The 72089-nt window shown below is 36.2% G+C and overlaps 1 pseudogene; it reads right to left on the bottom strand.

Moving 5' to 3' along the window:
* Positions 1 to 24395: 24395 nt before the first annotated feature.
* On the bottom strand, positions 24396 to 53626 carry LOC109680745 (small ribosomal subunit protein uS10-like; annotated as a pseudogene).
* Between the last annotated feature and the right edge of the window lie 18463 nt (positions 53627 to 72089).

Below are 72089 nucleotides of genomic sequence, written 5' to 3'. Positions count from 1 at the left end.
AGAGTCTCCCTCTGTTCATAAAAACCAGGCAAGTACTGACCTTATATCTCTGAGACAGTAGCTCAGTCCTGGATTCCCAGCTGATCCCACTTAGTGATCAGCACTGAACACAGACCACTCACCATGGAGTTGGAACTAAACTTGAATTTCCTTGTTGCTGTTTTAAAAGGTGAATTATGGAGAACATGAGATAATGACTGTGGGAGTGGACCTTAGTGAGAGGAACAGTGGGTATGTGTGACATTTTCCTGATCAAGATTCTTTGGGTTTGCAGGTGTTCCTTGTGAGGTGAAGCTGGTGGAGTCTGGGGGTGGCTTGGTGAAGCTTGGAGGAGGGACCCTGACACTATCCTGTGTAGCCTGTGGATATATTGTAACAACTACTGGATGCACTTGGTCTGTCAGGCTCCAAGGAAATGGTTTGAATGGGTCTCATGTGTTAATAGTACTATTAATATGTTAAACTAGGCAGAATCAGTGAAGGGCAGGTTCACCTTATCTAGAGACAACAAAAAGAACATGGATTATCTGTAAATGAGTAGCTTGCAACCCAAGGACACAGCCATGTATTACTGTTCAAGACACATAGTGAGGGCACTTTAGTGTGAGCCCAGACATAAAACTTTCCTGTGCTGGTGGCTAAGATGAGGAGAGGGTGCTCCAGAACTGAACATGTTTTAAAAAGCAGCAAATGTTTACCATGACTAGCAGGAGATCTGGAAATACACTGAAATACACTGAAATATGCAGGGAAAGAGGAGGAGCTGGTGCAGAGAAAGAGGCTCTGGTCTTTCATATCTTAATTTAACATCAGTTATCCTCAAAGACCCTGAAGCTCTTCTAATGTATCTAACATATGAAGTACCAAGTTCTAAACAAAAAAGACATTTTGCTAAATATTGTCACATTTCTTTGTCTATATCTCTGAATGGGAATTTCATTAGACATACACCTGAGTGCAGACTGAATACTTTTCTGAATTCAGTGTCTTTGAAATGTGCAGTCATCAATACCATCAGCCCTATGATCATCTATGAATGAATTTGTCAGTTTTGGCACTAGGAGCAGAGATAGTCTCAGGGAACTGCAATTCTTGTTGGTGACTTGATAATCAATGCCTTCATATTCTTTCTACAATGTCTGTAGATCTCTCTTGCTGGGCTACTCCTGGATTCCTGGTTGTGAGACTGACCCCAGCACCATGTAGATCACAGTGCTCAAGGAAGGAAGGACAGAGGGGAAATTGGGCTTTCCTCAGGGTAGCAGCCAGGTGTCTTGATGTGTTCTCTTCTTCCAAGGTGGTTGTGAAGGACTAGGACATGAATTTCCACTATGGAACTCATAAATGAGGACTCAGTTAAATAGAATGTGCCATTACTTCTCTGAGTCTCTTTCTCTTAGTCTCTGTCTCTCAGGACCACCCACATGGATTTCAATGTAGATATCAGTGTAATTTCTTAGAATATATAACTATGAAAAACACAGCAGTTTCACAATATCTGTTGTTTATTCCCCCTAAAGATTTCTCATTGTATTAAATAACTTTATTGTAATTACTCCTTTTTCCTTTATTGGTAAAGAATTTTCTTTCAAATTATAAATTATTTTCTATACTTAGAAATGTCCCACAGTGGTTATGGTTTTCCATGAATTAAGTGTGATAAAAACAGAAAGAAATATGTCCAGACATATTTCTCCCTGCCCAGTTTGCTGAATGCAGACCTGAGATGATGTTCACATACACACATGCACACACACACACACACACACACACAGGTGAACTTGGACATGACATTCCAGCACATAATGGGGAGTCAAGGATACCTACTTCTCCATACTTCTCTGCACCTACACTGAGAGCTGCTCCATCACTGACTTGTCTTGTGTTTAAGGAATGAGAGTTCCTCTTCCTGGAGTGACATAATTGGTGAATCTAGTGCATCCATCCAGAGTGGGGAAGCCCTTCAAGAACATTCCATAGCCTGAAAGGTAGCCGGCATCTCAACTGCTGCATTTTCTGATTTCCAGTGGCCTGGGTAGATCCCTGTATTCTCAGACTTTCAAACATGTGACCAGCTGTGTCCTTTCTTACACTTCCAGGTTCAGCCATGAGTGCTCATAAGATATTTGTTCTTAGAAGAGAAACCTGCTACTACTAAGAGACCACATGACCACTGAGTGAATTATAGTCCTCTGTTCCAACCAAAAAATACTATCTTGAAAATCATTGCCTGCAACTCCCAGACAACAGTCTGTTAAATCTGTATTTCTATTTTTTCTAATTCTGGAGGACTGGTGTGGACAAGACAAGAGCAGAGAGCTCCTGGAGGCCTCACACCTGTATTTTCTTCCAGATTCCTCCAGCATCCCAAGGGGAGGACCCAAGTGAATCCCCACAGGGCTCTTTCTCAGGCCCCAATCCCATTCATCATTTCTTTTTTTTTTTGCAGTTTTTCAGTAGCATATATTATTGGTACCAAGGGATATCATCTTGGTAAATTCATAGATGCAACAGTGTATTCCGAAAAAGTTCATGCCCTCTATTACAATCCCCCAAGTATTCATTCCTTTCATAGCATCTTTCGCTGACTCAACCCTTAGACAGTCTCACTTTTTTACACTAATATCCAGTTATTATTGCTGTTATTATCATTATGATTGTTCTTAGTTTAGATTTAGAGTCTGTGTATGAGTGAAACCATGTGATTGTATGCTTGCCTTATTTCCCTCAATATGATAATCTCCAGTTCAACCCATTTCCCTGCAAACAACATAATTTAATTCTCTTTTAGATGAATTATGCTCCATTGCAGATATAAATCACATACTTCTTTACCCATTCATTGATTGTTGGGTGACAGGCTGATTTCCAGACCTAGGCTCTTGTGAAGAGTGCTACTATAATTTTGAGTGTGCTGGTCTGTCCCTCTTGTACGTTGGTTTACAGTCCTTCAGATATTTAACCAGCAGTGGTATTTTGGGTCATCAGGTAGCTCTATTTGTGATGAACCTTCATATTGATTTACTCAATGAGTGCAGTTATTTGCACTGCCACCAACAGTGCATGGGTTTCCTTTTGACCCAATCTTACAGGAATGTTTTTGTTGTTTATTTTTGATGATTGCTATTCTGACTGGTATCAGATAGAAACTAAGTACAGTTTTGATTTGCATTTAATTTTTGCTAAGGATGTTAAATTTTCTTCATGTAGGTATTGGCCATTTGTACTTCTGAGAACCATCCAATTCATTTCCAATTTACATTTGTCTATGCCATTGGTATTAAAATTTTTGAGTTCTTTACATATTCTATACATTATTCCTTCATGAAATCAATAAATGCAAAATAATCTTCTACTACTATGGGGGTTCTGTCTTCATTCTGGATATTGTTTCCTTTAATGCAGTCCAAATATAAAATATTACTCTTATATCTGGGGTAATGAATTTGTATTTAATAAATATTTTCATGTGCCAATATTATAATGTGATATCACTACATATTCCTACATCAGTATCAAAGTTTCAGATCTTACATTGATGTTTGATTGATGTAGGATCTTTGATCTATTTTGAGTTGATTTTTGTAAAGCATGAGAGATAAAGATCTAGTTTCAGTCTTGTACATGCAGTTGGACAGCTTTCCCAGCACCATTTGATGTTTAGGTGTCTTTTCTCCAATGCATGTGTTTAGCATCTTTGTCAAAAAAATATGGCTGTAGCTTCTGGTTAATTGATGAGTCTTGTGTTCAATTTTTCAAGTCTGTTTTTATGTTAGTACCATAATATTTTTGTTACTAGAACTCTGTAATATAATTTTAATTCTGGTATGGTGATGTCTCCAGTATTATTCTTTTTCCTCAAGATTATTTTTATATTTGGTGTCTTATATGTTGCCATGTGAATTTCAGGATTGATTAATCCGTATCTCTGAAGAATGCCATTGGGATTTCGATGGGGATTGCATTGAATATGTAGTTTTCTTTTGGTAGAATAGCCATTTTTACAATATTAAAACTCTGCCAATCCATGTACATGAGAGGTCTTTCCATCTTCTGTTGCCTTCTTCAATTTAATTCTCTAAGACTTTACAGTTTAAGTTGGAGAGGTCCAACACCTCCTTGGTGAGTTTATTTCACATCCTTTTTTGTTAATATATGAAATGCTATTAAATTTTGTATGCTTTTCTTATATCCTGATATATTGGTGAAAATGTTTATCTGATCCAGGACTTTTTAGGGTCTTTTTAGTATAGCATCATAACACCTTTAACTAGACATTTTGAATTCTTCTTTCTCTATTTGAATCCCTTGCCAATTTCAATCCATTTTTTTCTTTCTTTATTGATCTGTCCAGGAATTCAGACACAAAATTGAATAATTGTGGGGAGAAGAACACTCTTATCCTGTTCCTGTCATTAGAGGAAATTATTTCCATTTTCCCATTTAGTATGATTTTGGTTATAAGTTTGTCAAATATAGACTTTATTTATTGATATATATTCTTTCTATTCTGAATTCTCCAAGAGTTCTTATCATGAGAGTATTTTGAATTTTGTCAAAGACTTTTTGGCATCTATTTGAATGAACATGTAATTTTCTTCTTGTTTCTGTTTTCATGGTGTGTTACATTAATTGATTTGCCCTGATTGAACCATCCTTGAATCCTTAGAATGAAATACCTTGATAATGGTATATAATATTTTTACTATTTTTGGTAGCTTTCATTATATTTCTATGTTATGGAGTAGTTTGAAGATCATTTTGTTAGTTCTCCTTTAAATATCTGATAGAATTCAGGAGGGAATTTATCACAGCCTTGGTTCTTTTTTGGAGACATTTTATTACAGACTCAAACTTACTGCTTTTTATTAATCCACTTAATGGATTTATAACCTCCAGGTTCCATTGTGATACATTAAATCCATCCTAAAAGTTATCCAGTTCTTCTCGACTTTTAATTTTAGTACAATATAAGTATTTAAAGCATTCCATAATTATCCCCTGTATTTCACTTGCATTTATTTTGTATCTCTTTTATCTCTAATCTTATAAACTTGAGTCTTCTCCCTCCTCTTGGTTATTTTAGCTGTTTAGCATTTTGTTCGTTTTTGAACAAACCAAGTTTTTGTTGCAATCATTCTCTGTATTTTCTTTTTTTTTTATTTTCCATTTCATCATTATCAATCTTACTTGTTACTCCATCTTTCTACCTACTAATTTGGTGTTTGCATTACTCTTGTTTTTGTAAGAGATTTTTTTCCACCATTACTTTACTTATTTTAGAACTCCCTGATTTTGTTTTCATGTTGATGCTCATAGGTACACTTTCCTCTTAGAACTGCCTTTGTTGTATGCAAAAGGTTATTATAAGTTGTGTTTCTTTTCATTGTATTCTAGGAAATTATTGATTTCCCCTTCCACTTTCTTTGATGATGCACTGACCATTCAACAATATATTGTTAGACCTCCAATTGTGTGAATACTTACTGTAATTTCATTTGCTATTGCTTTCTACTTTTGCAATTATTTTCTGATAGAATACAGGGGATATTTAATTTTCCCTATTTTAATGTTTAAGACTTGCTTTATGTACCAAAATATTCTTTTTGGAGAATGTTCTATGGGATGATGATGACAATATGCATTGTGGAACTGATGGATACAATATTCTGCAGAAGTTTGTAAAAAGTGTTTGGTCTATATCATCAATTTATTCTCAAGTTTGTTTACTGTTTTTCTTCTTTTTTTTGTCTGGATGTTCTGTTGGTGAGAATCAGGTCTTAAATTCTCCTCCTGTCATTGTTTGAAGCTCCATCTATGCTTATAATCCTTAGTATTCATTTTTAAAAATTCTGTGTGCTCTGTTTGTTGTACACTAACTATTATTATCTCATCTTGATGACCTTTTCCCTTCATCAGTGTGAAATGGACTTCTTTATCTCATTTGAACAACCCTGTTTTGAAGTCTGTTTTAACTAGGGATGAGTATAACTTCTCCTGCCTGATTACAGGATCCATATGTTTGGAAGTTCCTTTCCCATCCTTTCAAACTAAACAAATGTTTGTCTTTGTCAGTGCTGTGCATTTGTTGTAAGCAATAGATAATTGGGTTGAGCAATTTAATCTAACCTGCTATTCACAGTCTTTCATTGGAGAGAGAATGTTATTATGAAGTTATATTGTATCTCCTGTCTATTCTTGTTTTGTGATATTTTCTTCTTTACTTGTCCTCATTTGCTGCTCTACTATGGTAAGGTGATTTATTTTTATTGCATTTTCCTTGCTTGTCTGTATTGATCTTCTGATTTTTACCATTCCATTAAATATCTTCTATTGTATTCATTTACTTTTCATAAATTTCTTTAGTTTTTTTAAATCTTGGTAAGTTTTTCTTTCACCTTTCTGAAGGATAGCTGTGCTAGACACATTAATCTAGGTGAATATTCCTTCCCCTCATTGATTTTAGAGTTTCCTTTGAGAAACCTGTTCTAATTCAAGTGGGTTTGCCTTTATAATTTACTTATGTCTTCTTTCTTATAATTTATAAAATCCTTTTCATTGTGTATATTTTGTGTTTTAAATATAATATGTCTTGGACTGTTTCTTTTTCTGAACTTGCCTGTTTGGTGGTTTAAAAGCTTCCTTGTCTGGATGTCCCTCTCTATCACAAGATTGGGAAAGTTTCTTGTTGTTCTTTTATTGAATGTATTATCCCTGCCTTTAGATGCTATCTCTTCTCCTTCTTCTATGCCCACAATTTCTCAGTTAAGATTTTGATGGTGTGCCACATTTTCTGCATGTTCTGTTGTTATTTCTTAGTATATTTTTCTTTGCTCTAATACCGCTACTTAATCTTCACTTACTAGCACTCGATTTTCAACTAATTTCATTCTGTTTGGGAGACTTGTAGCTGAACATCATATTTGGATTATTGCCTTTTTCATTCTCTATATTCCAATTTGATATTTAAAACAGTATATTTTTCAAATGGGATTCATTTTGACTTTTTGTCCAAGCTTACCATGGTCTGCATTCTTACACTCCCCACATCACCATCTCTTTCATGATCCTATTTCCAGTTGCCCCCAGTAGTCCTTCATGTCTGTGTCCATTTTTACACTATATCTGGTGTTTACATATGTCATTGAACTTGTGGCACACTTCTTTCTAACACTGGCTTATTTTGCTAAGACTTATAATATCTCCAGTTCCATTCATTTTCCTACAAATGAGATGATCATTATTCTTTATGACTGAATGATATTGTGCTATATATATATATATATATATATATATATATATATATATATCATATCTTTACCCATTCATCTGCAATTGTCACATTAGGAAAATTCCTTAATTGGGTATCATGAACATTGCAGCAATAAACATGGGTGTACATCAGTCTCTCTTATGGCTGACTTACATTCCTACAGGAACATGCCAACATGTGATATAACACAGTTGTGAGATAGGTTTTTTTTTTGTTGTTGTCTTGTATTTGTTTGTTTCTTTCATTCTGGGACACTTCACACTGGTTTCCTTAGTGGATGCACTAAATTATATCCTTGCCAAGAGTTTCTAAGGGGTCCCTTTGCTATGCAAAATTAACACCATTTGTATTTCTTTTTTTTGAGATAGATATTGTGACTGAAGAGAAATGGGATCACAATGTTGTTTTCATTTGCATTTTATTTACAGCTAAGAACAGTGATCACTTCTTCATGTATTTATTGGCCAGTTGTACTTCTGTTTTGAGAGCTGTCTGTCTCTTTAGGTATTAATTAATACATTGGCTGCAACTGCAGATTCAGCATCAGAATTCCCTGCATCTCTGACTCATGGTCCTTTTTTGCTTTTTCAGATCCAACAGCTTAGCATCCATCTCAACCTTTATGCCACCTCTGGTTTCTCCTGAACCCTATCCACCTCTGCTTCCCATTTATAAGCTAATCTTTGTGATATTCAAGGAAAACTATATGGTCATTTGCAGTTCCCAGTGCCACATGAAGAGTTTCTTCTGAGTGAGAATTGCAAAGTAGTACAAATACCTAGGAGAAAAATTAACAAAGGATGTGAATGACCTCTACAAGGAGAATTACAAATCACTGAAGAAAGAGATCTAGGATGACTACAAAAGGTGGAGAGATCTCCCATGCTCATGGATTGGTGGAATCAACATAGTAAAAATGGCTATACTATCAAAAGCAATCTACATGTTTAATGCAATTCCCATCATAATCTTAATGACATGCATGAAAGAAATTGAAAAATCTACCCTAAAATTCATTTGGAAACACAAGAGACCGTGAATAGCTAATGCAATACTCAGCAAAAAGAACAATGCTGAAGGTTTCACAATATCTGGGTTCAAACTATATTACAAAGCAATAGCAATAAAAACAGCATGGTAATGGCACAAAAACAGACATGAAGAGCAGTGGAACAGAACAGAGGACCTGGATATGGAATTCATACAACTATACCCACCTTATTTTTGACAAAAGCACTAAAAATATATGATGGAGAAAAGACAGCCTCTTCAACAAATGTTGTTGGGAAAAGTGGTTATTCATCTGCAAAAAACTGAAATTAGATCCATGTTTATCACCTTGTACTAGTGTCAACTCAAAGTGGATCAAGAACTTTAATATCAAACCAGAACCTTTGAAGTTGGTACAGAAAAGACCAAGAAACACTTTGGAATTAATAGTTATAGGCAAGGACTTCCTCAATAGAATCCAGCAGCTCAGCAACTAAGAGAAAGGATGGACAAATGGGACTTCATAAAACTAGAAATCTTGAGCATAACAAAAGAAATGGTCTGTAAACTGAAGAGACCACCCACAGAGTGGGAGAAAATATTTGCCAGTTATCAAAGGACTGATAACCAGAATATACAGGGAACTTAAGAAACTAAACTCTCCCAAAATCAATGAACCAATTAAGAAATGGGCAACTGAACTAAACAGAATTTTCTCAAAAGAAGAAATTCAACTGGCCAAAAAACACATGCAAAAATGTTCTGTTCCACTGGTCTTCATGTCTGTTTTTTATGCTCAGCCATAAAGTTATGCAAATCAAAACCACACTGAAATTCCATTTCACCTCTGTTAGAATAGCCATCATCAAAAACACCACTAACAACAGGTATTTGTGATGATGTGGGGAAAAAAGGACCCTCCTACACTGCTGGTGGGAATGCAAGCTGATGCAAACTCTCTGGAAAAAAATTTGGAGGCTTCTTAAAAATCTAAACATAGATCTGCCATGTGACCCAGCAATCCCACTCTTGGGGATATACCCAAAGGAATGCAACACATGTTACTCCAGAGGCACCTGCACACCTATGTTTATTGCAGCACTATTCACAATAGCCAAGATATGGAAACAACCAAGATGCCCCAGTACTGATGAATGGATCAAGAAAATGTGATATTTATACACAAAAGAATTTTACTCAGCCATGAAGAGGAATGAAATCTTATCACTTGCAAGTAAATGGATGAAACTGGAGAACTTCATTCTAAGTATGGTTAGCCAGGCTCAGAAGACCAAAAATTGTATGTTCTCCCTCATATGTGGACTTTAGATCAGGGCAAATACAGCAATGCTGTTGGACTTGGGTCAAATGACAAGGGGAGAGCACATACAGGAGATATGGGGATAGATAGAAAACCCAAAACATGAAAGTGTTTGATGTCTGCACTCCAGAGGAACTAATATAGAAACCTTAAAGTGACAGAGGTCAATATGAGAAGAGGATCAGGAACTAGTGAAAATGTCAGTGAGAGATGAATCAACATGGGTTGTTACACATTTGTACATGAAAGCAATACTTGGAATCTCCCTGTATAGCTATCCTTATCTCAACTTGCAAAACCTTTTGGTCTTTCTTATTATTGCTTATGTTTTCTCTTCAGTGAAATTAGAGATAAGGGCAGAACAGGTTCTGCCTGGAATGAGGAAGGGTGGGAGTGAGAAGGAGAGGGCAGGCCAGGGGGGAGAAATGTCCCAAACAATGTATGCACATGTGAATAAATGAATAAAAATAAATTAAAAAAACCAAAAAAATTCTGATAAAAACAGAAAAAAGAAAATAACCCCCATATGGTAGTGAGGTTAGATCACTTACCTAATAAAGAGGAGGTCTGAAGTGCCACCAGAGCATCTAAACAAAAGAAAACATTATTTCAATTTCCATCCAGAATTGTAGTGAAAAGGCAAGTGAGCAAAGTTGTCTCCCTGTGGCCTTTTTTAGGCCTCACGACAGTCACATGATTGCACATGTTACCTAATCCAATCATTTTAATCCAACAACATTGTATCTCATACTCTCAAATAGAAAAATGTGACACTGGTTGCTTACCATTCCTAACCATTTGAAGAGATTTAAATCTACTTCTAATCTTTATTAGTATGTATTTAGTAAGAAGAAAAAACAACAGAAAAATATAAAGAAGTTAAAAATGGATCAATGATAAAAACAAAACACATAAATAAATGTATATTTGCTTTCTTTCTTGTTTTTGATGGTACTGGGGTTGGAACTCAGGGCCTTGTGCTTGCTAGGAAGGGCCTCTACTCTGTTCCCAGTGCTAGATTTTTCTTTGCATAAAATAACAATACAAGAATATGATCATTTCACTTCCCCCTCAGAGTATTGAGTTATTTATATTGCTGTTTGTCTTCTTTTTAAAATTAGGATATATTTGTTGTACATGGGGGATTCATAGTGACAGTTCCAAGTGTGCTTACATTTTGCATTGCATAGATTTCCCCATGTTCTCTCCACCTGGACCCCTTCCTGCCCCACTTGAAGCAATTATAAGTGGTTTCCTTGTTCTCTTCATTAAAAGTGTATGAAGTCCATCAACCATATTCCCTCACTTTAATCTCCTCCTTCACCATTCCCTCTTCCACAAATACTTCTTCCAACATTCTGTATCTATTTTACATCCTATAATTTATGAGTCTATTTTCAAAGGGGTTCTCAGTGTATCCTGCTTTGTTTATACTTTACTTTGGTCAGTTCAACACCATCTATTACTTTCCCTAACTCCTTAATCCAACCCCATTGTTCTATAGCTTTTAATACATATGACAGAAATGTAATATATATGTTTTTAAGGAAATATTAAAATAATTTGTAATCTAAACCATAACTTCTACAGCTGAAAAATGAAAAGCTAAAAAAATAAGTAAGGCTTAGAATGATTTATTCAGGCTTTGTAGATAGATTATTTACAATTAAATCTTCCAGTTTCTTTATTAAATATAGGGGTGGAACCCAGGACTTTGTCTGTATTAGTCAATGTCTCCAAATCTGAGCTATATATCCTAACTTGGGTCTTTAGTATTGCTGCCCTTTTCTTATAATAGTGTGTAAGTATGTACTCCAAGGTTTTCTTGTTTTCTCTATGTAGCCCACTAAGAGTTAAACTTCACATACACCTGCTACATCTTCCTGAGAGCTGAGATTTCAACCTTGTACCCCCATGCCTGTGTAAAATAAAATAATGTTCCATCCATCACATAAACCTGCATATCACCATACTCCTCCTACTGTATTTCTGTCTAAGCAGTGTTTTGAACAACAATTTGGAAAAAGGGCTCAAACTTAAAATCACTTGTCTTCTTTCTGTCAGCAAGATTTGAGCAGATGAATTCTAGAAAAACAGTCCCAGATTTGATGCAACTTTAATGATGCTGGTGGAAAGGGAAATGAGGAAAGTTGTCACCTAAACCTCTTTTATGCAGTCCTATCAGAGTCACATGATTACACACATTACCTAATTCAATCATTGTAATTCAGTCATGTTGGATCTCATAGTCTCTCAGATGGAATGTTGTGTGACTGGTTGTTTACTAGTTTTACTTGAACAAATTTAAATCTACATCCAATCTTTATTAATATGTGTTTAGTAAGAAAAAAAGAACAATAGAAAAAACATAAACCAAGCATTTAAATATGTATCAAAGAAAAACATATAAGATAATGTCAAGTTACTTTCTTCTTTTTTGATGGTACTGGGGTTTGGTTCGTTGTTTTTTGGTGGTACTAGGGCTTGAACTCAGGTCCTCTTGCTTGCTAGGCAGGCACTCTACTGTTTGACCTACACCTCTAGCCCAGTACTGGGGTTTGAACTTAGGGTCTTGTGCTTGGGAGGCAGTCACTCAACAACTTGAACCATATCCCTAGCTTAAGATTTTCTCAAAGAAAAATTAACATGTGAATTATAACCTTTTCACTCTGTCTCCACTTTTTTTTTTTGGCAGTACTGGGGTTTGAACTCAGGGCTTAATACTTGCTAGGCAGACACTCTGCTGCTTGAGCCACACTTCCAGCCCTGTCTCCACTTTTAAAAATATAATTAAAATCAAATTTTTCCAATCATCTCATTTCAGGTGTCCCAAAGCAGCAAAAATGAAAACACAAAATTGATCATGCAAATGTGAAGTAAAAGGGGTAGTGTTGCATCTAGAAACACATAAACTGTAATAATCCTGTTAGCCACATGGAGATATCAACAATCTGTGCACACAGAATGGGGTACTTGTGAAAGGGGTATGGACCAAAAAGGAGATTAAAGTGAAGGAACAAGGTTGATTGACTAGAAATATGGTAGCAAGCACAAGGCCATGAGTTCAAACCCCAGTACCATCAAAATCAAATAACAAGGAAACCCACATTGCTTTGGGATTTTTGCAGTTTTTATTGACCCATTATTAAATGTTCCTTTTGTTTTCAGTATTCTGTTTCCTTTTTTTCTTACTAACTTCATATTAGTAAAGATTGGAAGCACACTTAAGTCTCTTCAAATGGTTAAAAATGGTAGGCAAACAGTCACACAGCTTTCCCTCTGAGAGATTATGATATCCAATCTGATTGGAATAAGATTATTGGATGTGTTCATTTCATTTGTTCAACACATATTTTTTCTTGTTCTTCAGGAAATCCTAAATCACAAATTAGGAAGACTGAGGTGACTACCAGTACACAAAGCAGGTAGTAGGTCTTTAACATAAGACTAAGCCCCACAGATTCTCTGCAGTTACGAATGTGAAGAAGCAGAAGAGGGAATCTGTCAGGCCTAGGGTTCCCCCACCAGAAGAGGAAGATCTGAGAGTAAGTGGAGGCTTGGGTATAGCTGGAACTAAGGTTCTATGAAATGGAGCCTGGGTTAGGTCATAGATGATTATCTCTGTAATCAACTCTTCCTTCCCATCTCTGAAGTCCCTTCTTGGAACCTCCTCACAAGGAGACAGAAACATATAGACACTCTGAGGAGCGAACTCCCCTGCTATGAAGGATCTTATTTAAGGATCATTTTGTCCTATTTGTGAACTCTAGCTCAATATTGCATTTTTGTACTGCAAACCTGCTTTCTATATACTTTCTAACAAGGTCATTAGAAGAACATATTATCATTTAAAAATCTAGCTGTAAATTGGCCAAACATGATTGGATATTGCCTAAATAGAATATGAAAGTAATATTTGAAAATCTCTTTTTTATTTACATTTGAGAGTTTTCTGGATTTTTTTCTGGTCCATTAATATCTCTTCTTTTTCAGTCATGGGTGAAAGTACTGCAGAGCCTTTGAGTACACTGCAAGAAGTAGGAGGTGTCCCATCAAATGCTGGGCTGGGGTCATGGTCTCAATGTCTCTGAACACAAAGAAACAGAAAGACAACCAGGAATCACAGAACACCCCCCCAGTTTATCAGAACCCAAGGACCTTTCACCAGACTGATAGAGAAAAGAACAGGGACAGAGGTGAGAAATGGGGAAGGTGAAAACCAAACTTCAGGCATTAAGCTAAGGAGATGGTGTCTGTCCATGTCTCTGCCATTAGTAAAGACCTGTCCAGGCAATTAGATTATAGGGGATGTTAAAAAAAATAGACCATGTTTTCCAATCTTCCAGTACCATAGAGACAGGACTACATTCAAGCTATAAATGGCAGGGGTCCAGAAACATCTAGGAACCTAGCAAATTATGGCACAAAAGAACAGAGATGATGTGAACCTTAATTTGGGAAATTATGAACTGTCAGACATTATGGAGAGACTGTGCCATGAGGGAAGGAGCAGTTTCAGTGCAGGTTATCAGAATGCACTGCCTGAGTTAGAAGAAATGCTCAAAAGTACTGGGACACAGACACATTTCTCTCCATGTAGTGGGTAATCTGGGTATAGCCACTTAAAAATTGTTTCTTCCTCTGACAAGAGGAGCAGCTGAGGAAAGCTCTAGTCCAGTAATTTCCCAGAATTAACAACGGGAGGTAAGGGTGCAATTGGATTAAAGCGACAGAGTCCTGTGACTATTTGAGGGTGAGTCTTCCCCTGGTGTCCCTCACATTTTGTCTTGTTTGTTGTCTTGCATTTCCCTTGTGAATGAAGGATTTGTTCAAGGTTCCCCTGTGGCTAAGAGGAGGCCAGTTTGTGTACTTAGCATGTCCCACACTTCCCTTTTCTTTATTTTCCTTTTTTAACATAATTGCTTCTATGTCTTCAATAATGTGCAAGCAAGGAAAGTAAGTTACGTGATTTCTTCCTATGTGTATAAATCTTAGAAACTTACATGTAAGAATATTACATTTTAGAGTGATAAAATGTAATTAGCCATCTTCCTATCCTTAAATTACCATTATTCAATTAGCTCCCAAGAAGTGTAAAAGAAAATACCCTTTATTCAACAGAATAATAGTGAAGTTACAATTATTATTACCTTCTTCATTATGGTATAAAGTATATTGTAATTTGACAGGGTGATTGTAACTCCTTATCATCTTTCCTCAGTGTCCTATGTACAGGTGCCTAGATGTGTGTACCCTACCCTCTGCTAATTCCACATTTAATATGACAACTTAAAGTTGTTTCAATATTAATATTAATGTTATGACCACCCTGAATTATTGGCTGGATTTTCATGAAATATTATGTTGAGCAAATACCAATGAATCACAGTGATGCTTAGCTTTCTATAGCAACCAAATAAGCAAATACTCTACTATAAAAGTTGGAACAGATCTGTCCTAGACATTGTGGAAACAAGTCAACCAACAATCAACATATCTGAAATGGGATCCATTTACCCTAAGTTGTCTCCCATCAAAGGAACAGAATTTACCTTCTTTTACATATGCAAAATAAAGGTCAGCCCTTCCAAAACAGAGATGCCTGTGGGTCACTGCTTTCATGTCCCACTGGGTGTTCTCTATCAGGATTTCTAAGTCTCCTCCTCTTCTGTGGAGAGATATTCAGAGTGAGATACCTCTATGTCAGGGGACTTAGAGGTGATAGCTGGACTGAGCCTGGTGGTCAGAGGGTACAGGTTGTTTCTGCTTATTCACATCACCTTTTGTGGAACCTATATAATGATTGTTCTGAAGAGACTTCTATGAACAGACACACAGACACTGAGTGTTTTGATAATTTACACATAAGTTATACTTGAAATGGAACTTAATATAGTACCATCGGAAGGGTTTTGCATCAAGATAATTTCACAGGAAATAGAAGTGACACAGATGTGTGCACATTAATCTATGTTTTTTTTTCATTTTCTAGCATCCTGTAAACATTATTTAATTTTGTTTTAATAGCAGTAAAATTTATAATTTATAAATATTACATAAACTTTATACTTTGTAAAATTTATCTCTGACAAAATATAAGAGGCCTAACTACTTTAAAATCTTTCTTACAAATATGTGAAGAGTTTATCTTCCACAGTATGGAATTTTGACATGCTAAATATGACACACAACTTGATTCTAAGGAAGTGACTATGGAGATTCTGGTCCACTGGGCAGAAAGGCAGAAAGGATTGCTATTCTGTTTGGTGTTTGAACCTCCTAAACTCTGAGGAACACAAAGTTCTTCATAAGGAGTCTGGGTCACATATTTTGTTACAATCATGGAGAGCAGACCTATATATTTTCTCTAACTAATTTTTTGAGAGCTGTCATTATAAAAAAGTGTTAAATCTCATTGAATGACTGTCCTACATCTACAGAAATGGCCACATGGGTTTTTCTCTTCCTTCTCTTGTGATGTATTGTAATTATTGACTTGTATATGATGAGCTAATCATGCATCAATGGGATAAATCCCACATCAGCATCACAGGTAATACTTTAGTGTGGTTATGCAATCATTATATTAGTGTTTTATTATAATATTATTGTACTGTAGTTGTCATCTGTGTTCTTTCTTGGTTTTGGTGTCAGGACAATATTGCCTTATTGAATGAGTATGCTGTTTCCTTTGTTTTCAATTTTTGAAACAGTTATGGAATTGGAATTTGTTCTTTAAATGTTTTGTAGAATTCACCTTTTCAGTCACAAATCTGCTTCTTCAATACTGTTCATTGTTATCCATCCCTTTACATTTTCCACTTGTTTTCCAAACATCCATCCCCATGTTTCCTTTCATGGTAACTTCTTATTACATGAGGATGGGACAAGGTACTTTCACATTTTGATTAGTATATTTCTGTTTACTAAGCTCCAGACTTAATCACAAGCTCACCAGTTCTCAATTAACACCCCATTCTGGCTCCAAGGTGGTCTCAGGACATGATGTTATATTAGGTCTTGGCCTTGCTGCACTTTGTGGGTGGTGAAACATCTGTATACTACTGTCTTCCAGGTGAGTAGTCTGCAGATAGCAAGCACTGAGCCTGATGGTTGACTTCAGGTCAACTATTTTTTTACTTACATTTCTCTACTCTTCATCACCTATGAACTTCGGTGAGGTAACATATCCAACTCAGGCTGATCCTTGATTGCTAACAGTCTCCACTTTGATATCTTCTTTGTCTGAAATCAGTATGGCCACAGTAGCCTCTCTCATCACGGAATACAGTTTCCTTCTTTTTTTTAACTTTTTCAATTTATATTTAAAGGAAATTTTATGCAGAAATGTAAAGAGCAATAGTGGGGTTAATATGATCAATGTACAATTCATGTCTTTTGAAACCCTATGGTGTAAGCTTTTGGATAATTAACACACACTAATAAAATGTATATTAAATATATACTTGACATCTATATTTTAATCCAGATTGATCAGTCATTATTACCTACAGTATTAAGCTTATCATTAGTGTGTGTAAGAACTAAAGTTGTGATAATTGATTGCATATTTAGTATATTTCAATTTCTTGAAATTTTCAGATCTGCTTTCCCTCTCATTTAATCATCAGACATTAGTCATTTATCCATTGACAGTGCATGCACCTGAGTCCAAGCTAATGGACAGTCCCAGGTAGGAGGATCAAAAGATTGAAGCCTGACTGGGAAATGTACTAAAAACCTGTCTCAGAAAAATGAGGACGTATTCACACACTCTTAGAGTTAATGGTGTATTCCATCTTTCTGAAGGAGTGTTCAAGGTGCCCATGTCTAAGTTAGTATTCATGGCAACATTGCTGAATAAGGAAAGCAGTCTTGAGGCTCCATCCACCACATCATACTCATTTCATGGCATCTATGTCTTATATCCTCCTGCTCTGCTGCTCTTGGTTTCACTCTGCCTGGCTCAGCCTCAGTGCTGTTTTTGCTCCCAGGACTCTCGCTCTGGCTCCAAGAGCTGTATGGTTATGGCAGCCTCCACCTAGTTTTCAAAGGATGTACACAGAGCATCAGGGATGGGCAGAGAAACAAAGAAGAGGAGACACAGAACAGAGCACACGCTGAAGCAATGCATAATTGACACTTGGGGTGAGCTCTCTTGTGCAGACTGTATCCAGGAAAAGCAGTGAGATGGGGCATCTGGGGACTTGTGGGCCCAACCATCACTGCAGTCTTTGTAGAGGCAGGACAACAAGTCACAGAAGATTATTCATCAACCCTATGACTGGGTGACTGAGCGCTGTGGTTTGGGAATTTTCTTGTGATTTTTTTTTACCCATTTCTTCTTGACATTCTCTTTTCCAGTGTGAATGTCTTCTCTTTCTCAGTCTTACTACTGTATTTTGGAAGTACCCAATTATTTTGCTTTCATATGTTCCTCATACCTGGAGTCCCACACAGGTATCTGATTCAGATTACATTTGCAGCAGACTTTGGACTTGCACTTTAAAACTGATGCTGGGATAGTTAAAATCTTGGAGGCTCTTATGATGGAGTACACTTTTAGTATTTAGGTGGACATGATTTGCATGAAGAGATGTATGACTCAAATACATGCTCCCCTCACTATCCATGTGTTGGAACTTCACTGCTGAAGTGATAATATTAAGATATGGGGCCTCCTGCAGGAAATTAGTCTAAGAGACATGTGGTCACATAGATGGAATTAGTGTCCCTCTATCTAGGCTTCACAAAGTGATTAGATCTCTGGTCACCATCCTGCAATTAAAGAACGCAGTTAGCATCTCTTCTGTAATGAAAGGATGTGGAAATCAGACAATGTTGGAAATAAGGACCTCACCCTGACCAGAAAACACATTGGCCATTGCCTTGTTCCTGGACACCTATGTTCTTGGACACCTCTGCCTCTAGATATAGGAGAAGCAAACGTGCATTATTTGTAAGTTGCCCAGTCTGGGGTATTTTATAATAGCAGCAATGTCGGAGTGAGAAATGGACTAATACACCCCTAAGTTTGTTCCCTGCACTAGTCACACTGTCACCATAGGAGGGTGTTCAGCAAACATCATCAACCAAGTTCCTCCAGGGGCCACATCAGAGATCTACTGGATCTAGTCTTGAGGAAAGCAGATCAGGTACAGGAGATGGATTTTTAAGATCTAAATTCTTGTAAATGTACAAAAATTTATCATGTACTTCCACACAAGTACAAAGACTGTGACATAATACTGCACTGGATGCTTGTGAACATTCAGAAATTTCAATACAATGAAGGATTGACAAACTATTGAGACATGCAAAATACCCAACAAGGCAGAAAAACAATGAGAAATCATATTTTTTGACAGTGTAACCCCAGATGCCGTCAAAATTGCGCCAAATACCTTACCATGCTATTAACTAGGATTAGAGTTGAACATCAGCATAGGTGGCAGGTACATAATATTTTTTCTATGCTATCATTAATGTTAAACTGCCCCAGCAGTCTCACATCTGCTGTGGTTCTTGACGTTTTTGAGAATTCTACCCTGAGACTGATATATAGCAGGAGGACCTGCAGATAGATTCTCCTTCTGCTCATAAAACCAGCCCAGCCCTGACCCTGCACTTGAGGGAAAGAAGCTCTCTCTAGATTCCCAGCTGATCCCATTCAGTGATCAGCACTGAATACAGACCACTCCACCTGGACTTTGGGCTGAGCTGGGTTTTCCTTGTGACTATTTTAAAAGGTGATTTGTGTAGAAAAGTGATACTAAGTGTATGTGTGTAGACATGAGTGAGAGGAAGAGTTGGTATGTGTGACAGTTTCCTGACCAGGATTCTCTGTCATTGCAAGTGTCCAATGTGAAGTATAGCTGGTGGAGTCTGGGGGAAGCTTGGTGCAGCCTGCGAGGTCCCTGAGTCTCTCCTGTGCAGCATCTGGATTCATCTTCAGCAATTACTTCATGAAATGGGCTCAACAGGCTCCAGAGTAGGTTGCATGAATTAGAAACAAAACTAATAGTCACATCAAAATATAATGTATCTTTTCACCATCTCCAGAGATGACAAGCACATGCTGTATCTGCAAATAAGCAGGTAGAGAGCTGAGTATACAGCCATGTATTACTGTTGAAGACACATTGCAGGGACATCAGTGTGAGTGAGCCCTAACCCAAACCTCCTTGGAGAGATGTTCAGGACCAGCAGGTGCTTCTCAGGACACATGGAGTTCTGGTTCAGCCTCAGGAGTAGGTGTAGGCCCTCTACTGAAAAGAAAGGAGGGGCTGAAGCAAGCTGTCCAGTGCAGTTCTAGCCTTATGAGTTAGCGATGTATGTATGTATGTGTTTATTTCTGTATTCATTAATTCAGTCACTTATTTATTTATTCATTTATGTACTTATGTATTCACTTATGTATTTATTGATTCATCTATGTATTTATATTTTTTGATGGCCCAGAATCCTTCAAAAAATTAGGAATTGCACTGGCCAGCTTGCTTCATCCCTGGTTTCTTCTCCCTGGCATGCCTTGGGGATAAAAGGAATATAGAGGGGCAAAACCTCCAGAAGGTAGCAGCTCGTGAAGTAGCTAATGACATAGTGCACTGGCCTAGAAGTGGAAGTTCCTGAGTTTGAGTTCTGAGTACACCTGGAAGCAGGTTTTCTTATTTTCCTTTTCTTTCTTCCAGCTGGACTCTACAGGCTCATATCTGCTTACATAGAGAATCAGGACAGAGATCAGGGGCATTGCACTTCTTATAATACACGGGCAAAAACTGGAAAGTGCACAACTCACACACACTCACACACACACTCTGTCACACAGACGCCTCCCCCATACTCACACACATACACCTAACACGCAGACATACACAAACTCACACACATACATACATACATAAGTACACTCACACACACACAGATGCACACACATATATACTCACAAACATACACCCTCAAACATACACACAATTCACACACTCACAAACATATATACTCACAGACATACACTCACACACAAATAAACCCACATACTCTAACACACATACACACTAAAACACATACACTCACACAAATGCACACACTCACACATATACACTCACTTTCACACAGAGACATACACACTCACACACTCACTCACAAACACACTCACACACAAATAACCAAACAATAAAAATAAATACATACACACATTAATAAATACACAAATATGCAAATGAGAAAATACATAAATGAATGGATTGATAAATACTTTAAAATCTAAATAAACACATAACATTAATGAATGAAAGAATGCATAAATTAATACATAAATGAAGGAAAACATAAATACATACATAGAACTATCAATAAATACATATATATGTGAATAAATCCATTTACATATTTATTTATGCATCCATATGTGTATGTATTTCTCCATTTATTTTGGTATTATAGCCATTTTTACTATGTTGATTGCTGGTTCTTGAGCATGGGAGATCTTTCCATCTTTTCTAGAATTCCTAGATCTCTTTCTTGAGTGGTTTGTAGTTCTCCTTGTAAAGGTCATTTTTATCTTTAAGTTTATTCCTAGGTATTTGATTTTTTTGGAGGCTATTGCAAATGAAATTGCTTTCCTATATTTCTCAATTTTTTCATCATTGGTGTATAGAAAGGCTACTGATTTTTTGTAACTTTATTTCTGTATCCTGCTACATTGCTGAAGCTGTTTATTTAATATTTGTACCATATTCACTCTCCTACACCCTTTCCATATATCCTCCCCCTTCCCACTGGTACCAACCCCCCAGATTACAATGGAAAAGGGAACACTAGCTGTAGGAGACCTATGCATAGTGGTGTACATGACATTTCTTTCTTTGTTCTATATTTGAATAAAATTATTCTTGCATCTAATCCTTGACTGTGGTGTTTTCCTTTGAAACTCTAACAGGTGCATCAGGTGGAAGTAAATGAACTTCTGATGTTGGTGGTTGATGCTGTGATGATCTTTGCTAGCTTCCCTTTATTTGGAGCTCTACTGTGGTATTGGTAATCAGTGCATGATGCTTTGTTTGCTAAAACTCCTCTCCTCATTTGTGTTCTGTTTATTCTAGATGTATTTTCTCCATAGAATTTAATGGAGTGATGACATTGAAAATCTAACATGTCCCTAACAAAACATTTGTCAGCCACATCAAATAAGTGAATTAAAGATGCCTCTGCAGACACAGTAGACTATTTATGCAATTATTGGAAAATAATTGAAATTATTTTTGATTTTTGCATGGTTATTTAAATTGGATTGAACATGGAAAAAGTATGAGGGGTATCAAAAAAGATATTGTAAAAGTAAGATGTGAAATGAAAGTTACTACAAAAATCTTCACAAGAGACATATCAATTCTTCACATTAGTTTGAAACAGTGTACTCCAAAAACCATATTATGCGAGTAAAAAATGTAGGTCACTTGTAATGTTACCATGTATCAAAACAATAAAGGAAAGGACAACTTTAAGTTAATTAAATGGACAACACAAGCAGCTACCTGGAAAACAGCTAGCATTAAACACAGGCAGTGCTATATAGAAAATTCTCCTTTCACTTTTGTCTCCCTAAAAGATACAACAAACACACAAGGATTCACATCTTGTATGTGGCAAATCTAGACATAAAATCTATTGAAAATGATCTTTGCTATGCTGCCCAAACTCTACTTTATGAGCCAGAAATTCATGAAAAATGGTGCTTATTTTGGTGGGTTGGCACCATCCTCTAGGTCATTTGAAAACACAAAAATAACAAGGTTGAGGGAAAAAAATCTGTGATTGAAAAGAGCTGTGTGGAACAGGGCTTTTTATGAAATTCATGACTTGCATAAGGGATCACCTTTAAGTTTAACTAAATTTCACCATTCCTATCAGCATATGCATGTGAAGCAGTATTTCAGGAAAAGAACATTAAACTATTGTTAAGATTCATCATCCCCTTGTTAATTGTATGTATTAAAAATATCATTAAAGTAAGTTTACAAACTGATAATATTTTTAATGCTAATTGTCATCTCCATATTACCCAGTATTGGAAGGTGCCATTGTTTGAAAATCATGAAGTCAAAGGAATGTAATGGATTTCCCTTCCACACTATAACAAATACTTCTCTGATTTAACTAAAGCTATTTTGAGATGATATTTTGGGTTAAATTATCCTTTTTATGTTGAGTTGAATATTCTAATATACTCTTTGCAACTTTGGGTCCTTCTCATCTTAATTTATTACTTTGTATTCAGTAGCAGTCACTTAAAATACTTGTCACACTATGTTACCTGGTGTGCATCAGTGAGGATATCATCACCCTTGTCTATAGGGAGATTTCTGTCTCTAGGACCTGCTGAGAGGGCTGTGGAAACCTCAAAGACTGCACTCCTTGTTCACAGACAGTAGGGAAATACTTACAGCATATTGAGGGTTGTTACTATTTATGTCAGTGCCATTTAATAAACCATATATGCTAGAGTTGTACTATCTGTAGGTTTTGAATATTGAGAATATTTTTTTCTTAAAACTGTGTGCATATTAATGATGCTCATTCAAGTTCTTGTTTGCATTAATTATCAGATATTATAATAACTACAGTGGAGTTGCAGATATTATTAAATTCAGATACCTCATTTTATAAAGTGTCTGAAGTTCAGAGAGATTGGCTATGTAGTCATACAACCCAGGCCATATACCCAATACTCTGAATCTTGTGGATTTCTGTTTTAATATGTGAACACCTTTCTTTTTCTTTTTTTTTTTCATTTTTCTTTTATTATTCATATGTGCATACAAGGCTTGGTTCATTTCTCCCCCCTGCCCCCACCCCCTCCCTTACCACCCACTCCACCCCCTCCCGCTCCCCCCACTCAATACCCAGCAGAAACTATTTTGCCCTTATCTCTAATTTTGTTGTAGAGAGAGTATAAGCAATAATAAGAAGGAACAAGGGGTTTTGCTGGTTGAGATAAGGATAGCTATACAGGGCATTGACTCACATTGACTTCCTGTGCATGGGTGTTACCTTCTAGGTTAATTCTTTTTGATCTCACCTTTCCTCTAGTTCCTGGTCCCCTTTTCCTATTGGCCTCAGTTGCTTTAAGGTATCTGCTTTAGTTTCTCTGCATTAAGGGCAACAAATGCTAGCTAGTTTTTTAGGTGTCTTACCTATCCTCACCCCTCCCTTGTGTGCTCTCGCTTTTATCATGTGCTCAAAGTCCAGTCCCCTTGTTGTGTTTGCTCTTGATCTAATGTCCACATATGAGGGAGAACATACGATTTTTGGTCTTTTGGGCCAGGCTAACCTCACTCAGAATGATGTTCTCCAATTCCATCCATTTACCAGCGAATGATAACATTTCGTTCTTCTTCATGGCTGCATAAAATTCCATTGTGTATAGATACCACATTTTCTTAATGCATTCGTCAGTGCTGGGGCATCTTGGCTGTTTCCATAACTTGGCTATTGTGAATAGTGCCGCAATAAACATGGATGTGCAGGTGCCTCTGGAGTAACAGTCTTTTGGGTATATCCCCAAGAGTGGTATTGCTGGATCAAATGGTAGATCGATGTCCAGCTTTTTAAGTAGCCTCCAAATTTTTTTCCAGAGTGGTTGTACTAGTCTACATTCCCACCAACAGTGTAAGAGGGTTGTGAACACCTTTCTATATTTAAGAAACATTAAATAATATTCAAACCAAAATCCATGAGGAGAATATCCTCTACTAACTCTTTTTTAAAAAACAATTTATAAGTCAGTTTATTAAATTTAGTAAAATAGTTGACTTAGGTATCTGCAGTGGTGACTTCGACCTCCACTCCTGGCTCAGAACTGATTGAAGTAATATGTTTAACAATCTCAGAAGGGCTGTGCAAGTCAATGAGTTACTGTGAATTCTCATCTGTAACCGATCCCACGTCTTAGAACCTTCACTACAAGGTATTTTTCTTGTAGTGATTCTCAAAGTCTTGGTTAGCATGTGGACCAGCCCTGTCACTTTGAAGTTCCTGTCCTTGGCACCTCTGATCAAGTCAGCACACACCTTCTCCAGAGACTTCACATAGCAGTTGGTGACGGTGATTTGAATTCGGTGAATGGCCACCTCCGGCTCAACGGGGGTTTTCCTAGTATCTTTAGCATTTGTTGCCCTTAATGCAGAGAAACTAAAGCAGATACCTTAAAGCAACTGAGGCCAATAGGAAAAGGGGACCAGGTACTAGAGAAAAGGTTAGATCAAAAAGAATTAACCTAGAAAGTAACACCCACGCACAGGAAATCAATGTGAGTCAATGCCCTGTATAGCTATCTTTATCTCAACCAGCAAAACCCCTTGTTCCTTCCTATTATTGCTTATACTCTCTCTACAACAAAATTAGAGATAAGGGCAAAATAGTTTCTGCTGGGTATTGAGGGGGGGAGCGGGAGGGGGTGGAGTGGGTGGTAAGGGAGGGGGTGGGGGCAGGGGCGAGAAATAAACCAAGCCTTGTATGCACATATGAATAATAAAAGAAAAATGAAAAAAAAAATAAAATAAAAGCCATGGTTAAGGTGCAGCTTCCTGACGTACTTGTTCCTCCACAGGAAGTGAACAGTGGTGAGTCAGGAGGAGGGGCAAAGAGAACAAAGCTCTGCTGCATCCACAACCACATCTCCCTCAAAAAGTTCTACTAATTCTTGAGTGATTTCCTCAAATCTGTTTGTTTTACCAGCCTAGAACCTCCTTCTACACAATCAGTTCCTTGGGCACTTGTTAATTTATTGTCTGTCAAAATCAAATATATACTTCACTGACAATGTCAGGATTGGAGGTAGGCACTATTTTTCCTTATCTGGCATACTTGTAAATTTTATCAGTAGAGGATACTAAAAAGACTTTGCAGAAAGAAAGACCTTTTCTTTGTGGTCTGACACACTTGTCCTGGCAAGGTGCTGTACACAGGACTTCCCAGGGACCAGCCTCTGCAGTGCCAGGCACTGGAGTACACATTGCTTCCCTAGTACAGTGTTCTTGCAGTTTGTAGAAATGAGCAGCTCAGGGCCAACAGATTAGGTCCGATGCTTGTTTTGTAGAGAAATTCTTCCTAAGAAACACATTCTAGGGGAATACTTTCCTTGATACTCTGGGAAGAAGAATTTTAGCATGTTCCCACTGTAGCCTATCAGCTACCTTTCTGTCCTCCAACAAAAGCAGTGTCTTCTCTGACAAATCCTCTCTCTTGCACTTGGAGAGAAGTGGGGCATTACTTGGATGCCCACCTCTGCTACCAGGATAGTGTCTGCCAATTTTAACTTCCATTCATGAATTGTTTAAGTTTTATTTACTTCTTACTAACCAGTCACTCACTAGTCCAATCCTTATAGTCAAGAATTCCATATATTAACTTTTGTTCAATATTCTGTGTTATCTCTGTGTTCCCATTAGACAGATACACTTCTCTTTACCAGGAGTTTTGTTCTCTATCTGCATTTTCTTACCTAATTCATACTTATCTACCAGCTGAATATAGCACCAAATGTCACATTCTCAACAAAGCATTCCAACAACCATCCTGATAAGTTTGGATTTTCCTAATATTTGACTTCAATGTATGATAAACATTTACTTCACAGTAAATCTGCAGTTATAAGTTCATATATCTCTGTGATTACTTGATTAGTAAATGTCTCTGCTATTCATTTCAAAATTCTGTGGCAGAAGGGGTAGTATCTCTTGTCTCTTCACACACACACACACACACACACACACACACACACACACGCACAACCCCTAGCTCAATGTCTCAGACACAAAAGCACACTGCAAATATTATTGGAATAATTAAACAATATTTTACTGAGGCTTTAGGCTGAATGATAACTTATAGAGGGACATTTAAAGATATGGGGAAGTTTCTAACCCCCTTTTGGAAAATCACTGAAGGTTTAATGACTAAGAATTCCAAAAAGAATAAAACCAAATTATCAGAGTAAGTAAAATAAAGTTGTCTATATGGAGTGTCCAATGAGGCATCATTCTTTTCCTATGACCCATTCTTGTCTTGCTACATCTTCCATGGCAAACCCCACTCCCAAATTCTAAGGAAATTCTCTGGATCTATTCTCATTTCACATGATTTTTCACTATCTTACTGCCAATTCCTGAAATAATGTGCATGCTCTTTAGTATTCCAAAACACATTTTAGCCTGCAAGCACATTTAATGATAGTTTTTATTTGATTAGTGAGAGGATAATGAATAACGATGTAGTCCTTTTCTAATTACTCTCAATTTAGCAATGACTTACTCTATATCTTTGCCCTAATTATCCCTTATTTTCATTTCTCTCTGGTTTCAGTGCTAGTTTTATTTTACTCTACAAATTCTTAATATTCTATTTGTGTTTCAGCTACTCTCATTTCCTCTAGCAAGATTTATTTATTAAAAAAACTTATAAACCTTTCAGGTCTTGGTTTCCACAAACATTCAACAAACATGTTTTTAACAGCTGTTGCTTCTGATATTAGGATTTTCATGCTGATAAATTTTATGCTGATTATTTTCAAATATTTGTAACATGGTAATTTAACATGTATTTCGATATCTCTTGTAGAAGCCAAGTATGAGTTAAACATTTTTAAATCAATGCACTCATATTTTATAATACAGATTCCAATATTTTAACTTAGTGAGGATTTCCAGAATCCTCACTATATATATATATATTATGTATAACTCCACATAACTTGTGAGTGCTTAAAGCTCTTATTCTCTATTAAAGACATTCTTGTAAAATGCAAACATCTGTAGTAGGGAGAAAATCATTTACTGTTCTCCCTCCCTTAATGAATCCATTGCATCATTCCTATTTCAAGTTAAGGCAAATACTTGCCAAAATAAGTATTTATTTTCCTACACAATGAAAGGAGCATTCTTTAAATCTCTGTTGCTACAAATTGAAAAAATTTTGCCCATATTTACCATATTAGTAAAATTTTCCCAGTAACCATGAAGTGGTGCTCTTGAATTTCTCCCATTTATTTGGTGATTGTTTTATATCTTTGAATCATTTTTCTTTTACCACCATGTGGGGAAAGTAGTAGGAAGTAAGGAACAAAATGTAAGTGAGCAGATTTAAAAAAAGAAAGAGACATGCAGAATAAATCTGAGCCTGGCAGACCCCAAGAGAATGGAAAATCATGCAGACTGGCTGTGCAGTTGATCCAGTTTCTCTAAAGACAAAAATGCCCTATTATTTTTCATAAAAAACATGCTCTGGATCACATTATGGAATATGCATAAGAGCTGCCTCTCCCTTATTTATATTATGCAATTTTACAAAACCATTAGTCACATTTACTTGCAAGCTTGAAACATATATTTTAAAGATAGTATATTCACAACTGATAATATGATCACTAAGCAAAAGGAAAGAAATAAATGATGGAGTAATTCTTGAGATGAGGGAGAAAAATGGACACTATAGAAAGGTTATTCAAGGCAAAGAAACCAGATTATGAGAATTTATATAACATTCAGTAACAGGGAATTAAAATTATTATAATGGCTGAAGCATGAAGCTCTAGCTAAAAAGGTGTGGGAGATGTGAATAGAAATAAATCTAGGAATAACACTGTGCAAGGGATATTAGTTCAGTTAATAAAGGTTGTTTTGAGATTACTTACATTTTATAAAGACTTATTGTCTGCCTAAATCTGTACTGGAGGAAGACCCTTTTGAAGACCTCCTAATGTAAGAAGAGCTATCAGTTTGCCATCTATCAAAATGTTCCAGGTTATGGGTGAATTAGGCAGGGAGAGCAGAAATAAATAGCTGAAGAAGTTGTAGTTTTCATCTCTTTTGGAGGCATATTACCTTGTTTTCCTCATCCGTGTGCTCTTATCTTGAAATTTGCTCATATGCTGGATGAGTAATCTCTGCTACTTTTATGGGGTGACTTTCTTAGTGAACAGTTTTTTTCCTGAAGATGTCTCTTAATGTAGCTTTGTTATGCAATGTTGACTTTGCTTTTGCTGGGCAACTTTCTGTTTTCTCCCTCTGTCAGGAGTGGATAAGTAATTGGAGTGAGAGCCTGGAGGAAGTACGTGAACTAGAAATGATGTCCATGCTTCTCATTTGACAGGATCAAGGAGGGTGGTAGTCTCAAAGATTGCAAGTAAAGGGAATCAGATTGGGAAGAGATTCAGTCAACTAGTTAAGTTTAACTTTAGCTGCATTCCACCTTAGTGGTAATGGACTAGGAAAATAGGATTAGGTTCATTTATATCAAGTCATCTGTTTCCCCTTTTCACTTAGATGTCTGATAAAGACCTCCACCTCACCTTGTCCAAAGTTGAAATCAAGAATCTTTACATTTATTTTGTCATTTCCACAAATGAATATAGTATGTATAGAAACAGGAGATTCCTATGCCTTTTTTACCAACATATTATCTCCTAAGTATTTTACAAAAACCAACGTGTAATGCATATAATAAATATTTAAACTAATGAAAGAGATAAAGTCTAAAATATGTAAGTTTTTCACTTTCAGAATAGAGGTGGCCGCTTAAACCACACGTGTCAGTGATTGTTCTATATGTGAGGCCAAACGGACATTATCATGCTAACATATTTTTCTTCTAGGGATACACAAAATCTAATCAGAAAGTTAAGGATTGATGTTAGGAGATTGAAAAGACAAATAATGAACATCATTTACTGTCCTGGGCACTTTACATTCATGTGAAAATCTCCTGTAGGTGTCCGAGGACAATGGCATGTTTTCTACGATTAATGTAGACAAGTTTTAGAAAAAAACATATTAAAGCATGAATGTTTGCTTATTTAATTATAGCATAGTAAAATCAAATAATATGCAAATATGCAACATGCAGCAGATTCAGTAAAACAGCTGTTATGTATTTCAGCAAAAATAAATAAAATAGTTTATTCTTATAACAGTATATTGGAATGCATTAGTCACTAAAATCTGCATCATAGCTGCTATAAATGTATATGGATTACATAAGACCTGGGTTTGACTAGCAATAAAAATGAAAGGTACTGTTACAATGCCTGAAGTATAATTCTTCATAAGAAAATGTACCTGGCACTCATGTTCCAGTTGACATGACAGCAATAACAGATTTCAAAATTGATGGAACAGCTATATCTTAGGCTCAGTACTATTGCTTGTTATGTTAATGGAAGCCCATCAATTTTTTCAACCTGACTTTCTTGTACCTTACATATAATATCTTCTTCCCCAGATTTACTAAGACTTTTTGACAAACAAAGCTGTATATATTTCAGGTATACAATATAATGACCACATATACTTCTACACTGTAAAATGATTATCCCAATCAAGCTAATATACCAATCAAGCTGGAAGCATCCCCTTACAACTTAATTTGCTTGTTCTTGTGTGTGTGTGTGTGTGTGTGTGTGTGTGTGTGTGTGTGTGATGAAAATAGAATGAAATCTACTCTCTTAGCAAATTTTAAGTACAGAAGAAGGTTGCTAACAGTAATTACCACATTGTCCATTATAGCTCCATAACTTGATGCATATTAAACTGAAATTTTGTACCCATTTGCAAACATCTCCCCACTCTCCAAAGCCAAAGACCTTGGAAACAACAATTCTGTCTCAGTTTGAAAAGAAGTTTAGAAGGGCTGACATTGATAATCTCCTGCCCAGTAAGTGAGATATAGCTCTTACCAAGCCTTCCTCCAGCAGGTACTCATTTTTTAAGAACATTCTGGTTCTGTTTCTAACTAATCACTTTCTACACCCCTTCCAGAGACATGAAGTGATCTTTCTTTGCAATTCACAATGAGAATATGGTGGAATTCCAGAAAGTAATGTCCATTAATGTGTAAGACCCTATCCCCACCAGAACATAGCTCCCAGGAATTTCTCACTCTCACACTAGTCCTCATCATCCTCCACAAACTCATCAAACTCATCATTAAAGTTCTCAAAATATTGAAGGTTCAATGGCTTCTGCTCCAGGTAAGCAGATACCAGCTGTGACTCTGTACTTATGAGATTTTAGGTTATTGGTATGCTGTAAAGCCTCAATTCCCTGATAGGCCAAGAAATGCTATCGATGTGCACTTTTATTCTTCCTCTTTTCAATATGTCAATGGAAGCAGTATTTTTCAAGGAAAAGAAGTCAGGTATTTGCAGCATTTTCTGCTGTTTTCTTCTTGTAGTGATGAGAATACTGTTTCTCAAGGTTTTTGTATATCAAGAGGTGAAACAAAAACCATCTATTTTTAAATAATATGAAAATATAAAATAAAATTTCCTCATTAGCTAAAAAAGCTACTGAATTCTTACTAATTAATTCTCTTTCCATTTTTTATATTTCATTTTTCTAGTTTTATGTGACATCATTCAATTTAAATGTGTTCTCCACCCAGTGACTGTGATGCATCCTTCTCATGTCAAGAATGGTAGACAGATACCACATTTTCTTAATCCATTCGTCCGTGGTGGGGCATCTAGGCTGTTTCCATAACTTGGCTATTGTGAATAGTGCCGCAATAAACATGGGTGTACAGGTGCCTCTGGAGTAACCTGTGTCACAGTCTTTTGGGTATATCCCCAAGAGTGGTATTGCTGGATCAAATGGTAGATTGATGTCTAGCTTTTTAAGTAGCCTCCAAATATTTTTACAGAGTGGTTGTACTAGTCTACATTCCCACCAACAGTGTAAGAGGGTTCCTTTTTCCCTGCATCCTCGCCAACACCTGTTGTTGGTGGTGTTGCTGATGATGGCTATTCTAACAGGGGTGAAATGTTATCTTAGTGTGGTTTTAATTTGCATTTCCTTTATTGCTAGAGATGGTGAGCATTTTTTTCATGTGTTTTCTGGCCATTTGAATTTCTTCTTTTGAGAAAGTTCTGTTTAGTTCACTTGCCCAGTTCTTTATTGGTTCATTTGTTTTGGGAGAATTTAGTTTTTTAAGTTCCCTATATATTCTGGTTATCAGTCCTTTGTCTGATGTATAGTTGGCAAATATTTTCTCCCACTCTGTGGGTGTTCTCTTCAGTTTAGAGACCATTTCTTTTGATGAACAGATGCAGCCATGATGAAGAATGAAATGTTATCATTCGCTGGTAAATGGATGGAATTGGAGAACATCATTCTGAGTGAGGTTAGCCTGGCACAAAAGACCAAAAATCGTATGTTCTCCCTCATATGTGGACATTAGATCAAGGGCAAACACAACAAGGGGATTGGACTATGAGCACATGATAAAAGCAAGAGCACACAGGAAGGGGTGAGGATAGGTAAGACACCTAAAAACTAGCTAGCATTTGTTGCCCTTAACGCAGAGAAACTAAAGCAGATACCTTAAAAGCAACTGAGGCCAATAGGAAAAGGGGAACAAGTATTAGAGAAAATGTTAGATCAAAAAGAATTAACCTAGAAGGTAACACCCATGCACAGGAAATCAATGTGAGTCAATGCCCTGTATAGCTATCCTTATCTCAACCAGCAAAAACCCTTGTCCCTTCTTGTTATTGCTTATACTCTCTCTACAACAAAATTAGAAATAAGGGCAAAATAGTTTCTGCTGGGTATTGAGGGTGGGGGGAGAGGGAGGGGGCAGAGTGGGTGGTAAGGGAGGGGGTGGGGGCAGGGGGGAGAAATGAACCAAGCCTTGTATGCACATATGAATAATAAAAGAAAACAAGACAGAAAAAAAAGAATGGTAGACATTATCCAAAACTTCATTTCAGTGTTGTTTCTGACCTCATTGTTCTGTTTCTTGGAGAAAATATTTTACCATTGTATTTCCAGTTACGTACTCTCACTTACTACCTAATATCATAATAAAATTGTAAACTAACAGTCATTCAATGAAACTGCCACTCTCCCCCAACCTCAAAAGTTGTTTGCCTTCTATCTCCACCTTTGACAATAGGACAATTGCATAAACACATCTCATTTTATGTGAAGGAATTCTTAGATGCCACCTTCCTGGAACTGGCTCCTCAGAGCCCTTCTCTATGCCCTTGGAATGGCATAATAATGAAGTGCAAAATAAGCACTTCAATGATATATATTGTATTTCATTGTATACAAAAACTTTCAACAAAGCCTTGAATACACTTCTTTCCACTTTATTACTTCGATATATAAGAAGTCATCAGTATTAATATATTAAATTGAATTTCTTATTGAATATGTCAACATACAACAGAAGCACATGTAATTGTTTAATATTCCCTATATTCAAATGACATTGCATCTAATATAATTTTATGCTTTGTTTAGTTATATATATTATACTTCCTATCATATACCTAATGATACTGATTTAAAATTTGTTAAATACCCCATATTTTGAAGTAAGTGTAATAGGAAGCAGCAGTTATGATAAGGAGTTTTGGGTTTCCTTGACATAATAGTTTAGTTGTAGATATCAAAAAGTAAGTGAACACAACATTTGTTATATAATATAATCCCATAGGTGAAAATTTAATGGTTTAGGCAAGAGGATAGAGCTGCATTAATCAGGATAGATGGTGCTGAATTCCAAATATAGATTTTGTTTTTCACTTTCCAGATGAATAATGACAATAATGATGGTGACTTACTTTGAAGGAATGTATTTTGATGGTATCTAGGGCTTGTGTGACAATATATATTCAAATACTTGGTAGAGTGGTCTATACTTCTCATACTATGTCATAGTTGTATTCACCTCCTCCATCAGTATTTTTGGTCTGTAATAAGAAAAGTGGATTCCATATTGCTTGAAAGCATAGTTGAATCAAAATATTTTGTTAGTTTAGTTTTTTGTGTGGTTTTATATCATGTGTTACAATGTAAAAAGTTAAGTTTTCTTCAAATGGACATTTCTAATATTGACCTTAAACCCTATAAATTCCAACTTACTGTATGCTAGGAAATAAAAAGAGTTTTATCTCTGTTTAGTCCATGTCAAGAAGAAAGTTTGATGAAAGAACTTCACTACATTAAAACTGCAAAATGAGGGGCACCCATTCTTGGGATCCCTCCTCAATTCTGGGGGCTCTACCCTCCCACTATACACTTGTCTATCTTAATAAACTATCCATCTTTATATTAAAGAAACTGCAAAATTATTTGTTATGAACCAGGCATGTTATGGGATTAAAAGATGTTAGTTTTATTTATCTGAGAGAAAAAAACATCAACATTATTTGTGCTTGTATCCTGTAAGATTAAAAATATATATAACTGATTACTTAAGGCCAATTTCATCATATTTGTGAGTCATGAAAGAACATGAAAGAAAACAGTATAGAGGGAAAAAACCAAAAAATGATACATTCATATAGATCTCCAAGTTCTTAGCATCCTAACACTTTTGTGCACTTTCCACAATTTCTCTGTAAATTACATAAATCATACATTCACAAATAAAAGAATGCAAACTATAGCTTACATTGCTGTCTTAAGGAAGTATTTAATTGGATATTGAAATATAACATTCCCTGTATTAATTCAACTTGTCACAGTACAGTAGAGATGTGACCAACTCTGTTTTATCAGGAAGGTGTTTGTCAAACCATACTCAATTTACAGACAGAAATGTAAGTCTATTTCTTCTCATTTCCATCAACTGCCAAATCACTTCATTTATTTGAACCTTCTTCCCCTTGTCTATGAAATTGGGAAGGTGTTGCTTACTTGACAGTTGTGCTGAGTGACTACTTTGAAGTTATCTTGGAGAATGATGTCAAATTACAAATAAATGGCTGTATAACCAACCTGCACTCTTAGATATCATTTGAAATGAGTTCAGTACTCATCCCCAATAAACAATGAAAATGGATAACTTCACAATGGTTATTATCTTACCCATATTTACTATCTTTTCTTTCACAAGAATTGCTGGTTGCTTTAATTTTTATGACAAAAGCATTTTTTGGTCAGAATTTTGACCTTGCCATTTTCAATAACTGCAGGTTTTTCATGATTTCAATTTTAATGATAGGACTTTCTATCACATCAATATAAGTGCACAAGTATAGAATCCATTCTATATCTCTAATTCCTTGGTTACAACTATTCTGGCCCAGAAAAAACATTTCACTTAATACGTACGTTACATCAGTCTTTGAATGTTCCTTACCTCCTTGATGTTCTTTTGATTGATACAATTGTTCTGTTGCTTCTTTTTTTTTTTTTTTACAGTTTTCATCTTTTATTTATTTATTTTTTTTTCATTTTTCTTTTATTATTCATATGTGAATACAAGGCTTGGTTTATTTCTCCCCCCTGCCCCCACCCCCTCCCTTACCACCCACTCCACCCCCTCCTGCTCCCCCCTCAATACCCAGCAGAAACTATTTTGCCCTAATCTCTAATTTTGTTGTAGAGAGAGTATAAGCAATAATAGGAAGGAACAAGGGGTTTTGCTGGTTGATTTACTGCAATTTATTTTGTACTCTTTTGGGAGGTAGCAGTCGTATTTGAGCTCAGCTCTTCACAGTTGTTAGACACTCTGAATATAGGATCTCACTTTTTAACCAGGCCAGCCTGGACTGCAATCCTTCTATTTATGCTTCTCACCATATCTGGGATTACAGGCACATCCCATCATGCTCAACTTTTCTCCATTGGGATGGGGAGTCATGACCATCCCTATCCCCAGGTTGGCAAGGAAGTGTAATCATCCCAATTTGAGACACGTGTGGAGCTTAGGGTGACAGGAATGTGCCACTGTGTTCAGTTGTTGATTGAGATGGAGTATTGCTAAATTTTGCTGGTGACAACCTCAATTTTGATCCTCCTGGTCTCAGCTTCCCAACTAGCTAGGATTATATGCATTAATACAGTGACATCTGGATTATTTTACACTTTTAATTCTACAAACTCACTTTGGTCAGTGAGGTGATTCAAATTTATTCCTTGTCCATCTAAACAGTCCAAGAGGCCAAATGGGAATGGAGAATGTGTCACAGATGTTGGCATTACTAATTCTCCATAGCTTTTCTTTCCTTTTGAAAATAATTTTCCTATAATAAGTGCTTCTCATTTTCCAGTTTTTCACTTTCTATTTTATTCTTTATGTTTTTAATAACTTTAATATTTTATTCTAATGTTTTAATAACTTCATCATGTTTATTTGAAGAATAAAATATCTCATGAGGCATAACTTTTGTTATTATTCATTGACATATCAGAGTACACAGTGCCCAATACTGTTAGATTATTTAATATCTAATTTTGAAAATTAAATTATGTGTACATCTGTATTCATTTTGCTTTTCATTCCTCTGGGAATCCTAGCATATTGTTTTACTTTGGTCCTATGGCCAAAAATGACAAGTAGCTCTTCTAAATTTCCCCTAGATTTCAAACATATTTAATACTGAGTTACTTCTTCATCAGGAAAGGCATGTTTATTTCTGGGAAAAGCTCTTGCAGTAGTGCCATATCTGGTCTGGCAAAGTCTTCTCTCTTTCTACCTACTGTTAATTTTGGATCACATTGACTTCCACAGGAGAATAATTATGAAGTACATAAAAATTGTCTTTCCATGTTCAGCAGAAAGAATTATGAGTTCATTTAACCACCCAATTTATTAGCTTCTTAAATAAATATACTTAAGAAAAAAATTATTTTTCAGAAAAATTTTTGGTAGTAATTATTATATAAAAGCCTTTTAAATTTCTTTCTGGGGAGGGAAGGGAGTGAGACAGAGTCTCTCTATTGTCCAGGTTGGCCCAGGACTCCTGCATTCATGCTAGGATTACAGTACGCATCCCCATGTATGGCTCCTTAATTTACTTTGTTTAAATTCTTATTTTGTTTAATTAAAACAATATATTAAGCTAATAAATTAGTGAAAAAGCTGAGGTTATTTGTTATCTCACACTGTTTACACACAGACACTTCTCTAAAGTTGGATTTTTGCTAGCCATAAGCTAGGAGTCAATCAGTAGTTTTGTGGTCATTATTGCAAAAATATTTATAATGTCCAAGCCAGGCATTGGTGGCTCACACCTGTAATCTTAGCTACTCAGGTAGCAGAGATCAGGAGGATCATAGTATGATGCCAGCCCAGAATAAGTAGCTCGTGAGACCCTATTTCAAAAAAAACCCAACCAACATTAAAAAGGGTTGGTAGAGTGCCTCAAGTTGTAGACCCTGAGTTCAAGTCTCAGTAAGGCAAAATATATATATATATATTTGCAAGTATCTATTTTTGAATTTTTTCTAGATATCTCAATGCATATAAAACACTTCAGAAAAAGTAACATTTAATGCAATTTGTCGATGAACATTTCGAGTACATAGAATTTCTAATTCATGTGAGCTAATTAGCAACCTGTCTCATATTCTGTGTAAAAGTTGGTGAACAAAATAGAAAAGCTCTCTGTTCTTATAGTACTTTTACAGGAGTAAGTCAGACCATAGACAGAGACAGAGGAAGCAAATACATAGCCATTCTCTGTAGTCATAAAGCTATGAAGATAATTATCAGAAGCAATTATAATAATAATAAAGTACCATGTGTAGTGAATTGAATATGAATTAGATGAAGTGGAAATTGTTTTTGAGGAGAACATGCAAACATATGATATATGTTGTCCATAAACCACATAAACTGTTTTTTAAAATATTTATCTTTTAGCATTGAAAAGAACAATTAATATAACTGATTTAAGAAAGTTACTACAGTGACACTGATCCACTATAAGAGAACAGACTGTCATACTGGTCAGTTAGTGCTTCAACAGTAAAGTAATAGATCAAAAGAAGAATGCTAATATTGTTTATACTCATTATTTTGGATTTAATCTGTATCTGAGAATTTTCTGAATTCCTTAGAAAAATTGCAAAACAATATCACTTGCAAATATCTATAGTCAATTCCTTAAGCATCCACTCCATGGTTTACATACCAGGACAGTATTTGCACTCATGATATTCATTGAGATAGAAACAGAGATTTCCCAGCAGGAACTGGAATGGATACACTATGAACAGAGAACTAAATAGTAAAAGAAAATAGTGTACCTTTCCGTTGCCTTGCATAAAATTGCCTACAACTTAAAGACAACATGGAGGGGAATTCCAAGATGGCGGCTAGAGGTAGGAAGCAGAAAGCGACCCTCCTATAGTGAAATCTTGGAGAGACGCTAGAGACACACTTTGCAGGCATAATCACCGAGAAAAGGCATAACTTTGACTCCTCCACATCTCCAGCCAGCGCAGAGAATCTCCACTTCACGTTAAACGGAGAACCGAGGAGGCCCCCGGGCCGCCAGTGGCCGGCGCCCATACGGCTTGGGAAGACGCGGACCAGGTGAGCTTCGCGGTACCGCGGTTCCCCCACAGACAAGCCTGGGCCAGAGCAGCATAGCCCCCTGGACAGACTGACCTCCACCCGGGAAAAAAAGAGAAACTGAGTACTAAGCAATAAGAACAGTTAAGACACGCTGGAAAGAGGGTGGGGCGCCCTGAGCGCTGAAGATTGGGGGAAGGGAATCCTTCCCGGGACTGGAAATAAACGAGCCGGGCGGGCCGGAGAGGCTCTGGCGGGAGCGGGGCGCGCCAGCAACCAGGAGTGGGGACGCTTGTGAGAGGAGGGAAGACCCACTTCCCACGTGAACTGTAAATAAACACGCAGGCCTGACAATGCGGGGCAGTGTCGCCTTTCCCAGTGCTTGGAAAGGGAAAAGCCTGTAGCAGAGGCCCCCCTCCCCCGCACAGGAGAACTCTGAGCAAACAAAGCCTGTGGGACCAGGTGAGTGCTAGCTCACCCCAGAGATCTGCATAAATAACGCCGCCAGCTACAGGCTGAGAGCAGCAGGCAGGCAAGCCACAGTTGCAGATACCACTCTCAGAACTGCCTCCAGACACTTTTTTTTTTCTTTTTCTCCCTACCTTTGATGAGAGAACAACCGAATTACACCTGCAAGCCGAAAAACTTACTGAAACTGTATTGCATTTGAACTGGGGACACTTGGTGGGGCTTTTTTTTTTTTTTTCTTCTGTGTGTGTGTGAGTGTAGTTTTGTTCTACTTTATGCATCCCCTTTGATGAGACAACTACAGAACAACATCTGAGGCACCAACTCCAGGACTGGAGATTGAGACAGACATCCAAATTATTAAGACTGAAATTGCATTGCATATAAACTTGGAAGTTTTTTGGTTTTTTTGTTTTTTTTAATTTTCTATTTTCCATTTTATTTTAATTCATTTTTATAAATAGATATTACTTTCATATACTTATTTTTTATTTTTTTTATCTTTGATTTTCAATCCTCTCTCTGTCACTCTATTGTCTGTTCAGCTTACTGTCGATTAGTACACTAACACTCCCTGTTTATACCTTTGAAACTCTCTTGTCTGATACCTTGTTCTGCTTTCTCCCTCTTGTCTGTATATTTATTTTCCCCTTTTCTTTAACTTCTTGCTTTCCATCTCAGCTCACTCTTCCATTCTAAATATTACCATTGTTATTATTACAAGCTAGAAAATACTTAATTACACACAGTACAGGGACAGTAACAACACCAAGGACAATGACAGGAAGACAGAAAAAACAAGGAAACCAGTTTCCCCACAGCAAAAAATTAGTACAGGAACCAGAGGGGAATGAAGAGAACAGAAACTCAGAGCCAGACTCCAACAAAATGAAGATAAACTATGCCAAAGGACCCAATGAAGCCTACAAGAATAATTTAAAAGAAGACATACTACAAGTACTCAATGAGAATTTTATAGAGATGATACTGGATAGGGTCAACCAAAATGTACAGGAGACACTCAAGAAATTCCAAGACAATAAAAATAGAGAATTTGAAAAAGCAAAAGAAGAAATAAAGGAAACCATAGAAGCACTGTATAAACACCAAAATGAAAGAGAGAACACAATGAATAAATGGATAAATGAACTCAGGACAAAAATAGACAACAATAAAGAAGAAAACAGCCAGGATATGGAAAACCTCAGAAAAAAGAACGAAACAGAACTGCAAAACAAAACGGAAGGCCAATCCAGCAGAATAGAACAAACAGAAGACAGAATCTCAGAACTTGAAGATGAAATGGTAATTAAAGGAAAAACTGAAGAACTACTAATTAAACAACTCAAGACCTGTGAAAAGAAAATGCAAGAACTCACCGGCTCCATCAAAAGACCAAACTTGAGAATCATGGGCATCGAAGAAGGAGAAGAGGTGCAAGCGAAGGGAATGCGTAATATATTCAACAAAATAATAACGGAAAATTTCCCAAATCTAGAGAAAGATATTCCCATACAAATGCAAGAGGCCTCCAGGACACCAAACAGACCAGAACAAAATAGAACTACCCCACGACATATCATCATTAAAACAACAAGTTCAGAAACTAAGGAAAGAATATTGAAGGCTGCAAGAGAGAAAAAACAAGTAACATACAAAGGTAAACCCATCAAAATCACAGCAGACTTCTCAACAGAAACATTAAAAGCAAGAAGAGCGTGGGGTGAGATCTTCCGGGCACTGAATGAAAATAACTTCAACCCCAGGATACTCTACCCAGCAAAGCTATCATTCAAAATAGATGGAGCAATAAAAGTCTTCCATGATAAGCAGAAACTAAAACAATATGTGACCACAAAGCCACCATTACAAAAGATTCTGCAAGGGATCCTGCACACAGAAAGTGACACCCAACTTAACCATGAAAAGGCAGGCAGCACCAAACCACAGGATAAGAAAAAGCAAGACAGTAGAGAGTAACATCAAGTTAGGTACACACAATCAAACCTTCAAACAACTAAGATAACTAAATGGCAGGAATCACCACATACCTATCAGTACTAACACTTAATGTTAATGGACTTAATTCACCCATAAAAAGACACCGTTTGACAAAATGGATTAAAAAAGAAGATCCAACAATTTGTTGCTTACAGGAGACTCATCTCACGGACAGAAATAAGCATATGCTTAGGATGAAAGGCTGGAAGAAGATTTACCAAGCCAATGGCCCCCGAAAACAAGCAGGAGTAGCAATACTTATCTCTGACAAAGTAGACTTCAAACCTACATTGATCAAACGAGATAAAGAAGGACATTCCATACTAATAAAAGGGGAAATAGACCAAAAGGAAATAATAATCATCAATCTGTACGCACCCAATGTCAACGCACCCAATTTCATCAAACATACCCTGAAAGACCTAAAAGCATATATAAACGCCAACACAGTGGTTGTGGGAGACTTTAACACTCCATTATCATCAATAGATAGGTCATCCAAACAAAAACTCAATAAAGAAATCCAAGATCTAAAATATGCAATAGATCAAGTGGACCTAGTAGATGTCTACAGAACATTTCATCCAACCTCTACACAATATACATTCTTCTCAGCAGCCCATGGAACCTTCTCCAAAATAGATCATATCCTAGGGCACAAAGCAAGCCTCAGCAAATATAAGAAAATAGAAATAATACCATGCATACTATCTGACCACAATGCAGTAAAAGTAGAACTCAACAACAAAAGTAAAGACAAAAAACATGCAAACAGCTGGAAACTAAATAACTCATTACTTAATGAAGAATGGATCATCGATGCAATAAAAGAGGAAATTAAATAGTTCCTAGAAGTCAATGAAAATGAAAACACAACCTACCAGAACCTATGGGACACAGCTAAGGCAGTCTTGAGAGGAAAGTTTATAGCCATGAGTGCATATATTAAAAAGATTGAAAGATCCCAAATCAATGACCTAATGATACATCTCAAACTCCTAGAAAAACAAGAACAAGCAAATCCCAAAACAAATAGAAGGAGAGAAATAATAAAAATAAGAGCTGAAATCAACGAAATAGAAACCAAAAAAACCATACAAAGAATTAATGAAACAAAAAGTTGGTTCTTTGAAAAAATAAACAAGATTGATAGACCCCTGGCAAACCTGACTAAAATGAGGAGAGAAAAAACCCAAATTAGTAGAATCAGGAATGCAAAAGGGGAGATAACAACAAACACCATGGAAGTCCAGGAAATCATCAGAGACTACTTTGAGAACCTATATTCAAATAAATTTGAAAATCTAAAAGAAATGGACAGATTTCTAGATACATATGATCATCCAAAACTGAACCAAGAGGAAATTAATCACCTGAATAGACCTATAACACAAAATGAAATTGAAGCAGCAATCAAGAGTCTCCCCAAAAAGAAAAGTCCAGGACCTGATGGATTCTCTGCTGAATTCTATCAGACCTTTAAAGAAGAACTGATACCAACCCTCCTTAAACTGTTCCATGAAATAGAAAGGGAAGGAAAACTGCCAAACACATTTTATGAAGCCACTATTACACTTATCCCAAAACCAGGCAAAGACACCTCCAAAAAGGAGAACTATAGGCCAATCTCCTTAATGAACATTGATTCAAAAATCCTCAACAAAATAATGGCAAATCGAATTCAGCAACACATCAAAAAGATTATTCACCACGACCAGGTAGGCTTCATCCCAGGGATGCAGGGGTGGTTCAACATACGAAAATCAATAAACGTAATAAACCACATTAACAGAAGCAAAGACAAAAACCACTTGATCATCTCAATAGATGCAGAAAAAGCCTTTGATAAGATCCAACATCATTTCATGATAAAAGCTCTAAGAAAACTAGGAATAGAAGGAAAGTTCCTCAACATTATAAAAGCTATATATGACAAACCTACAGCCAGCATTATACTTAACGGAGAAAAATTAAAACCATTCCCTCTAAAATCAGGAACCAGACAAGGATGCCCACTATCTCCACTCCTATTCAACATAGTACTGGAATTCCTAGCCAGAGCAATTAGGCAAGAAGAAGGAATAAAAGGAATACAAATAGGTAAAGAAACTGTCAAAATATCCCTATTTGCAGACGACATGATCCTATACCTTAAAGACCCAAAAAACTCTACTCAGAAGCTTCTAGACATCATCAATAGCTATAGCAAGGTAGCAGGATATAAAATCAACATAGAAAAATCATTAGCATTTCTATACACTAACAATGAGCAAACGGAAAAAGAATGTATGAAAACAATTCCATTTACAATAGCCTCAAAAAAAATCAAATACCTAGGTGTAAACCTAACAAAAGATGTGAAAGACCTCTACAAGGAAAACTATACACTTCTGAAGAAAGAGATTGAGGAAGACTATAGAAAGTGGAGAGATCTCCCATGCTCATGGATTGGTAGAATCAACATAGTAAAAATGTCTATACTCCCAAAAGTAATCTACATGTTTAATGCAATTCCCATCAAAATTCCAATGACATTCATCAAAGAGATTGAAAAATCTACTGTTAAATTTATATGGAAACACAAGAGGCCACGAATAGCCAAGGCAATACTCAGTCAAAAGAACAATGCAGGAGGTATCACAATACCTGACTTCAAACTATATTACAAAGCAATAATAATAAAAACAGCATGGTACTGGCACAAAAACAGACATGAAGACCAGTGGAACAGAATAGAGGATCCAGATATGAAGCCACACAACTATAAGCAACTTATCTTTGACAAAGGAGCTAAAAATATACGATGGAGAAATAGCAGCCTCTTCAACAAAAACTGCTGGGAAAACTGGTTAGCAGTCTGCAAAAAACTGAAACTAGATCCATGTATATCACCCTATACCAAGATTAACTCAAAATGGATCAAGGATCTGAGTATCAGACCCCAAACTCTTAAGTTGATACAAGAAAGAGTAGGAAATACTCTGGAGTTAGTAGGTATAGGTAAGAACTTTCTCAATGAAACCCCAGCAGCACAGCAACTAAGAGATAGCATAGATAAATGGGACCTCATAAAACTAAAAAGCTTCTGTTCATCAAAAGAAATGGTCTCTAAACTGAAGAGAACACCCACAGAGTGGGAGAAAATATTTGCCAACTATACATCAGACAAAGGACTGATAACCAGAATATACAGGGAACTTAAAAAACGAAATTCTCCCAAAACTAATGAACCAATAAAGAAATGGGCACGTGAACTAAACAGAACTTTCTCAAAAGAAGAAATTCAAATGGCCAGAAAACACATGAAAAAATGCTCACCATCTCTAGCAATAAAGGAAATGCAAATTAAAACCACACTAAGATTCCACCTCACCCCTGTTAGAATAGCCATCATCAGCAACACCACCAACAACAGGTGTTGGCGAGGATGTGGGATAAAAGGAACCCTCTTACACTGTTGGTGGGAATGTAGACTAGTACAACCACTCTGGAAAAAAATTTGGAGGCTACTTAAAAAGCTGGACATCGATCTACCATTTGATCCAGCAATACCACTCTTGGGGATATACCCAAAAGACTGTTACTCCAGAGGCACCTGCACATCCATGTTTATTGCGGCACTATTCACAATAGCCAAGTTATGGAAACAGCCAAGATGCCCCAGCACTGACGAATGGATTAAGAAAATGTGGTATCTATACACAATGGAATTTTATGCAGCCATGAAGAAGAACGAAATGTTATCATTCGCTGGTAAATGGATGGAATTGGAGAACATCATTCTGAGTGAGGTTAGCCTGGCTCAAAAGACCAAAAATCGTATGTTCTCCCTCATATGTGGACATTAGATCAAGGGCAAACACAACAAGGGGATTGGACTATGAGCACATGATAAAAGCGAGAGCACACAAGGGAGGGGTGAGGATAGGTAAGACACCTAAAAAACTAGCTAGCATTTGTTGCCCTTAACGCAGAGAAACTAAAGCAGATACCTTAAAGCAACTGAGGCCAATAGGAAAAGGAGACCAGGAACTAGAGAAAAGGTTAGATTAAAAAGAATTAACCTAGAAGGTAACACCCACGCACAGGAAATCAATGTGAGTCAATGCCCTGTATAGCTATCCTTATCTCAACCAGCAAAACCCCTTGTTCCTTCCTATTATTGCTTATACTCTCTCTACAACAAAATTAGAGATAAGGGCAAAATAGTTTCTGCTGGGTATTGAGGGGGGGAGCGGGAGGGGGTGGAATGGGTGGTAAGGGAGGGGGTGGGGTCAGGGGGGAGAAATAAACCAAGCCTTGTATGCACATATGAATAATAAAAGAAAAATGAAAAAAAAAAATAAAAATAAAGACAACATGGAAACTTGAAGGGAGAGAGAAACAGATATTTAGTTCTACTCCATATTGAAATGAGAATTCAAAAGACATAACTTAAATTTAGTTCTATAGTAATTCTTAAATAGTTTTTCCTGAACACCTGAATTGTACTCTAAATCCATAACTTTACAAAGACATTAGTTATTTTTCCTGAAGAAATTTATGACATAGTGAAAGAGTAGAAATAACATTGATAGTTCAACTAAAATGGAAAATACATTTCTAATCATTTGTTTCTTCATTCATTAATTCATTCAACACAAATGTACAGGGAAGCTGAAATGTACCAAAATTCCCTTTATACTCCAGATATAAAAGAATAAGTATAATGAAAAAGATCTCTGCTTCTACTGGTAGTACTTCTACGGTAATAAGGCTGACCAGAGACAGAAAGAAAATGAGTAACACATCAAACCAGACTGTTGTAAAAATATGCAACTATCATCATAAGAATATACAGCAGTACTTAAGTTCCAACTCTATTTGCAGGTGGGGAGAAAAAGCCATAATGAGATAGCATTTAAGCAAAATCCTAGAAGACAAAAAAGAGGTACACATTCAAGGAGAAAGGGAACACGTCAGCCAGTTAGAGAGAATACACTACAAAACCCTTAAAGTATGACTGAACATGCCATTTTCAAAGGAACAATTGAAAATTAGGGCAGGAACTCATACCTATAGTGGAGGAGAACAATAGAAGATGGTGAAGAAATAGCTTGAGTCATTAGCAGATAGTGAAATCTGGTGCTTCCGAGTTGTAGGAAACAACAAGGAGAGATGGAATTCACAGTCATTGAAGTAGAGAAGCTAGGGAGAACAAAATGAAATCAAAAGATGAAGTATCATGATGAGCTATTCCAAGAAAAATAAAAATTGTTTACACCTGGTGTAAACTGAGAGTTCAGATGACATGAAAGAATAGAAATAGCAACTGGAATACAGCTACATATATATTTTCTTCCCACAGAGCTTTTTGACAAACAAAAGATATAAGAAGTAATAAATTCAAGTATGATATATTTGATAAATTGTAAGAACTGTTGTAAATGCTACAATGTACCCTCACCCAGCACAATAAAGGAAAAAATAAATAAAATGAAAAAAGTAATAAAGATCAATCTGAATATGAAAGTTTATTATGAAAAAAAAAGATTAAAAACCTATGTGCTGAGAAAAGAACTCAAGTGATTGACAGCAAGGTTTAGGAAGAACCCAGAAATTAGTCTGAACAAATACTAATTTTCAAAAGGGCATCAAGAAAATACACTTGGGTACGATCCTTCTCTTCAATAAACTCTGATGGAAAAGCTGGATACATGTATGTGAAAGAATAAAACCAGATTTCTACTTTTCCCTAAATACAAAAAAATCAACACAACATGGATCAAACACTTAAATGTGAGACCTGAAGCCATAAAACGACTTGAAGTAAACATAAGGGAAACATTTCAATACATTGATGTGGGTAATGATTTCACATAAAACCCCAAAGCACAGGCAACAAAAGCAAAAAGGGGCAAATAAGATTATGCTTAATAAGCATCTGCACAGTAAGGAACACAACACTTAAGACACACCATACAAAATAGGACAAATTATTTGCAATTGATTCATCCACCAAAGGACTGACATTCAGAAAATATAATCGAACAAATAGCCAAAAAAGGTAGGAAAATTTTCATTAGAAATAGGCAAATCATGTAAATAGACATATCTCAGGAAAAAGCATACAAATGATCAGTAAGTATTTGAAAATATGTTTAACAACCCTTAATCATCAGGGAAAATCAACCTAAAACTGCAAAGAGATATTGTCTTACCACATTAGAATATCTATTATCAAAAGCAAAACTAGAAAGTGCTATTGAGGATGTGGAGGAAGGTAAATTAACATGCACTATTTACCAGAATATAAATTAATACAACCACTTTAGAAAAAAGCGTGTGGTTTTCTCAAAAATCTATCACTAGAACTACCTTAAAATTCAGCAATACAAATGAAATTCACTATTTTAAAGTAATATATTCACTATCATGGTTATTGGAACACTGTTAAAAAAATCCAATATAAGGGATCAACCAATGTGTCTATCAATGGATAAGATCATTAGGAAAATGTGATATATATGTCTATAGATATATATATTACACATACATATATATCACATATATATGTAATATATATATATATATATATATATATATATATATATATATATATACATATAAAACTTTCAACCATAAGAAAAATTAAATCTTATTACTATTGGCAGTGTGAATAGAACTATAGGAAATCATATTATATGACCCACACCTGGCACAGAAAATGAATAGTGAATGTTTTCACTAATACAGCAGCTTAAACTTAAAGTGTTAAACTCATATGTGGTAGGGGAGTGCTGTAGTGGTAAAGTGTTTGCTTACTAAGTGTGAGACCCTAAGTTAAATCACCAGTACTACAAAAAAGTCAAACTCATGGAAAAAAAGAGTAGAACAGTGTCTACTATAGACTAGGAAAGGCAGGATGAGGTGATAGAGAGAAGTTAGATAATGAGTACAAAAATATGGTCAGGTAGGGGGAATTAGTTCTAATGTTTCAAAACAGTAAAATTAATATAGTCTATAACAATTTATAATATATTTCAAAATCATTGGAAGAAAATATACAAGTTTTCAAACAAATAGTAATGATAAATGTTTGAAGAGTAGTAAATGCTAATGATCCTGATTTGATCACAACATACTGTGTACATGTATCAAATCATCTTACTGTACCAACAAAGGATGTTACAACTAATGTGTGTCATTAAAAATAATTTTTCTAAGTGGCAGAAAATTTGCTATCAATAAGCAAGTAGATGGTACAAGACTGGTGATAGCAGAGTGAAGGGAGTAACCCAATCAGTTTGTAATTCAACAGAAATAATTGGGCCAAAGTTGCACTCCTATGGTGATACAAGTAGAGTATCAAGACTATTAGTGATAGTGATGAGTATGTTAGCTGTACTGGGTATCACAATACCTAGGATGATTTAATGTCAGCTTAGTGGATGGAGCCAGAAATTATTCAATGTAATTGGTGACATTGGTCATAGCAGAGCTCCATAAAAACAGAAACCGACAATGACTAGCAGCACTTACCCCACAACTGTGCATCACTAGACAAATATGGCAATTGATCATAAAAAAAATTGCAGAGATTAGGGAATCACATGAGCATGAGTTAGAGACACCTCTAGTTGTCATGACTTAAACCCAGGAGGCAAATTTTGAAGAAGAAAGTAAAAATGGAAGGACACCATGAAACCAGAAGATGAATTTAGCTAAATACATTAATCTTAAATGTATAATAATTTATAGTAAACAATATACAAATATTTAACATGTTAATGTGTTGTTATTATATTAAACCAATATGGCATATATTGTTATATTAATATTTAATGATATATATGTCATATATTTAAATAATATACAACATGAAGTATGTATCATTTATAGAAAAAAATCTGCATTTCCACATAAATTATATGAGTTAAATGTCCTCAATCATTACAATGCTGTCTGGGCTCCCATAATTAATGCAAATAACATTTCTAAAATTATATTTAAGAAATACCTCTCCTTTATTCCAAAAAAGCTTAAGCCTTTCAGTTTGTATTCAATTGTTCAAAATTATTTTTATTTTCTTGATATTACAAAATAATAAATTCAATGTTGATGATATGTTGAAGAGCTAATCAATGTGCTACAAACTTGCATATGTTTGCATATAGATATATATATGTATTGTGTATATACATACGTATATGTACATGTGTTTCTGTAGCCTTAAATTTATTAATAGGAGAGTTGCTAGAGGTTATTAAATCATATGTACAACTTATAAAGTGTCTTATTAGAAGGTAATGTATCAGTATATATGAATATAATCGTTAGCAAACAAAATCACACTGGCCTTGTTTTAAAAGATCTCACAGTTTAAAGACACCATCATTAAGAGTCTTGATGCACTGCTACCATGAAGAGTAAGCATTCATTTCTTTGTTAAGCACTTTCTGTTAATGTTATCTTGATTCTGTCACTAACATTTTTCAAACTGATTTGCTTACACATGAGGAAATGTGCTGAATGACCTAATGGTAGATTATGTTTAGGCAACATGCAATAGATGAGCAAACTCTAAATATCATGAAAACCAAAATCACAGCTTCCATATTGTGGTGGTTGCATTAACATGCAATAATGTGTCAGAGTGCAGAAGTGAAAGCAACAAATTTTCCAAATTTTGTGTTACTAAGACCTCTAAGAATCAGTATAAATATTTATTTAATATAACATCTTAATTTTAAATTGACATTTATGTGATAAAAGAAAATGAAACAAAAATGACATACACAAAGTGAGGTCAAGTGCTGTTTTTCCATGAATAGTTAATGATCCTGGTAACTTTGAAGCTTGGTGAATTCTTACAGACTTTTAAAAGTACATTTTATTAACGAATCACAAGCTACATAGTATAAAATTCAGTGGATATTTAGTCCTTTATCCCTTTCTGAAACAGCCAGCCTTACACAAATATTAAGATCTTTATGAGTAAGATTCTGAACACAAAGGCAAATAATTTCTTCAACAGTATTCAGTCACAAGCATAAATCCTTGTTGTGTTTGTAAAGAATATTCCTTAAGTTTGGTACTGCTTATTTGTTGTTTTGTTTTGTTTCATTTTGTTGTTTGGCTTCCTCCAATCAAGGAAGGCTCTTATTTACAAAATCATTATGAAATAGTCCATCTAGAACATCAAGATTTTTTGCCCAGATAATTAGGTGAAGCAGTAGGAGAGGATGTATGTCCTGAGATATTCTGATGTATATTAAAAAGACAAGACAAAACTCTGAGGTTGTGAATTTGAAGCTGATTACATGTGACTAGATGCATCTTGGGGGAAGTTTTGATGGCACTAGACAGAAGATACTGAGAAGTAACACTGTTCCATCAGATTATCTTTCAATATTAAGTGGAAAGTCTATTTATACTACTCAAGTCCTTTTTTGCTGATTTTAAATTTTGTATTAAATTGTGAGATTATCCAAAGAATGCTAGCTCTTCAATGCAACTATTTAGTAAAACAAAATATTCATAAACTAGCTTGAATATGTCTAACAAATTATTCAGTTGAACCAAACCATAAAGAAGTCCCTGAATTCACACTCTCAAGTTACATGCATAGTATTTTAGAACTCACTTAAGGTCTTTGAGGACTTGATTGTCTGTGGCAAATAAAAATTGCAGAAATAATAATATTTAATTTGTAAATAGTACCTGAAAGTTAACATAGGCTGGAACTAGTAAGTAATTTAAATCAGAATACAGAAAAAAAAAGACAAGAGAGAGCAAGTGAATATTAATTGACTAATGATATGTTAGTCTGATGACATTAGTAAATTTTCCTTTTCCATATTCATTTCCACAATTAACTTCCTCCATCCTACATTGTTATTAGGATTCTGAAGGATTTTCTTGTGGTGCTGCTTAGTTTTTTAATGAATATAAAACCCATATATGGACTCGGATCATGCTATCATTAGTGATTAGGTAAAATTTGGGTCTAACTACCATCCTGCATGCATTGCATATTTTCAGCAAATCTTCTAATCATATAAATGTGTGAGATATTCTTTTTTTAATACTTTTTTTTGTTATTAATGTACTAGGCATCCATTGTGACATTAACAAAATTTCTTACAAAATTTCATAGTTTAATTAACCCACTCCATCTTCCTCCTTTATCCCCCCCATTCCCATTCTTGGAACAGTTTCAACAGGTATCATTTTTCTTTTTACATACATGTGTACAGAATATTCCCACCATATTCACCCTCTGACCCCCTTTCCTAATATCCTCCTCCTTACCACTGGTACCCACCCCCCAGACATATTCTTATATTTCCCCTTCTTATCTTTGACATTAGATCAGAATAAGATTATTTTGACCTTAGCAGAAGTCAGCCTAGCTATGCATAGTCCACTACTCTAGCACCCACGTTCCTCCAGTAACACAAGCAAATACTTAGTGTTGTGATTGTCTGATATTTGGGGCTATTTGTTGCAACACTGAAGCTAAGTCTAAATGAAAACCTAAAAACAGTGCAGTCACAGAAGTACTTCTACTGGGATGTTTGTCCAGAATTATACTTGATATATGTATAAAAATCCAAAAATCCAGAGAGGAAAAATAGTCTGTGCCTAGAATTTAAAAAATGTACCTCAGTGTTAGGGAATAAGTGAACTTTGAAATTTACAAGTGGAGGCAGACATCTTGTTGATACACAAAAACAGTGATTTAGCTTGTCACTAAACAAAATATGTCATTTATATAAAATGTTTCTCTTTTCCATTTGGTGAGATTTGGGATATATTAGCCAGTCATTTTTATAAGGATCAAACAGCCAATTTTCTTAAAACAGAGCAGGGTGAGAGAGGTGGGTGGGCACAGAGCAGAGCACATGGGATTGGTGCTACACTGAGAGGGTGGGGGGGGGTACCTTAGGGGATGCAGAGGCTGAAGTCAGGTGAGTCCTTATTTCAAGTCCTCTGCTTGCACTGTAGCGTTGTCAGTGTGGGATGCTGGTGGGTTTTGGGACTCAGCTTTTCAGGGCAAGGAGAGGGAGGCCATCCTAGGGCCTTGTTGAAGAAGTCAGCACCATCCTCCACAGTTGCTGTTACCAACATTAGTCTTACTCCAAAAATCCAGGCACAGGATGATTTTCCTTTCACTACTTTTTTACCCACCCTCTAACTAGGTCCAAGTTTTCTCTCTGTCTCACTCTGTCTTAGATATCATTAACACAGCACAATGCAGATCTAATATACAGAGTTCAATTAAAATTCCAATATTTTATCATGAAAAATTTAAGCATGCATAAAAAGTTGAAGGGAAATTACAGTGAGTGGCACTCCTTTATTCATCACCCAGTTCTGCCATTGGTTATCACATTAGGAAAATGCAAAATATTTTTATAAGTTTAGAAAAGTGTCAGGTTTCCTTTGGGGGGATATTTGGTTGGGTGGATTTTCCTTGTGGTGGTGGATATGGAACTCAGGGCCTTGCACATATTAGGGGTTTGAACTCAGGGCTTGCCAATTGAGCCACACCTCCAGTCCATTTTGCTCTGGTTATTTTGGAGATGAGGTCTCTCAAACTGTTTATTGGGGCTGATCTCAAATCCCTGGCTTCTCCATCTTAGTCTCTCAAAAACCTAGGTGTATAGGTGTGGGCCATCTGCTCCTGGTTGCACCTAACTTCTCAACATCTTTTGGTTTATGTGTGCTGAGACAGTAGAGACACCACAAACCAGGAAAGTTTGGGAACCTCTCTTATTTTTTCAGACAGTAAACTACTTGCATTCTGTAGCCTTATAATATCAGAATCCTAGAATTCATCATGTCACAGGCTCTCAAAGCTCAGAAAAATGCCCAGGACAGATGGAGTCTCAGCTGTTCACTGTCAACCTGCTTGCAAGCTGAGGGAATCTGGAAAGCAGAAGTGGGATTGGTTTTATACCCAACCCCACTCCTCTGGGAGTGACACACTGAGCCAAAGCATCCAAGGGTATCTCCTCTAGAGGGACTAGATCAAAGCCTGGGTTTTAGGCCAGTCCCTCCCTATTTCAGGATATTACATTCCCAGAAGATTTCAGGGCTATATTTTGACAACTACAAATGAGAAGTGGGAGAGAACTAGGCTGGTCCAAGACCCCCAGAAAAACATCTAGGACAACCAAACATTCATCCAGCTCTATTTCTATTTGATTGCTCCAGAGATGAATCTCACACAACTGTGACTGTCCAGATTTCTTTGGCTTTTTTGCTAGCCATTGTCTCTAACCACAGTCTCACACTGACCTCCCAACAGCTGGTCAAAGCTATCCAAAGCTCCTGGTTGAGGCTGGAGGCAACCAGGCTGTGCCCATCTCTTACATGCTCCTCTCAAGGTCTGGACAGAATGACCTGGGAACACAGATGGGTCTTCTTATACAACACTCAAGTTCACCAGAAAGAGCAGAAGCCTCAGAGTCCTTGCATAGACAGAGCATATCTGTTATTGGTTCATCAAATGTCCCAGCCCCACTTGAGAGCCCTGACCTCCTGACTTTGGATATCAGTATGCTGTATGCATCATTTTTTGGAGCACTTGTTATTATAGAAATAAAATTAGTTGTCTTTTCTGTTTGTTTATTCTTGGCATTATTGGGATTTTAATTTAGGGCTTTGCACTTGCAAAGCAGGTGCTTTACTACTTGAGCCACACCTCTAGTCTATTTGCTCTGGTTATTTTGTAGATGGAGGAGGTCTCAAGAACTATTTGCCTAGGCTGGGCTCAAGTTATGGTCCTCCTGATCTCTGCCTCCCAAGTAGTTATGTCTGAGTTTGTTTTTGTTTGTTTGTTTGTTTGTTTTCTGATGGTGCTGAGGTTCGAACTCATGGCCTCATGCTTGATAGGCAGGTATTCTAATGCTCGAGCCACTCCACTAACCCCCAGGTAGCTAGGATTACAGGTATGAGACAGGTATGTACTGCGAAGGTCATTGTCCACCTTGATCTTCATATCTCCAGAATGTACCAGAGCCTGTTACATAATGCTGACAAACGTTCATGAATAACTGAAATTCGGTTTGCTTTTAAGTGTTCCTCTTGTACTTCTCTTTCAGTCTTTTTCTACCCTTTCCCCCACCTTTCATTTTTTCTTTCTTTACCAGCCACTATGTCTCTGGCATGCCAGCATCACCCACATACCTCGCAGAGATCTGCAGCCTGCCATACTTCATACTTTCATACTTTATAACGGTCTGAACCCTGAACCTTAGCCTCTCTGCTACTGTCATGATTGAGCCATGACTTTCCTAAAAGAAGTAGTGTAGCTCCTAGGAAGTAAATTCGCTAAGACCCCATTTCAACCAATGGCTGTGCACAGTGGCATGCATCTGTACTTTCCACCTACATAGGCAAACACAAATAGGAGGATAGAGGTCCAGGCTGACCTAGGCAAAAAGGAAAAAGTGGGAACCTATCTCAACTACTAACTAAAGAAGGCTGGAGCCTGGTACCAGTGGCTCACACCTATAATCGTAGCTACTCAGAAGGCAGAGGTCAGGAGAGTGACAGTTCAAAGCCAGCCCAGGCAAATAGTTCTTGAGATGCAATTTTGAAAAAAGCCGTCACAAAAAAGGGTTGGTGGATTGGCTCAAGGTGTACTGCATAAGTTTAAGCTGGAGGCTTGGCTCAAGTCATAGAACATCTGCCTAGAAAGTGCCACAGCACCAATCAGGTTCAAATTCTGGTACCACAAATCAAAAATAAAAACAAACAAACAAACTAACAAATACCTTACCAAAGAAATAGAACTGGTTTGTCTCACATAGTAGAATACCTGCCAAGGAATTGAAAGATCTGAATTCAACCTCCAGTAGCACCAAAACTCATAAAGTAAGACATTTAGGGGCAGCTTCAGGAGGTGGAAATAGGAGGATTGTGATTTGAGGTCAGCCTGGGCAATAGTTAGTGAGAATTTGTCTCAATAACAAGCTGGAAGCCAGGTGCTAGTGACTTACACCTGTAATCCTATCTACTTGAGAGATTGAGATTAGGAGAATTGCAGTTCCAGACCAGCCTGGACAAAAAAGTTTGCAGGTACTTTCCTCAATAAATGGTAGCATGTGCCTGTCACCCCAGGGGTGGCAGGAACCTTCAAAGAGAATTATGTTGGTTCTGGATGGCCTGAGGAAAAATGTATGACCATATCTCAAAAATAACCAGAGCAAAAAGGCTGGAGGTAGAGCACCTGCCTAGCAAGCAAGAAGCCCAAACTCCAGTTCAAAAACAAGTTGGATGTGGGTGGCACATGTCTGTGGTCCCAGCTACTCAGGAGGAAAAAGAGCACAGCTGGCATGAGCAAAAACATGAGACCTTTTCTGAGAAACAAATGAAAACAAAAAGGAACCCAGAACCTGGCTCAAGTTGTAGAGATCTGAAGTTTAATCTCAAATATGGCCAAAAAAGCAAAACAGCATTAAAACAAACAAATAAAAAATTGTAAGACCTCTAGACCAGCAGAGCACAAGGCTAAGGGAATAAGAAGCATACATTTTGCCCATGGATCACCAAGGGTAATAGTAAGTGGTAGAGTTTCCATTTCACTCCCTTGAGTCTAGGCATGCTTTGAAATGCGAACCTCCTGATCTCTGCCTCCTGAGTAGCTAGGATTACAGGCATGAGTCACTGGTGCCCAGATCTCTCTAAATTTTCAAAAGACCATTCCAGTATTGAAGATGGTGAGGAGTGGGGTGTGGGGGGGTGGCACAAATAAAGTTTACCCATGTAAGTAAATTTTAAAATGATGAAATAAAATTAAAACAAATAAATAAGATGACAGTAAAAAAATAAAAACTAGTTCAAAAAAAGAGATGGTGAGGAGTATGTAAGATGGTGAATCCATGAGCACGGGCCATTGCTACATTCATTAGCAGGGAAGGGAGTTCCGCAACCCAAAGCTATGCCAAGAGGATAGATCAGGCACTGTGTAAGTCCACGGATGATAGATTGGGCAGAAGCAGCGTCTGTAGGGAAGGCAAATTTGTATGCAGAGGAAGTGTCTATTTCAGTAAGAACTAATCACTGCCCCTTCATTTTCAACCTGCCACCAAGTGGCTGTCAGATCAGCCTAAGGAATGGTGCTTTCTCAAGGGTTCAATTCTGGTCTCTCATCCTGTCAATTTGGACACCCACCAACAGTGACTATAGGCATGCTGACCTTGGTGAGTGAAAGTCCATGCTGCTGAGCTATCCCTGCCACCATGGCCACTTTGTTCATGAGCCTATGGTCTTGGTAAAAAAGACTGGTACTCTCATAAATGATCATCTTATCTACTTGATTGTTAAAATCCTTTATATTGTGATGGACACACTTTGGTGGACATTTGTATGGGATACAAATACTTTTATGCTTTTTACCCATTCCATGAGGTGGGTACACTTACCTCTTCCCTTGATGTCTTTTCATCAGTTTCCTAACTAGGTTCCTTCCAAGGCCCTGACCTGTGTTGCCACATTTGTGTTGTATTTGGGTTACTTCCAGGATGAGACACCAGGTTATCTTTTTAGCAGTCACTGAGTGTTCATCAGTTCTAACAAATATCTTACCAGCAACATCTATTCCTTTGTAAACACCAGTTTAGATTAAAAAAAAAGGAGAACATAATTTAGCCAAGTTGACACATAACTCAAGCATCATTATGGTGGGTATTACCAACCTGAGTATCCATTTACACAAAAATCCTTACATAAATTAAGTCAGATGCACTGCACTTCATAGAGTGAATGAGGTAGGTTTCTCTGTTCTGGCCTGGAAAGACCTCCACCTCCAGTTAGTAAAAGAGCAAGAATAGGAGCAATGCATACAATACAAATCAACTTAAATAAAGAAAAGAGAACTTATATGTACACATACTTACAGATATAGAGATATAGATGTATGGACAAAAACCAGAAGCAAATATACTTGTTAACTGTGATTACCTCTGGTGAGAGATGGATGGGGTTGAGAGGGCTCTGGTGTTTTCCTCTGTATTCTTATGGATTGCAGGAGTATTTGATCACAAGGGTATAATACTTAGAAATTGAGAATAGTGAGAAAGAGAAGGAGGGAGGTAGAGAAAGAGAGAGAGAGAGAGAGAGAGAGAGAAATGGGAAAATGAGAATTGGCTGTGTGGGTCGTCATCAGGAACAGTACATGAGAAATGGCCCTTGCCTAGTTGTATGTGCTGACAGCAGACCTGCTTCTGCAAATATTCTGGAAATTTGGAGACCACACTTAGAGGGGTGAGGCCTTTCTGTGCAGGACTGATCTTTAGGAAAAGCAGCTCCTGTTAGAGTTACTGATATTGAGCCAGCATCTTCAAATAAGAGAAGACACTCTTCCCAGCAGTAGGCCACAAAGAGGGATGCCACTAACTTCTCTTTGTCTCCTTTTCTTGGGGCTTGACACAAAAGGGTAAAAGTGTACTGTGTAGTGGGGCTAATTTTGAGGTCACTTCACTGAAGATAGCCCCAGAACCAGAGCTCTAAGGGAGAAAGTGTGAGCTGAAGGTGAGAACACTGCCATAAAAATCAGATTAACTTAGTTTAGACAATCTGGGCACTTGTTTTCCTTTCCTTTTCTCAGACTGAAGTCAGATAATTCCAGTTTGTATTCCCAGCTGGGATTCTGTAGGAAACCAGAGACTACAGTGGAGGAATAGTACCCTTTTGTGGCCCACAAGAAGGTGACAGTAGTTATATTTTATTTATTTTAAAAAGTACCTTTGCCTTGTTGAACTGTACAGGACTGGAAGTTTATAGAATGCGTATTGCCTGCTGGAAGTGGTAGCCAGAGAATCTAGGTGGAGGTAAAAGGGCCAATTGGGGAATCAGAGATTGAGCACCCATGTACAGAAGTATGTAGATAGGGATGAATGTAGTGAATAAATGGATGTGTTGCCAGTAAGCTGGTTCCCTGGCCTCAATGCCAATTCAAAAATAAGGTGGCCAGGGTTTCAACGAAAAGGAAAGGAGGTTCATTATTCGTCAGACAAAGAGGAGGATAGGGAGAGTCACCCTCTAAATGTTCTGTCTCAAAGTTCTGACTTTCCCTTGAACTGGGCAACAGTGGCTCATGTCTTAATCCTAGGTACTCAGGAGGCAGAGATCAGGGGTCCAGGATTGAAGGCATCCCAGGTAAATAGTTCTCAAAGGAACTCAACATAAAACAGGGCTGGTGAAGTGTCTTAAGTGTTAGAAACTCTGTCTAGCATGTCTGAGATCCCAGTGCTACCAAAAAAATTTTTTTCCCTTTTAGAGTCCAGTTACATTTTCACCACTGTCAATTTATTCCTCCCATTTTTATAGAAGAGAGGCTTTGGGATCATCTAATTATTTCTGCCTTTAGTTAATTCATGGGCCCCACACAGATAGGAGTCAGTGCTCCTCAGCAAAACCAGCTTATAAGCCCCTGTTACATAGGTATGTTGAACACGTGACCACATAAGATAAAGACAAAGGAACCTACTGGTGCCTCATCCTTCTATATGTCACTCACTGTAGCCCTACTACCTTTCTACCCAGACCAAGTACTAAGTTTAATCCTAGTACTGCAAAACAAAAGAAACAAACAAAATCCAAAAGAAACAAATAAAAATTTCTGAAAAGTCTTCTTTCACCATTAAGAAAATGTGTTCATAATCTGGGGTTAGCTAGATACAGTTTTTGTTTTTCTGTGTTGCAGATCAAACCAAAGACATTGCACATGCTAAACAAGCAACTGGTCTAAGACTGAGCTACTTCCCAGCCTTAGAGGGCTTAAGACTTGATACCAAAACCAAAAATCCATATAGAGATAAATCAATGCAATTGGATTTTGTCATAACTTAAAACCAAGACTGTATGGTAGGAGAGGGAGAACATATATGCAAGTCATATAATCAGTAAAGAACTACTACATGGATGTATAAAGTCCTCTCAAAACTCAAGAGTAAAAAAAGCACTCTAATTAGAACACAAGCAAAAGTTATGAGGGTTTTTTTCCCTGAAGAAGATTCACAGATAGGAGTATGCACCTGAAAATATGTTTAACACCATTAGCCATTGATGAAATGCAGATTAAGATTTCAATAAAAGGGCAGGTGTGTAGAGCAATGGTAGGTTCATGCCTAGCATGTGCAAGGCCCAGGGCTCCAGCCCCAGCCCTTCCAAATAAAAACAAAAACAGCTGAGTGCTGGTGACTCAGGCCTGTAATCATAGCTACTCAGGAGGCAGCGATCAGGAGGATCACAGTTTAAAGCCAGCCTAGGCAAATAGCTGGTGAGGACCTATCTCAAAAAAACCCAATACAAAAGAGGACTGATAAAGTGGCTCAAGGCATAAGCTTGAGTTCAAAGCCCAGTACTGCAAAGAAAAAAAAAGGAAGAAAAAGAATCATTCTTTATTCCTGTCTGCCCCCTGCAACTTTGCAAACACAGCCGCTATATGTCTTTTCCTTTCCAGTTCCTTACCCAGCTCTTGTACTCTCAGGTAGACCCTCACCAGGATCCTGGCCCCTTCAATTCCATTCTTTCCAACCCAATAAAATCTGTGCAGACATATCTCTCATACCATCCCCAAAAATAAAAACACTGCCTGGTGTTTTCACAGTGCACTACAGAATCTACAGAGATCCTGCCCACCCACTGCCCACTCACCTCCCCACCCACTGTCTTACTCCATTTCCCCCCATGACCTTCAAACTATCTGTTCATATTGCCCAAATATTCTGCCTTATATTCCCAGGGTTCTTTACCTTCAGAGGTCAGCTTACCTGATTCCTCTTGTTATATCCTCATTGTCTGGCCACCCTATTGTAACTGTCTACAGAGCATGTTTTGCTATCTGTGTATCACTCAGAGTTCTCTACAGAAACAGGACCAATAGAATGTATATACAATTATAAGAGGGGATTTATTAAATTGCCTAATGTGACCAGAGGCTGGAGAGTCCCACAATGGTTGTCTGCAGATGGAAGAGACTGGGAAACCAGTAGCTGCCCAGTCATGAAGCTGGAAGCCTCAGAAATAGAGGGCCAAAAGATGCAGCCCCAGTCCAAGCCTAAAGGACTGGAAGCTCCCTGGACAATCTCTGGTGAGTTCATTTTCAAAGCTGAAGAAGCTGGAGTCTGAGGTCCACAGGAAATGGCGGCAGGGACACACATAACCCTTTAAGATAACTTGAGCTTGTGCCCACAGGTGAGTTTCCCCATTTCTACTCTTTGTTCTATCCATGCCTCCCTCCTATTGGCCAATTTTGCACACATTCAGGGCTGGTTTTGCCCTCGGTTTGTTCACATACCTGTCTATGGAAACACCTTCACAGACATACCAGATGGGTGCTACCATTTTCTAGGCATCCTTCAATTCAGTTACATTTTCAACCAGGATTAATCATCCCAATCTGTGCTTATTGGGAACTGTTGTCTGACTTCCCCTTATTAGAGTGTAAGCTTTGTGGGCTGCCACTCTCGTGATGTGGTTTTTCCATTGCTTTCTGCCTAACATTTAGAAAAGTGCTGAAAACACTGCAGAAGTGCAGTATATATTTATTACATGACTGGATGCGGGTGAAGGCCATAAAACTTGATTGAATTCAGTCCAATGTGCTGGTGATTCTCCCCATTGATTCTGTACCTTTTTTTCCCTGCTCTGCTCCCAGGAGGCTGGCTCCTCTGGTCTGTAACTCCCAGGCCATGTAAGTGACCTGCTTCTGTTGGGCCTAGCTGGAAATGGAAGGAAAGGAGGACAGATCCTTTGGACAGTTATCCGAGGTCCCCTGAAAGCTCCTCCAAGCGTTCAGATGACACCACTTTATCTGTCCTACCTTCAGGCCTATTTTGGGAACATGTCTACATGATGCAAGTGTCTGCATGCTTCACCATTCCTTGACAATCACTTAGCTCTCCCTGCCCACAGCTTGGAACACTGCTTCATCATGTGGATAATGTGGGATGGAATGCTTCCTCTTGGAAATGCTCTCCTTTCATGCTATAAAATTTAGGACTTTTTAAAGTATACACAAAACAAATGTACAAACCACCCCTTTCATGTCATTTAAAACATTCATTACAGAATTTATATCTGTGTGTTTGCCATTAAGGGAAAACTTTTTTATTTAGACCACATAAAATTTAGAAATGTTTAAACAGCAGACACTATTTTAAACAAGACAACATTTTTTTTAGTCAATACTGGGGTTTAAACTCAGGACCTGAAGCTTGCTAGGCAGATTACCACTTAAGCCATTCCCTCAGTCCTTTTTTGTATAAGGTTTTTCAGATATGGTCTCCTGAACTATTTGCCCAGGCTGGCTTTGAACCCCAATCTTCCTGATCTCTGTCTCCTGAGTAACTAGGATTACAGGCATGAGCCACTGGTGCCTAACTCCTTCCATTGTTCATAAAAACAAATAAATATTTCCTCAGGTAAATGTACTAGTATACATTTTTAATAACAGCTTATAGCATACAGAAATAGTGTACGATTTTAAGTGTCTCTATCTATGTGGTTTAAAGTTTAATAAGGACCATTTGTTTAAATCAAAACACAAAAATTATAGTCTAATTACAGAGGGCTTAGTGATTTGCGAATGCTGTACTCATAACTATTAATTTTAAATTAATCTGTACTTGAAAAACACTACCTTATAACTGTATGTTAAATACAACTTCTTCACCACTGTAAGGAGCATCAATTAAAGAACATTAGCTAACCTAGAAAGATATCAGTCAATAGTGTATTGATTATTAATTTTTTTTGTTGCACTATTGAAGTTTGACTTTGGGACTCCCACTGCTAAGCAGGCACTAGCTACATGACCCATGCCTCCAGCCCTTTGCCATTTTTTTGGCAAGAAAGTTGAAATCTCAAACCAATGCCTGGCCAGTGGCAAAGCCTCGCCTCACCCTGCTGTCACTCATGCAGCTGGCTCAATGGAAGCAGGGGGTATATGGCATGGCCTGGGGAGTGGCCTTAGACTCCAAACTAGCTCAGCAGGTAGCTCCAGCCAGTTTCGTTATTTTTTTTTTGGTGGGGAAGGCAAATAGTCTGCACACCCTGCACACCCTTGCCTGGCTGGTTGTGAGGCTCCACTGTACTGTACCTGTCTTTCATGTGGCAGGGCAGGGCCTGGGGCTCTTCTTCTTGGGCCTGGCCTCCAGACCTTTTCTGTTTTCTTTTTCTTTTTTTTTGGTCAGAGTCAGCAAAGAGTCAACAGTTGACTATTGAAATACAGAAATGTTTCTGATTTTTGAGTGTTACCTTTGTGTCCTGAAATTTCAATTAATTTATTATTTCTAAAAATTTTTGGTAGGGTCTTTAGACTTTTCAGTTAATATGCCATAATATCATCTGCAAATAGTGATAACTGTACAACTTTCCAGTGGTTTTCTCTTTATTTCTTTTCTTGTTCAATTGCCCTAACACTTTTATGTTGGGTACAGGTGACAAAAGTATGCATCCTTATCTTGTTCCGGATTTAGAATAAAAGCGTTGAAGTTTTCCATTCAGTATCATGTTACTATGTGTTTGTCATATATGTTGAAATAGTTGCCTTCTATGTATAATTTGTTTTCAAAAAAATCCTACAACTTTTATGAAAGTACAAAAAACCCCGAATATCCAAAGCAGTACTAAACAAAAAGATCAGTACTCAATGTATCACAATACCCAACTTCAAATTATACTGTAGAGCCATAGTAAAAAAAAACCAGCATTGTGCTAATATGAAAGAGTTAGAGTAATGAAATATGTTCTTATAGGATCCAGAAATAAATCCATGAATCTGAAACCATCTTATTCTCACCAAAGTTGCCCAAAACACTTTTAAAAAATGATACTAGGAAATCTCATTTTATACCCATGAAGGACTGAAACTAGATTCCTATGTCTTGCTAGTTACAAAAATGAACAGGTATCAATTTGATACACAGAGTTCATTTCTTTTGGATAAATACCCTTTCAACACATCACTACAAGCTCTTCTTATGTTTCATCTTTTTAATGACAGCAAATCAACTGTAGTGAATTGATAACTCATGTGGTTTTAATTAGCATTTTCCTGATCACTATTGGTGTTGAGCATTTCTTCATATAGATATCAAATTTTATATCTTGTTTTGAGAAACGTCACTTCAGATCTTATGCCCATTTTAAAAGCAGTATATTATTTTTAATGTTCTTATTTGTTGTTCAGTCTTTTGAACTCTCTGAAACCTCTTTTATTAAGGTCCTAATCCCACTCATGAAGAGTCTGATTTCATCACCCAGACACTTTCCAAGAAATCTACCATCTAATACCATTACATAAAGGATTAAGTTTCATTATATGTATTTTGGGGGGACACAAACCTTCAGACCATAGCAGATAAGTGGTGTAACATAAACTATTTCTGTTCATATCAGTTTTCCTCCTTTTCCACACTAGCAGGCTGCAGCTGGGTTTTCATTCTTATAACAAATCTATATAGTCTCTAAAAGTAAAGGAAGATAAATTTCAGAAGACATATTAGAGTGAGGCAAGAGGTAGTGTCAGTAATTAAAATATGTAGATTAAAATCAAAGTTTCATTAAGAGGAGAGTGAATAAAAATGTAAGTAGCCATCACTGAAAACATGCCAAAACCATGTGCTTAGGTTTGACACTAAGTCTATTCAATTGAAGTTAACTGGAAGGACATATATATTAACAGCATTCTTCATAGAAATTCATAGCTAATGATAATCCTTCAATTGTTTAACAATGTAATTTATGAAATCAGGATGATAACTATTCTCTGCATTTGTTAAGTGGCAGTTAGCTGTAAATAACAAGAAGAGGGATAAGTAAATGACTAAATTGTAGAAGATGGAAATCACCATTCAACATGACCTTCAAGAACACAAAAACATATGGAAGAAATGCAGTCAAGATGACATGAATGGGTATGTTTAAAGAAAAAAATAAGTTCAATGAGAAAACACAAGAAATTCTGTGACAGCAGAAAAAGAACTAAGCACCATAATAAGTAGTAAATAAGCCAAGATCAATGATGTAGTTGTAGAGAAAGCAAACACAACACTGCTGAATTCTTAAATAAGAGTCATGTACTAAGAAATGTGAGGTATTTTTGGCATTATTTTCAGCAGCTGCCAGTCTTCTTTTCACAATCAAAACTAATGTTGTTGTAGGGAAAAAAGGATAATTCAGAAAGCAGCAGCATTATTATTTATTTTTAAAATTAGATGTGAAGTAAAGACAAAGAAGCAAGGATAATTCTAGGGGTGGTGATACTGAGAAAAGAGCTATTGCAGTATATTGCACATGACACATCCTCTGTAAGGGTTGGGTGATCTCCACCCATCCCAATCCTGCAGAATGAAAAGTGAAGAGCAACAGATAAATGTTGCCAAGCTACGTTGAATATATATATATGAGTTGATAAAATATTTTTTACATACACTACAGAGATAAAGATGAAAATTGATTTTTCTTTGGAAAACAAATAAAACCCTATCTAGCTGAAGATAGACTATATTTCCATCCATTTGCTTCTAATTATCATAGAAATGTGGATGCTATTATTTTATTGATTCTGACAGGCTGTTACAAAACAGTAATACCCAAGAGAGATCATTATAAAAAGTACAAATGATAAAAGTTGGACTAAGTCAGACAGTGTATTACATCTATTCAGATTTGGTAAAATACGATGATCACTATCCATCTTTAGAGACCACAGATGTGCAAATTCTAGTGAACACATGCTTTGCATACACTGCAGTTGCCAGGCAAGCTTATTGAGGTCACTGACACTGTTCATGTCATCTGATACTCAATATGGAAATAATATTATTTCCCGTTGACAATGTAAAAATTGAGATTTGTTAGATGAAGCAGGAGGCCTACTAACATGAAATTAAAACATATTATTCTAACCCATTGACACAAAAGTCGTTGTTTTCAATAGAAATATGAAGGTCTAAGCAGCATTTTTTAAAATCTTTCTACTACATCCCCAGAGTAATGCACAAGGCAGTTGTGAGATGAATATTTGTTGAAAGACTATTGAAAATCTTGTATCTTTGGAAATATAGAGAGAAAATTTGGAAAATGGAAACACAAGTAAGAAAGAAACAGAGCCTTAACTATTTTAAATTTGGTGGTTAGACTGCTGTTTCCCACTTTGCCACCTTATCATATTACATATTTCAGTGCTGGATTAGGCTTCTGTACTATAATAACCTTTGACATATGTACAATTGACAATACATATTCTTTTATTTTATGATTAAAATGATGCTTGATTGCTAAGGTTAGGTGGGCAAACATTTGTTGATTCTGAAAATTTGATAGATTTTTATCAAAATATAAGCCAAGTAACTTAAATCTACAAAATTTCCCAAAGCAACATACAATTAAGAATTGGTTATCCCAAGAGTTTTAAAATAATTAAGATGTAAATAAAAATGACTTCTCTAAGGAATATAAAAATGATTCTGAAAGTCCTGCTCTCTTAGCATTGTTTGCAAAATGTATTTCTCTTGTTTTATTTTAATTTTAAAAACTTTACTAAAAATTATAGCATTTTACCCTTTGTAATCTTAAATAAATGGGAGAAATTCAGGAATGACCTTAGCCCTGACAATAAGATATGAAATGGTTGTGATAATCTCTTAGGTTTCTTTAGAGCCTAACAAAACACAAACATTTATATGTGAAGAAGTTTATTTAATGGATTTACTTATATAATTGTGCAGGCTTGATGAATCTAGTATTTGATGGAAGGGTCTGGTAGGCTGGAGACTCAAGAAACAACTAACTGCAATTTGAGTTCAAAGTTATTCTGCTGCTAGACCAGGCATATTTGATTCTGTAAATGGAATTTAAAGGCAATCTACTCATGGAATTCTCCCATATTCAGGGAGAATCTTTTTGTTCAATTCAGACCTTTAAACAATCTGATAAAACCTACTAACATCATGAAAGGCAATGTGCTTAACTCTAAATTTCATCAGAAAATAACTTCACAGAAACATTAAAAATAACGTGTAACCAAATAGCAAGGCACTGTGACTGAGCTAAGTTGAAATATAAAATTAACCATAACAAAAATTCATTTGTTTTGGAAACAATAAACTTAATTTACTTAAGATATCTCCTCCCATCTTCTTCACCTTTTTACTTGTAAAGTTAGGTGTTTGTTTCTCATCTGAGAGATATAAATTTTCTGGGTCATCATAACTTTTAATACTGTGCCTTTACCATCAAGTGATCTTAAATTGATGAGTTTTGTGTAATATCTTCCTACTGTTTGCCATATGTTCACATTTTTTAAAGAAGTAAAAGTCTAAGTTTAACTTGGGGCTGAGATAGACAACCACATTTTCTCATAATAATTTCTCAGTGGTCATTTGTGTCTTTATTTTTATATTTCTTTTTATACATTCTTAACATCACTGTAGAATTTATGAACTCATTTTAGAGAAACAAAATGAGTTTAACCAACAGTCTTTGATGGTTAATTTTCCATATCAACTTAATTGAATTAAAAATATTTAGAAACTTGAAAATATATTTTTGTGTCTATGATGGTGTTTGGAAAGAAGGTTAGCATTTGACTCTAACTGACTAGGTTGGGAAGACCTGGCCTTTGTGTGAGCAAGGCACCAGCCAGTCATCTGAGGACCCATAGAGAACAAATACAGAGGATAGATAGGTATCTCCTGAAAGCTGAGATACACTAATCCCCTGTCACGGACATCAGAACTCTTGTTTGCTGGACTCTGGACTGCACCATGTATAGAAGTGGTTCCCTTGTTGGATTCCTAGGCTTTTGGCCTTGAGCTGAGGGTTGTTCCATTGGCTTTGCTCAGTTCCGAGGCTCCTGGACTTGGATTGAGCCCAGCTATCAATATCTTGGGATCTTAAGCATGGCATCTAAGCTGTCATGAATATATCATCCAATTCTGTAATAAATTCCTTCTCATTTCTTTCTCTCTCTCTATATCCTACTATTCTGTATCTTTGGAGATCTGAGAGTAATATACTGACATCTCCATTTTCTTTAAATTCCTTTTTATCATTACACCTCAGCAAAGAATTTCAATATCAAATGAATTTATATATACATATGTATATATATATAAAATATTTCTTTCATCATATAGTCATTGTAGTGATACAGAAATTTTAAGAAACAAAATTTACCATAATCTTAATATTTTAAAGTGTTTCTTTAATAAATATTCAAGAATATTTTATGTTTTCTCAGTTCAAAATAAAGCATAATGAGAATTCATTGTGAATAAGAACATATAGAAGAATAATAAGGTAATAAAAGATCTGAAAGATGGAGACCCAAAATGAAAAGAGAAGCTTCATTTTGTTCCTTAATATAAATTTGCACATAGTGTTTCACTTTATTTTAAGTCATAACTTGTGATTCTGTTTCATCTTCTTTAATTTATTCTTTGAAGAGGAATATTTTCCATTCTGCTATGGTTATATGTCATCAGTAGTTTCCAAATCCTTTTGTTGATTTCCTTGAAGAAAATATATGCAATTTTCTTCAGGATCTTTAATAGTAAATAGCAGTTGGCTAGTATTTTTTCAGAATATATAAAGCGCATTCCTTGAAAATAATTCTTTCCTTGAGAAACAGTAAAAATCTGATTATTTACTGCCTTTAAGTATATATTTTTCCAAACCCTATTTCCTCTTTGATCATTTGAAAGGAAAATTTCAACCATATGGTAAGTTGAGCTGAGATGAGAAGTTACCTGTTCCCTTCAAGCTTATAAAATTTTACATGTATATAGCATTTTACATCACTAAATTTTAGTACAAAGTAAAAAAAAACCCATAATATGTAAGTGGTTGAGACTCCTAATCAAAGGCATGAGAAGACATTAAAGACAGTAGCCTTGAAATATTCAAAGTAGTTATTGATCTTAGGGCTGGGCTACACACCCATATGAGTGTGAACAAGCATACCATGTCCAGGCCCAGAGAAAAATTAAATTTTCTTGACAAGTCCAAGTGGTTAACTCCACCCCATCTGTGAAATGGAGACCTGAGTGTCCTGCTGACCAGTGAAAGGAAAGTCACACAAGTGGTTCAGTGAGTAAAAAGAAATCATGAAAATCTAAATCCAATGGTTAGGTTTCAAGCATGTGCTAAGAAAAAATTTTCTATTATCTGTGAAGTTGATTAGCCCTGAGCTAAAAAGTAAATTAACTGCTCAGTAATTATAAAGTGTTTAGGTCCCCCAAGGCCTAAGAACACATCTTGGTCTGAAATTGCAAATTCCCAACCTAGATACCTATGTCTCCTACAGAAAAAAAAAACCCACAAAAATGCTCAATGTAAAAAAGTATGCACACACATACATAGCTTATGTACATGAAGGGGACTCAATTGCCTTGAGAGAAACAAATATAAAAATGGCAGAACATGTAACTCAAGAACTCACCATAGAAAAATATGTCAATTTAATCTATGCATGTTTGAAATGCTAGAAATCAAGTAGAAAAATGTGAAATTCATAGGACAAAAATAGCATGTTACCAAAAAAAGAGAGGATAGGTTGGTAAAGGACCCAGAATAGCAATTATAAAAGTGAGAAAATGTAACCACTGAAATATACCTCAAAGGACAGGTTCAAGCAGTACATCAGTTACTGAATATACACAAACTGTGGAGAATATCAATCAGAGGATGAATATGAAGAAAACTTAGAGAATCCTTTATAAAGACAACACATGACATGTATATGTGTGCAAAGTATGTGACAGATTAAAGTACACAGAATAGGATTTATTTAACATTAGTATTATAGATAGAGACATTAAGATAAAACTACTGAAGAAATTCAGATTTTGGAAAAAAATCAAATTTGCTATAATAATTTGCAAATGCAACCCCACAACATGTAATTGACTTGGTGGTTTAAAGAATGGAAATTTATTTCCTACTAGTTCAACAGACTGAAGCTCTAGTATCAAGTTATTCACAGAGTTGAGTTCACACTGAGACCTCTTGCCATGACTTTCAATAGCCATTTTGTTGCTGTGTCCTCACGTGTTCTTTCTTCTATCTATAGATCCATTTTTTCCCTCTATACCTGGGGGAGGGCCCTTAGTTAAAGAAGTTCTTCTTATAAGGATATCATTCAATTGGATTAGAGCTTAACTTCATGACCTTATTTTAACTTGTTCACCACTTTGAAGCCCTGTCTTCCATTGCAATCACATTGCAAGGTGCTGGAGAATTTTGAAGGGAAGACTATAACATTTGGCAAATAACCAAAACCAGACTTTTTGAAAAGAGCTAATAATCAGACCACTATTGCAAAATAAGTAGCCAGAGAAAATGGGATTATGTCTTTGAATTAAATGCTAATGGAAAAATGATGTAGAAATTCATAACTAGAGAGAAAAAAGTTAAAAGTGAAATGGATAAATTAAGACGTGAAAAATGCATTCATGATTCATACATTATGGTTGAAAATTATAGTTGATGTAGTTTATAAAGAAAAGTTAGAAAACAGAGAAAACAAATATCTTAGGTAGCTAAAATTATAACATAATAACATTCATTGTGAGATAGATCAATAAGAATAATAAGTAATAATGTCAAACAATTATCTGGTTTTCTCTTTTCAGTCCAATTAGTGAATGAATCCAATGACCATGATTTATGTTTTCATATGTTTTATTTTAAATTGACATAAAGAAGCAAACTAAATATATCCCATACATCTTAAAGTTGTCAATATAAAAATTTATATTTATACAAATCTGAGAACTCCAAATATTATGTAAAATTAGACTCATTTCCATTTTATGAAGATTTTGCTTTCTAGTACATCAGTGAGTCCTTTAAAAAATAATGAATATAAAATCTTAATATAATAATATTCCAGGAAATTTAATATTTGACTGATCGCATTGCTACTATTGCTGCTGAGTGTGGGAAGGGAAGTTGTTTTCTCCAGGCTCCTTTCCTACAATAGCTATATCTGTGAAAATGGACTTTTCCTACCATTAATTCTTCTCTGGAATCCATAGTGACATTGAAATAGATTTCAAGTGAAAAACTATATTTCCAACCCACTATGGTACAGATGTAATCTTAGGCTCTCACAGTAAGAAAAGTGGTTCTGGAAGATATGACACAATTTCTGTCTTTAAGAGGTTTATTCTCTAGAAGCATAGCCCTGGACATAACGTTTTAAAATATAATGCGATGGCTGAAAAGATAAAATTACAATCAAGATGCCTTGCATGAAGAAACAAGTGATTATCCTTGCTGGTAGAGTAGGCAAATATATTTTAATTGAATAAGGAAACCTCACTGGGTAGTCAAGAAAACGCAATAATTTTCCAGCATGAGAAAAATATATGTAAATAAGTATAAATTCTGCATAACTTTTTTATATTTTTTACAAATTAAGATATTGCCAGAACATGTATTATAAAGGAGAAATAACATGGCTGCAATGTTGAGAAACTGCTGGGATCAGCATATCTTTCGCTTTTCTGTAAATGATCAGAAAGCAAATGTTTTAGGAACTGCAGGCCCTTTACTGTGTGGCACAAGCCCTCACCTCTGCTATATAGCATCATAATCTCTGCAGGTAATATAATAGTTAGAAATGCTTATATTTCAATAAAACTGTATTTATATAAGCAGTCAAGGTGCATAATAAAGCTTGTGGTTGTAGTTTGCTAGGTAAACACACACCATTTTAAGGAGATTGATTTAAAAAGAGAACAATTTTTAAAAATTAAAAAAATAAAATTTTACATTAATTTTATGTATTATTTGGCAAAAATTAACTAAATCTGATCAAATAATATTGAATTATATTCTACCCATTTGCATTCTTTCTTCCCTAGTCATTGAACATGCAACTGTTTTCAGAATAATATATATACATATATAGGCAAAAGCCAATCACAATGTGTCAATAAAATATAGGTATACAATCCATTATGCATTCTTATAAAAGACAGGTAGTTCTTTCTTTATGTTGTACACCAATTCCTAGCCTGATTAATTAGGAAAGAAAATTCTAATGTGAAGTAATTGAGGTTTATTTAAATATTTTTAGTATCCTATTCAGTGTCCATATTGATAAGTTTTGCTGAAGATGTGTAAGTAGATTTAATTATATAAATTGTCCTTAATATTGTTTATTCTGTCAAAAGTGCTAGGTTGTATGGTCTGTGTTACATACAGTTCTTTCAAAATAAGAGTGAAAATTTAAAAACAGAGTTCTAAAGCTCATTTCATTAATGAGTTTCAGATAGAAGACTGTAAGTATGTGCAGGTATTTGACCAATAATGTCTAGAATAAGGAAATATGAAGACCATGGTTGTTTTTTATTGCCTTCCTATTTGACCTCTTAATATATTGGACCTGATTAAGTCAGAGGTTGCAGGAACCTTTTATATTTGTCACACATTTCCTCGTTTAACAATGGAAGTCATAATGGAAGCTCTGATAACTTTTGTTTCACTGAAACTCATTCATGTTAATCAGTCTAAAGTCAGAAAGTGGAAATGTAAAAATGACATTACATGAGAGTCTTAGGAATTAAAATTCAAGAGATTACGGTTCAGATCATCTGAATAAGTGTTCCAAAGAACATTCCAGGCTGGCGTGCTCTAAATTGCCATCCTGCATAAATTCTGTCGTCTTAATGATCATCTGATGAAATGTTCAGTCAGCATTGCTTTCAACCCAATTCTCCTTTTATTGTCACATTCACTATTTTGAGAATTATGGAGTCCTCCAGAGTCTTTTCCTATTCCTTGTGGAACAAAGCCACATGAAAGTCTGACTTCTAACTTTAATCTGGTACTGACATCTTTTGATAACCATTATGCTGGAAGAAAAATGTTATCTTACATTCTTAGAGCTAGAAAGGTATTCTGTTCTGCAATGACAGAACTTTGGTCAGATCTTCATCATCTTAATCAAACTTCAGCAGCAGATACCTGTAACTTTTTCATTTTCTGTTCTTCATTCTAATTACTATATTGAAAATATATTCATATTGTCTTTTTATCTTGTGAATTGAGCCATGTAAATCTTCTACTCAACATTTCACAGTGTTTCACTCTTATGTCATTAAAGATGAACACATAATTACAGACAAATTGCCCTTTATAGCCTGGCTTAAAAATTACTCCTCTCTACTCATCTCTGCTCACTCACATTGATCTCTTCAGAAAAGTTATTTTTTGATATACCCACTTGGCTTTCCATTACATTGAATCAATGAAATGCCTCTTTTGTAATGGAGGCCAATCTGCCCTCCTGAGTCAAATTACAGCAATCCTTTTCCCACTTCCTCCTGCTTTTATTCATTTTCTGTATACCGTGTCTTCTCTATCCTGATGTCTTATTTCAGGAAAACTACCCTTGACACATGTGGGTCAAACACCATTAGTGAAAAAATAATAAAAGAGAACATCATAGCTGCTTATTTCCTATTTCTTTCAAATTTTACTTTGTATCACCCATAACTATTCTACAGTTTTCTTATAGAAACAATTAAATATAGATGTGCCCCAAATATTAGTCTGCTCATATATAAAGAAACTCTTGGAATTAATAATATATAGTAGGCACTAAAAGAAAGTATGGTGAAGGAATTAATTTGTAGCTGTAATTTTATCATTTAAATATCTAAGTAATAATTTTATTACTGAATTAGAAAATTAATTCTAAGCATAAAAAAAAGA

Source organism: Castor canadensis, chromosome 4 (assembly GCF_047511655.1).
Source record: "Castor canadensis chromosome 4, mCasCan1.hap1v2, whole genome shotgun sequence".
Classification (NCBI taxonomy): Eukaryota; Metazoa; Chordata; class Mammalia; order Rodentia; family Castoridae; genus Castor; species Castor canadensis.
This window is presented reverse-complemented; position numbering and strand designations above follow the sequence as displayed.